This window comes from Mytilus trossulus, chromosome 4 (genome assembly GCF_036588685.1).
Source record: "Mytilus trossulus isolate FHL-02 chromosome 4, PNRI_Mtr1.1.1.hap1, whole genome shotgun sequence".
Taxonomy (NCBI): Eukaryota; Metazoa; Mollusca; class Bivalvia; order Mytilida; family Mytilidae; genus Mytilus; species Mytilus trossulus.
Window position 1 is genome coordinate 34,187,725 of NC_086376.1, and position 60,948 is coordinate 34,248,672.

Sequence of the window (60,948 nt, forward strand, 5' to 3'; positions counted from 1 at the left end):
ATTCTATAGGGAGAGAGAGTGGAAAGCATCACTATCAAAGAGAGGAACATATTCAATATACAATAGAACAAGAGTTAGATTGTCAGTCTAAAGAATATACCTATAATGTCGGTATAGAAAAATCACAAAAATGTTGAACTCCGAGGAAAATTTAAAACGGAAATGGCAAATTCAAAGGATAAAACACATCAAACAAAGGGACAACAACTGTCATGTTCCTGATTTGGTACACACATTTTCAAATGTAGAAAATGGTGGATTGAACCTGGTTTTATAGCGCTAAACTTCTAAGTTTTCTGCATAAGATTCCTCTGATGTTATTTTATGGCATGAAGATTATGTCCATTTTCGTCCTCAAGTTTTCGTGTTTAAAAGGTGAAGTTTTTTTCGATTCATGTTTTGGTCTGTTCCTTAGTAACTGTGTAAAAGGCGACTCTGACTGATTTCATATTTAACAACGATTGTTGTCTTTTTATGTCTTTTTTATGACAGTCTTTATCAAATTCCGTTATATTTACAACGATGCGTGAACAAAAAAGACATAAAAAGACAACAATCGTTGTTAAATATGAAATCAGTCAGAGTCGCCTTTTACACAGTTACTAAGGAACAGACCAAAACATGAATCGAAAAAAACTTCACCTTTTAAACACGAAAACTTGAGGACGAAAATGGACATAATCTTCATGCCATAAAATAACATCAGAGGAATCTTATGCAGAAAACTTTATTTGGCCTAAACAAATCAATGGCCATATGACGAATGATTAATTCCCTTCAAAAGTTTGTTGTTTTCTTGTTTTAGATACCTGTGTTTACTGGAAATAACATTTATGTGTGTTGTAAAATATATTATTTACCGTACTCCGTGTAATCCTTACAACAAAATCATTATATATACCAGTGCACATTATTTTTTTTTATCGCCAAGGTTATAGTTATCTTTCTGATATTGTTTTACATCTCCCTCTTTTTTTATTATTAATATTGTACTTATTTCGTGTTATAGATCAATTTATGCGTTCAGTGTATGTTTACTGTGTATTCCATCCATGTGTTCGTAGATAGATGTTTTTGTGTCCTGTTAAATTGTTCCTTTTAAAAAGTTTTGGATTCTCATAAATTCTATGTATAACTTTTGGACTAGTTTGAATCTCGGTCTATTTCTGTAATTTATTCTTACATACTTTTGATTATTTAACCCTGTATGCGTTCATTGCCTATGTAAATTTTAAAATTGTTTAATAATCCTGGTACTTTTGATAACTATTGTATGCACATTGAACGACAAATTTATGTGACGTATATAATTTTTCTGACATCAGAAACTCAAATCAATCCATGTGTTCGTAGATAGTAGATGTTTTTGTGTGCTGTTAAATTGTTCCTTTTAAAATTGTTATACGATGATGACTGATGTACCCATATTTTGACTATTTTATTAATTGTGACTGTTTATTTAACGCATCATGTAAATGTAGCGGAATTTGATGAGACTGTTATTCAAGTGAGAGGGTTAGCGCTATAGAACCAGGTTTAATCCACCATTTTCTACATTTGAAAATGCCTGTACCAAGTCAGGAATATGACAGTTCTTGTCCATTCGTTTTTGATGCGTTTTGTTTTTCGATTTTGCCATGATATTATGGACTTTCCAAATTGACTTTCCTCTGAGTTCAGTATTTTTGTGATTTTACTTTTCGCTTATTTTCGTTGGTACAAAATTTAATGGATTGAGGAAAACTTCCATATTCGTGGATATTTGAATTCTTGGTGTTGGCGAAGTGTGCATACGTTCCTTTAGAAAACTTGTATTTCGTTGAACATTTAAATTCGTAGTTCCACCGTTCCCACGAAATCTACGAAAATTAGTATCCAACGAATATTGATGAATCCCCAGTACTGGGTTTTGTAAATATGTGTTACACTCATTAGTGACGCTCAAATCCAAAAATGTTAAAAAGGTCAAATAAAGAGATGAGGGTAAGTGCCTGTCAAACGAATAAACCTACTGCATGTATTTGCATTTGGTCCATAGTCAGGAAATTCTTTTTCAGTGGTTGTCTTTTGTTGGTTCATAAGTGTTTCCTGTTCAAATGGCTTTACGATAGTCCCTTTTTACCTTTGAAGCGTGCTGTTCGGTATGTGCTAAAGGCCGTTAATTGACCTATGATGGATGAAGAGTTGTCTCATTTGCACTCATATCACGTCTTTTTATATATATCAACCTGATAACCACGTATGAGTACGGACATAATAAATGAAATCACTCATTTAATAGAAAAGTGATACCAGTCTGATCCATGAACTTGGATTAAAGAGAAGGGTTGAATATAGATTGACTAACAGTAAATCTTTTAAATACTATTACCACCACAATTTTTACTACACTATGTAATACATACATGTTGAGAAAATGTTTAAAGTTTTAACGGTGAATATCATTAAATTAAGAATGGCCCAATACGCACTGTAAGTAGTGTGTGACATTACTGGTTGTTTTAGTTTTGATCTGCAAAAAATGCAACATCAATCTTTTTTTTTAATAAAATTAAAAGTTTTTGTAAACCATGATTTGTTTTAAATAATTCCTGATGCATGCCCAATATTAGAACAATTTATAATTATTGTCAATAAAAGTTTACTAATTTTAAAAATATAAACTTGGATTTAATAAAAGTATAATCAATACAAAACAGTTATACTGTACCATATAGTCGACAATTTTAGAAAGGGTTTATTCTCATTAGCTTGATTTTAAATTACTAAACATGACATGTAAAATTAAAAAGAAATCATCATAGATACGAGGCTAAACGTTGTGTACGTAAGACGCGCGTTTCGCCTACAAAAGACTCATCAGTGAAGCTCGAATTACAACAGTTAACCAGATGCTCCGCAGGGCGTAGCTTTATACGACCGCAGAGGTTGAACCCTGAACGGTTGGGGCAAGTATGGACACAACATTCAAGCTGGATTCCGCTCTAAATTTGGATTGTGATTAAATAGTTGACACAGCATAGGTTTCTGACACAGAATGAATGTATTCAAATGAACTTAAAATTTTTGTTTTCTCTTAGAGCAATTCACTATGCTGTTGAATATTAATCCTCTCAAAAAAATGTTTGAAGAAATTTTCTTTTTATTTATGAAATTTCAAATGAGAAAAATTTAACCCAATTTTTTATTCACATCCCCCTTTCCCTTATTCCAAAACTAATTTCAATTAAAATATTCTAATGGAGTTTGCAACAATTACTACTCATTTAAATACATGATGTAAAAAAACTGCTTGTTATCACTGAATGGTAAAGATTATTTAAATTTATCAGTTGGTAGTAAAAAGTGAATATACATTGTATATTGTATATAACAAAGATTTAAGTTGATTCTGGACAAAGAAAGATAACTCCAATTAAAAAAAATTCTTGCAGATATTTCTTGCTTACTATACTGGACAAAGAAAGATAACTCTTAATTAAAAAAAATTTGCTATTTCACAATATTGTGAAATTAGATATTTCTTGCCATTGCACAATACTGTGCAATTGAAAAGACTTGCTATTGCACAATACTTAATATAATAATTTTAGATCCTGATTTGGACCAACTTGAAAACTGGGCCCATAATCAAAAATCTAAGTACATGTTTAGATTCAGCATATCAAAGAGGCCCAAGAATTTATTTTTTGTTAAAATCAAACTTAGTTTAATTTTGGACCCTTTGCACTTTAATTTAGACCAATTTTAAAACTGGACCAAAAATTAAGAATCTACATACACAGTTAGATTTGGCATATCAAAGAACCCCAATTATTCAATTTTTGATGAAATCAAACAATGTTTAATTTTGGACCCCGATTTGGGCCAACTTGAAAACTGGGCCAATAATCAAAAATCTAAGTACATTTTTAGATTCAGCATATCAAAGAACCCCAAGGTTTCAATTTTTGTTAAAATCAAACTAAGTTAATTTTGGACCCTTTGGACCTTAATGTAGACCAATTTGAAAATGGGACCAAAAATTAAGAATCTACATACACAGTTAGATTCGGCATATTAAAGAACCCCAATTATTCAATTTTGATGAAATCAAACAAAGTTTAATTTTGGACCCTTTGGGCCCCTTTTTCCTTAACTGTTGGGACCAAAACTTCCAAAATCAATACCAACCTTCCTTTTATAGTCATAAACCTTGTGTTTAAATTTCATAGATTTCTATTCACTTATACTAACGCTATGGTGCAAAAACCAAGAAAAATGCTTATTTGGGTCCCTTTTTGGCCCCTAATTCCTAAACTGTTGGGACCAAAACTCCCTAAATCAATACCAACCTTCCTTTTGTGGTCATAAACATTGTGTTTAAATTTCATTGATTTCTATTTACTTTAACTAAAGTTATTGTGCGAAAACCAAGAATAATGCTTATTTGGGCCCTTTTTTGGCCCCTAATTCCTAAACTGTTGAAAATAAAACTCCCAAAATCAATCCCAACCTTTATTTTGTGGTTATAAACCTTGTGTCAAAATTTCATAGATTTCTATTAACTTAAACTAAAGTTTTAGTGCGAAAACCAAGAAAATGCTTATTTGGGCCCTTTTTGGCCCCTAATTCCTAAAATGTTGGGACCAAAACTCCCAAAATCAATACCAGCCTTCCTTTTATGGTCATAAACCTTGTGTTAAAATTTCATAGATTTCTATTCACTTTTACTTAAGTTAGAGTGCGAAAACTAAAGTATTCGGACGACGACGACGACGCCAACATGATAGCAATATACGACGAAATTTTTTTCAAAATTTGCGGTCGTATAAAACGGCTAATTTAAATGTTACACAAGTAGTATGTAATGTAAGTTTTAATTGTTTCCATCATGACTTGATGGAGATGATAGAAAAACATAAAGACATTCCTTGAGTTATAGCTTTAAAAACCTATGTATAAAACTATCCATTTGCATACTTTATTTTAACTCCTTTTTCATCTTAAAAAAGACGATGAGACGAAAATCTAAGTTAATTATAAAATTTGTTTTATTATACCAAATTGTGCTTTGATACAGAAAAAATATTACCATGTGAAAATCAGAGTCTTCCGAAAAAATAGTTGATCGTGATCAAGTAGTAATTTTAATATAATATTTTTGATTCCTACTAAAATAATGTTTATAATAATCCAACACAACCTGAAATGAATTAGGGTTTAGACTAAATAATATTCCTTGGTTTGATGAACAGGTGCATTATTATAAATATGAAAATATTTTCTTCATAAGCCCTCCAAGAAAGAGTGGAAATACAATTTCTTCAGAAGTTCAAGTTCATCTGTTCCTATCAGTCTCTTTATTTCTGGGATTGCTGATTCCTGGAATACAGTCTTTGTTCCTTTCAGACGAGACAAGGCCAAATCATATCTGAAATAAAATAATAAAAGGTGACTTTTATTCAACAAGAAGATATTTTTTTCTTTGTGAAATAGAGGCGAAAGATATAAGAGGAACATTCGAAAATAAATTGGCAGTGCCATGTCAAAACACGAAAAAAAAAGAGAAAATGAAAAAAGTAAAACAAAACGCAACATAGAAAACTAAAGACTGATTATAACACGAATCCCTCTTAAAATGCAGGGGCGATAAGGATAAAGAGATCCTGCTCCACATATAGAACCCGTTGTGTTGCTCATATATGTACACACCTGGTGATAAGCTTAGTCAAACTTGAAAGATCACAGTCTAGAAAAAGAGGACAGTATGGTAGTTATGACCATTGAAAAATAACCGTTGTCATCTGTGAAACATATATTTTATAACGGTCAACTAACGATGTAAATGTTTTTGAAGGGATTATTTCAACTTTTTTAAACATTTTGTCTTGGACCTGTGTAACACTGATCAGCTGTGGATAATATACGACATTAAGGATTTGTCATTGAAATTGTGTTTTACCTAGATAACCGAGCTGACAACGTCAAATGATGGACCCCAAAAATGATTACTAGTACTCTAACTTATCAATAGAAATAAGAAGCTGTGACATGATATCTCCATCCAAGTCACAATGTGTAATAAGTAAATAATTATATAAGCCAAAGTACAGCCTTCTACACAGAGTATTGGCTCACAACTATCAACTAGCTATAAAGGGTCGCAAAATGATTCTGAATAGTCGTGTTAAACAATGCAAACAGGGAATCCAACGGTCTAATCTAGATTAAAAAAACGAGAAACGAGAAACACTTATGAACCACATCAACAGAAGACAACCAATGGACAGAATTCCGACTTAGGTCAGGTGCATACAAATGCAGCGGTTTTAAACGTTTTAAAAGGCACAACCCTTCACCTTAACCTGATACAGTAGTTACATCATAAAAAGACACACTATGAAATACCAATTGAAATGGCTTAACTCAATTCTTCTTTTGGTTTGTGTGTTAACAAAAAAGATAGAAACTCTTCTTTAAATTATAAAAGCCAAACAAACAAAGCCAGATATATGATCTAGTTTGCTGCAAGAATATGCCATTACAGTTTCATTATGTAGCACACGGCTGATATCTGGCAATATCAATATGCAGAACATCAATAAAGGTAAACGTACCAGGCAAATTTTTGGTTTGAAAGAAAAAATGAGATTTTTTCGTTGTTACGTGTGAAAATCTGTCTATGAAGTGCTTATTAATATGTTTTGCCAATGAGTCAGTATGATTATGCTTGTGGTAAATCCAGTATTGTTAAGACACGTACTAACATTTGGCAACTATTTTAATAATTCTTAGAGAATAAACACGACTAACTAATGCAAACACCAGGTTTTTTCCCTGATCGGTTCAATTCAAAATGGCCATTACAGATAAACATAGATTAATTAATGTAAGACAGTCATGATATTTAAAAAGAAATCAGATTAGATAGTAGAAATATTATTTGTGTACATGGTGTATGTCCATGTAACTTACCTTTGGCTTGTAAGATGTTCTTTGATTTCACTAAAACTTTTCATTAAATGGTTTGCATCATTTGGATCCAACCCTAAAAGCAAATAACAGCAAATTGTAAATTGAAAATAATTAGTACTACAATTAAAAAAAAAATCTTTAATGAAATGAGTGAATTTTATTAAAACTTGTAATTCATCTTAAGGACCTCAGTGTTGTCTCCATTTCTAATAATTACTATACCTGTAATACTTCAATATTGCATTCTGATAAACTTACCGCCAGATAACATATCTGTCTGACTGCCTTCTAATGCCTCTGGATTTTCTAACATTAATTTCATTTCATCCTCTGCCACTATCCAAGGTAAACTTAAATCTTCGTTAACTGACAATGTCTCCAAAGCTTGATCTAACTCACCTAAAAATTTAAATAAAGGCACCAGTAGTATACTGTTGTTCAATAGACAACTTTCGAGTTCGATGTATTTCCGTCAAGAACTCTGGTTTTAGTGAACATCATTTGTACGTTTAGGGGCGTCGTCACTTCCATTCCAATGTTGAGCCAGTGGTTGAAAAACTATAATCCTATATTGTACAATATTGAATTCTCAAAATTGACAATCAACATTGCTGTCAATAGGGAATTGTCATTAAGTACCTACAGAACAACCATTATTTATAGTTGATCCTGCACAATGACTATCACTAAGACGCTTGATGAACGTAAATAGTGCAGGTATACAGGCGACCCCCTCTATCTGGTATATGACGTTATAATATAAAGGCGCGTATAATTGACGAGTTTTTTTCCAGTGACGGATGAACTCGAAAGTGGTCTATTGTCATAAATCGATTAAGCGAAATAAAATCCTGGTTATGAACTAAAATTGAGGAAAACACATCAACTATAAGAGAAAAACAACGGAAACATGAACTGCAGCAAGAAAAAAACAACTGTCAACATACATAGAAACAAACTATTTAATAACAAATGCCATACTCCTTACATGTTATATGATATTTTAAATAAAAGGTGGATTGAACCCCGTTTTATGGTTAGCTAAACATATGGCACTGTATTTATTTGAAAATAAACATAGTTGCATTATTAAAGCTTGGATCTGCTACTTGATAGACTGGCATTGTTTCATGAGATATAACAATGGTGTTTTCTCAAAACAATACATTTTTGTGTCTATCTAGTGATTGTCAATAAGATATAAACTTACAGGTTATATTAAATAATTTTCTCTTCTGTCATTTCGTGGTTGTTCTTTACAATATAAATTTACAGGTGACAGTGAAAAGGTTCTCCCCGCTTTATCTGTTTTATGTTATGTATAACTTACAGACTATAATGAATGGTTCAATTCTTTGTCATTATTTTACTGATCCCTGAGATTTGAATGTTTTGCATTCATGAAATTGTTCTCTCATTTGTCAGTGTATGGCTGTTCTAGTCGATATAAAGTTACAGGCTAAAACTAAAGATTTTCAACCTTATCAGTTGTTTACTGTTCTTTGTGATTTTAATTCTCAGGCTATAATGAATGGGTTTCCCTACTGTCATTTATGACTAGACTCTTTGAAATTGGGTTTTATGTCAGTTTTTCAAGATATAACTGAGATATAAACTACTGGCTATATATTTTCTATTGTATACTCTCGCATGTTTTCCTTTATCGGTAATATATAAACTTACTGGCTATATTTTCTATTGTATACTCTCGCATGTTTTCCTTTATCGATAATATATAAACTTACTGGCTATACTTTTCTATTGTATACTCTCGCATGTTTTCCTTTATCGATAATATATAAACTTACTTGATATTATAGAAGCTTGATTCCCTGCTTCAGTCGTGTCTGATCGCTCTCCCCATTCAGGTTCATAGTCTGAAAGGAATATTTTCTGTATGATATTGTCTAATTTTAATAAAAAAATCACTATTAATTTCATCCGCTATATAAATGTGCGACAAGAAGATGTTTTTCATATCATGGAACATTTCTTTACATCTTTAATTTCAAGATTTTAACACTGGGATTGTCGTGTTATTAAACATCCATTATTTACTTTTATTTAGCAAAGTTGAAGCTTCACCTTGAAAAAGACACTTATTATTTTAAATACTTTAAATTTAAGCAAGAAGTTGCAAATGATGAGGCGTAATGATAGGGTCATTGATAGTTTTACGTTAATTAAATAAAAATGTTCTTGGTTTTACCTTTTCTGTGTCTTGAAGGTTTTTCTGAAAAAATAAATAAGTATTATAACAGACAAATGTAGCATCTGATTAGTTTGATAATGGTTTAGAAATGAGAACAGACATTGAAAAAAAATCTAACAAATGAGTATGATATCAATAGATCAAAAGATATAGGAAATCTATTCATGACACAAACTCAAGTCCATTTTTGAACAGGGATATAATGTGAAATATGAATCTACCCTGGAAAGAAACATTGCTAGTTTATACGACTCGAGTGTAAGTTTAACTCATACGACATTAGACGTCATTTTTACACATTGTTTTATAAAATTTTAAAGTAAGGAAACGATTTATTCGATTTAAGATGAATATATATTATAATAATAATTTCCGGAAACAGTGTGCTGATCAAATGAATAACAATATATTTTTCAAAGAAGAAGCATTTTATGTCATAACAAATATTATTTATTGTGTTACAGTCCAATAAATTTCTGTTAACTAAAATTATATGTGAAAAAAAAAGAAATTGAGGAAATAATTAAAAACGTTTCGTTTTGACAAGTCTTTCATATTCCTGGTTTCCTTTTCCTTGATTTCAAATGATATAGTCTCTCAATAAATCTGACTATAACCTGTTTGTTGTAGTTTATTTTTTTAGTTATACAACTCACTCTAACTGTATTTACAAAGAAATGGGTTACATCCATTGTTTTTCTTGCTTGAAATTCTATAGCAAGCTTAAGGTTTAATACTATAATTTACCAAAAGTTCTGTGATTGAGATGAAGAACAGCAATTAAGCACAGTAAATTTGGTTTGAGGGTTTACTACTATCATGTCCTTGATGAAAAGATTATTTGTTATAATATATACCCTCCAATTTGACAGTGCATGGTGAAATTAAGGATCAGTGTTAAATGTTTTAAAACAAGGATAAGCAGTTACGAAGGCCGTACGGTGACCTATAATTGTTAATGTTTGTGTCATTTAAGTCTTTTGTGGATAATTGTCTCATTGGCAATCATACCACATCTTCTTTTTTATATAAGCAGTTACGAAGTATTTAAAGTAAATACCTTGTCTTTTCTGAAGTTCCTGGCTAACATTTTCATCATGATTTACTGTAAATTGCAAATAATATGTATTATATCTCCATAAAAAAATATAACAGAGAAACTGAAATATAATGTTAATTCAGAAAGGGAAAGTCCATAAAAGTGACTGACGTAATCAAACAATAGACAATATCAACCAATGGACTAAACGGAAAAACACTTTTAAAACTTGACATTTTCAACGTAAAAAGGGTTGGTAAAACTTGGTTTTATATTTAGCAGAACCTCCTACATGTATGAATGTGGTTTTTACATTGCAATGACCTTGAGGTCATTCCGATGTAGTGTTATCGCCTAGATTTCCATTATGTAAATTAGTTTTGGGATTGTAACCGATCTATTAACATGATAAATACGTGCACACGAACGAGTGCAAAATAACATTCCTTATCGATTGATATGAATAAATCTCTTCAATGAATACTGATAAAAAAAATATTTGTTTACAACATAAATTAATAATATGAAAATGTTTTGTAGTTAGATAAAACATATCTATATATATAAGTAAAATTTTATTGAAAATATCAATGCACACGTAAAGATAAATTGAGTTGAAGCATGCGGAAGAATATCTCAAGAACGTTTTGCGACAATACCGGCAAGGACCGGTAACTCTGTAATTGTTTTTGCGGGAAAATATGAATGCCTGCTCGTATCCAATATTTAAGAAAAATCTAATTTTTACAGAAAAGTATCCACCATGCACTTGCAATGCACTATTATTAGAAAAGTAAAATGGAATGATAAAAAAATGGATGGAAATCATAGATACATGTAACTGATATTTTAATATAATTTATAACAACAAATCAGTGTATCAAATCAGTGTATAGATTTGTATCATTACAATATAGTAGTTGTTACGGTGAAGTTGAATTTCCTGCCATTTATTCATCAACCACACTCAACTCAACTCAGACAACCTTTGGAGTCTTCATTATTTTATCCTGAAAAGTAACACCCCTTTTTAAACTCAGTGTTCTAAGTGAGGTGTAAAATCTTGCAGTGTTAGAATTATGATTTTTTACATCCTAAAAATATATTAATAAAAATAGCGGTAATTAAAATTAACAATTACTTTCGAACTATCATGGGTGATTATACAAATACAGTGCAAAATACTCTTGACATATTGTTACAGAGCAGGAGCAGAGCTCTAATAAGTGAATCATTATAAAACCAAACAGATTTGGCAAAATTGCCAATGATACAACTCTTTGTGAGCGACCAATGACACAGAAATTATCAACAGAGGGTAACTTTACGGCTTTCAAAAATGAGTATAACCGATACTGCATATTCACCTATATAACAATTCAAACCAAAACACAATTACAAACGGACTGATTTGTAATTATACAAAATAATGATCGAAAAATAAATATGATATACAGCAACAAACGACAAAAACTGAAATACAGGCTCCTGACTTGGGACAGACACATGCAGAATGTGGCATGTTAAAAGAGTCTTATGGCGAAAACCCTCCCCTAACCAGCTAGTATAATGGTGTTGCATTACAGCTAACTTTAAAAATATTAAATAGAATTATTTGCGTTTTGATTTGTACAAAATTTCAAAATGGTTTTGCGATTCAACCTTAAATACAGGTAAAACTTAACCCTTCCTGAGCACCTGAGATCACCCTAGTTTTTGCTGGGGTTTGTGTTGCCTTGTCTTTAATTTTCTATGATGTCTTGTGTACTAATATTTGTCAGTTTATTTTCGATCTATGAGTTTGACTGTCCCTCTGCTATCTTTTGCCCTCTCCCTTTTTAAAAAAAAAACAAAAATCAGGTTATACAATATTTTTGTTCCATTCGGACGTATAAGAGACAATTTTCTTAATAAAAAATATGTCCATTTTCAATACAATAGGGCAAATATGGTATCTAGTAAATCATCCAATAATGAAAGATCGATTCGGACTTTCTGAAACTGACGTATTATACATGACCAGAATGGTTTCTTACTTACAAAAGTTTACCGCTCAATATTATTCTCTATTCATAAATCTACATATGCATCAGAGTATAAACAAAACAATGTTGATGTCTATAGAATATTTAAAATAGAATTCAAACAACATTATGAAAATATGAAACTTCTTGATAAAACAACAAGTAGATTTTTGAATGATGTTTATAAAAAAATATAATAACCATAATGTATTATTGCGCATGATCATTCTTCTGTATTACTATATAATTATATTATGTAGAAAAACTCAAATGTAAACAAATGTATTATTTTAAGATGTTCAAATGTGACGCAAGGTCAATGATTACCTGTAGGCACAGGCACTAGACGTTCTTGACAGAACGTCTAGTGCCTGTGCTGTAGGACATGATTTTTGACCCCGTACTGTCTACTGTCTAATTACTGGAAAATATCTAATATTTTAAGAAAAAAAAAATCGTTCTTGATCAATTTATCATAAGTCAATGGAAATATAACAAAACTCACCTTCAGAAATACTCAATTTAGATCCTTTGTTCATGAAATCATTCCACGTGTTATCCTTCAATCATTCGATCATCTCAATTTTCACGAGATTATGCCGATCAAGTTTAAGGGTCAATGATTAAATTATAACCAACATCGGATAATGAATAGTACAACTTCCGTATTTATGTTACATTATGATGACCTCCACAGAACTAAGAACTTAGACAAATTGTTAAAATCAATGTATTGTATTTATAATAACTAATCATAATTAATATATATATATATATACATATGAATATAAATTTACTGTATAATCTCCCTGGTTAAACAGTAACTAATTCACAGGGATACCCGGCTGAATGCTGTGAGTCGAGTAATTTGTTAAACAGCAAAGAAATGTGCAATAAAAGATTTATCGTTTAAAAAAAAAAAAATGTTTACCGCTCTTATAATTTACATACTTTCCTGACCCTATTATATATTGCTACGATTACATAACCTGAGTAACTTACTTACTTTGTTCTAAATCTGTTAAATATTTGGCAATCTTTGAATGATCTGAAGTAAAAATAGAGTATTCAGAAAACTATTTCTAAAAACTGTACTTTTGCCATTCATTTCCTCCACATATTTTTCATTTCTGCTTATAACTTCATTTATCTATAATAATCAGTTGTGATAAATGATTTGTGGTGGACATTTTTTGTCTAAAAAGACGCTTTTACTAATCTTTGCTTTAGCATTTTTCTTGGAGGTACTATTAAAACATGGTTTCACACAAGTCATTTTTGGGACCCTTTATATCTTACTGTTAGGTGTGGGTTAAGGTTCCGTGTTGAAGACCGTAATGTGACCTATAATGGTTTACTTACTAGTAAACAAATTGTGACAAGGATGGAGAGTTGTCGCAATGGCACCCATACGTCATCTTCTTGGGAAGCATTGTAATGTCAAGCATTGCTACTCTGCAAGAACTACTTCTGATTAGATAAAAAGTTATAAATAACAGAGATTGAATTCAGTAATATATGTGTGCACTTACCTTCAAAGATATGCTTTGGTTTTGGTTTGATCATTTTGATAGCTTCAGTAAAACTGCTGTAGCCAACCTAAACGGGAAAATATCTTTTTATAGAGATAAACATCATGGGTTGTTATTTTTAAAAATACAATTTGAAAATATAATCCTTGAACAGAGGATTATTTGGAAAATTATTTTCATGAAAAAAAAGAAAGAAAGATAAAGTTGAATATGATTTTATTGCTTTTGGTTATTATTGTTCTCCTTGAAACTCGTTTATTAATCGTATGCTAACAAATTATGTTTTTCTTTCTTTTTAGGTGCTTATTTCCTATTTCTATACACAAATAAAATAAAGGGTGACGTTTAATCGCAGCAAAGTTTCACGATTTACTCCATCAGAAATTTCAAAGCAGATTGTTCATTGAAGAGGAACGCATCTCTTCGAAAATTTAACGGACGCCCCCATAAGTTGGTTAATCGTAATGAATATCTATTTCCAAGATGACTATGGATATGTTCCATATGTCGTGACCAGAATCCCACCTCCTTTTCCTACAATGTGACTAACAGAGTTAGATTTATCTCAAGATTTGTACTCACAAGAGCAACAAGACAAATACCTCATGTGGATCAGGATTGGAGCACCTGAGATCAGTGTTGCGACGTCGTTAGTTTTCTATGTATTGTGTTAGTCATTGATGTCTTTGGGAAATACGAGTTTAAACATCTCTTTGCCATCTGGTGTCTCACTTAGAGCAAGACAATATTGGATATTCAAAATAGTTGTAAGCCTCCTACTTTTTTATTACAAAAAATAAATAACAACTGTCAATTTATAAAACTGAAGTTATAATCATTACCAAAGCTTAAACTTAGACTACATTCATAACTGGACCATTGACTATATATATATATATTTATATAGCTACTTACTCTTAAAATATTGACAACTGGTCGTTTTACTTTTCAGTCCTGAATCCCTCACAACTGTACCATTAAATTAAAAAAAATATTATGATTTTTTTTCAACAGAATACTCACAGCATTTTGTATTACAAATTTCATCTTGACACTTTCCAATACGATATTATTGGAATAGTGTTGAACAAGGGCTCTTTCTATACTATGGTCTGTTCCTTCTTTGTAAAACATTAAAAAAAAGTCTGGCAGCCTTTTATTGAAGTCTCGGAACAAAAACAGTGCTTCCTCATCTAAAACGATAGAATAACTCTTCTGAGGGATTTCATCTTCGGTACCTCCTACAGTGGACACCTGGACTTCAAGATCACCTGTCCATTTTGGACAAAGATAGTCAATAAATCCGCCTTTCGAATGTAAGTTCCGACGGCATATGTTCAAAACCTTCATTGTATCATCTAGGGACTCAAATAAAATCAGGAACCAGACAAAATCAGCTCCAACCATGGTAGATATCTGTACACCATACTTTGTATCACCATTTTCACCTCCAACTTTTCTAAAAAAGCAACTTCTCAATCGGGTAATCTCTGTCTGATGAATAATACAATTATCTTCATTGCCATCCATGGTAAACTGGCATGGTTCATTATTGGTAAACTTGCCTTTCACATCCACTTTTAAGAGGGAGTGATTATCTGAATTTTCTGCTGCAACTTTGACCTTTATAAAAAAACATAACTATCAACCAATATGACTTCATTAATATAGAAAAGAGCAAACACTTTTTGCATGTTGTACATGTATATATGTTTAAACTTTATACATTTTGATATTTAGAGAAAATAAGAGAAGATACACACGCTTTTTTTAATAAGTTAACAGGAAGTTGCTATCAGCTATGGATTGAGCAACACTTCACACGATAAAGACATTTGACACGAAGTTGCTATCAGTGATGGATTGAGCAACACTTCACACGATAAAGACATTTGACACGAAGTTGCTATCAGTGATGGATTGGGCAACACTTCACACGATAAAGACATTTGACACGAAGTTGCTATCAGTGATGGATTGGGCAACACTTCCCACGATAAAGACATTTGACACGAAGTTGCTATCAGTGATGGATTGGGCAACACTTCACACGATAAAGACATTTGACACGAAGTTGCTATCAGTGATGGATTGGGCAACACTTCACACGATAAAGACATTTGACACGAAGTTGCTATCAATGATGGATTGGGCAACACTTCACACGATAAAGACATTTGACACGAAGTTGCTATCAGTGATGGATTGAGCAACACTTCACACGATAAAGACATTTGACACGAAGTTGCTATCAGTGATGGATTGGGCAACACTTCACACGATAAAGACATTTGACACGAAGTTGCTATCAGTGATGGATTGGGCAACACTTCACACGATAAAGACATTTGACACGAAGCTCGATGGCAATTTAAAAGAAACTGTAAAGATCTGTAAATTAGTGTAAACAATATTTTATCATGATAAACACAAGTATAAATTATAAACACATATTCACAATAAGGATCCAGAAACAAGCAGCAATTGCTTATATTAATCTGTAAATTGTAGTTGTAACAAAAATTTCACACATACCAAATATGTGTTAGAATATGTTTGGACTTGTTTATTTGCATTTTGGCCTTGAATGTTTGGCCCTAATATTTTATTGACTGTGCATTTACATTCAGATATCGCCGATCAGATTTATTCGTTCATAGTGTATTAACTTACGTTTTTTGATTGAGTTAAGCCTGACAATTGATATTTTATCGTGCGGTTTTCTATGTTATGTTATTGTTTCAGAAAAAGGGAGAAGGTTTGGAACCATTAAAACGTTTAATCCCGCGGCAAATGATTGCTCCTGTCCTAAGTCAGGAATCTGATGTACAGTAGTTGTCGTTTGTTTATGTAATTTATACGTGTTTCTCGTTTCTCGTTTTTTATATAGATTTGACCGTTGGTTTTCCTATTTGAATGATTTTACACTAGTAATTTTGGGGCCCTATATAGCTTGTTGTTCGGTGTGAGCCAAGGCCCCGTGTTGAAGACCGTACATTGACCTATAATGGTTTACTTTTTTTTTAAATTTTATTTTGATGGAGAGTTGTCTCATTGGCACTCACACCACATCTTCCTATATCCTATATCCATAGAATATATAAGTATTCGGTTCAGTTGAACCTGATGATCGATTAGTCTGACCTGCATCAGACAGTTAACATTTTCACATTAAGACTCACTGATGCAAAATTTCAGGAAATTCTTATTTGCACTGTTATGTTTGAGATAAAATGCAGCGGATATTTAGGGACGTACGGATATACGGACACATACACAAAATTCACAAAATAATTGTTTATATCACATAATCCATAAATTCTTTCAAGAAGTCCAAGACAATAAGTTATATGATTTCATATTAATTGATTCAGACGATCTACGGATCCATAGAGGATTAGTAAAATCTATCAGTGAGAAGTTAGGAGGTCAGGTTCACACCACGGTTTTGTAAATGATACCTTAACTGTCAATATTTTACAACTAAATAGGCATACATTACCAAAACTGTTAGTAACATGCACCAGAATTGCAAATACTACCAAAACAGTCAATACGTCAATAATACGACCGACACCAAACTCATAAGTCGAAACGGCCAAAAAAAGATAAAAAAAAAAAAGAGACAAACAACAGTGTTCAAAACACAACATCGAAAACTAAGAGTAACACGAATCACAGTAAAAACAGGGAGGATCTTAGGTGCTCCTAAATGGTAAGCAGATCCTGCTTCACAAAACTGTCAATTCTTCCCGAAATATAAATAAACTTCAATTCTACCATACGTTTGATTTATATTCAGACAAAAACAACAGGCATAGTAGTCAATATTTCAACAAGATATGTTTAAAACAAAATATGGCTGAAAGTTCTATATGTTGTTTTATTTCAACCCGTATTTAATCTGTTCTAAACTGATGCATGAAATAATTGAAATAATAAAAAGTCCAATTTAAAACTTTTTATAAAATCACTGCACCTTCGCTATTTTTATTTCTGTATAGCAATTATAGTAGACCATATTGTTAGAAAATATTTCAAAATGAAAAATTTACACATTGTTAGTCGTGTATGGATTAAAAACTTGTGTAAAAAATACCTCCTGACTATCTGTATTTGTTGCTTTGTATGCCCATTCCGGAAGTTGTACTAAACTCTCCGCCATTGTTGTAATGTTACTGAAAAAAACAGAAATATTCATCATAAATATTACTTCAATCTAGAGTATATCTACTTTTTTCACTAACAGATTAACAAAAATCGTTTGCCCCCTCTCCCCGTTTAATGCAATAGATTTATGATTTTGCCTGCAGTTAGGAATGAATCGAAAGTTATCAATTGGTCCCAAAGGCACTTGTCTCAGATTTGTTTTCCTATAAACCTTTGATACCTTTATATAAAGGTGTATAGGATTATTTTTTTAGAAAAGTGCCTGTGGTTGGTCCACATTCGAATTAATTCTAGGCAAATACACCAACTTTTTGAACAAAGGAATACATCTTATAACAATTATTTTCAATGATCATTCTATTGTTGCATGAATAGTAATGTTATCTAAAATGTTTAAGAACTATCATTTACATAGTGTGACAGTTTCTCTAGTGTATACTATATCTAACGTTAGTCTATATTTATAATAGAGTTATCTTTCTTTATACAAATAACGTTACTCTGAGCATTGCATCTATATATATATATAGATTCAATCTTGTGACAAAATTGTATCAGTTCATAAAAATGTGTCACGTTATTAATTTATCAATTATCACGCTTAGGAGACATTTGTTCAATTTTAATGAATTTAAGTAAACAGTGGTATAATTTTAACTTCTCTTTTGTAATTAGTATCAGCAGTTATTGACAAAGCCCTAGCTGTGGCTATGACGCACATTACAACTGCTATAATATATGATATATTAACAGTAGAGGAAACTGAAAAACCCGGAGCAAACCATTTGAAAAACACATAGATCTAGATTGAAGCACATACCAGAAAGGGAAGAGAGAAAAGGCTAAGGAATTTCATTCTTGTCAGAAAACAAAAGCATATAGAAATCTCTCAAATTAAACATGTGCTTTTAAAATATTAACTTACAATAACCTAAATGAACTGGGTTTTTTTATGAATTTTATTTAAGCGCTTTACTGTGATATACAAACCGTCTTTTTGATTATTAGTTTCCTCTTTTAACATGGAAATTCCCTGTTGTTAAAAATACTAATTTACTTTCGTTTTCGTTTTTATAGATTTGACCAAATACCTTATATAAACAAACCAATAACGTACTCACGTTTTTTTCAGCATTGAGTTCGTTACATATATATTATGATATAGTATTCAATGAAAAGTAAGTAAATGAATAACATTCTTTATTATATACTTTCGAGTATAGAACTTGGTCTTAATCTGTTCGAATTGTAGAAAAAGGGTAACCGGATCATCTGCCGAAGATGTACTGACAACGCGTACAAGGCAAAATAGAAAAATCGATAAAAAAATGTTGACCTCGGAAGCCTAGTGCTCTAAAGTAGTAAAACTACTGTATGACTAGCCAGTCAACAATGAAATTGTGAGTTTCAATCAGGCAAGTGGCAAAGAAATAGCACATTAGTGCTGAAAGAGGCGTTAAACCCCAATCAATATATCAAAACGGCAATTAATAAGCAGAAGGGGGATGAAAACATTATAACGGCAGATTCAAGGAAAAAAACGTGTTTGTAAATATGATATCATATCCTAATCGTACGCTCATATTGTTTATGTAACCCGTACATTTAGGTCTATGTAAAATACTTTATTATGGAAAACATGTTTCACCCAGCCCCAATATTTTTTGTGAATGTCCTTAGTCATTTAGTCAAGAGCATGTACCTTTGAAAAATATTTGCACATCTGGGTTGATGGCACAACTGGTGGACGTTTCGTCCCCGAGGGTATCACCAGCTCAATAGTCAGCACTTCGGTGTTGAAATGAATATCAATTATACACAGCTACTTTTGCATAGATACTATTTATGTACCAAAAAACTGTAGCACTGGAAATCTACTTTTAGTATTCAGTACTATTTTGTTACTTATAAATTATTGTAATATTTAGGTACCTGTATTTTACAGTACTTGATTTGTACTTGAAATTTAAGTACTACAGATTTTTGGTTGCAGGGTTACATTTTCAGACTTTTGAAATTTTGTCTATTTCAATTCTCATAAAGTTATGATGTTCAAACATGGAATACTGTGGAATATCATTTTTGGTATATTTTGTACCAAAATTTTTAGTACAAATCAAGTACTGGAAAATTTAAGTACCTAAATATTACAATAATTCTAAAGTTAAGAAATAGTACTAAATATTACAAGTAAATTTCCAGTACTACAGATGTTATGTACAGAAATAGTACCTATGCAAAAGTAGTTGTGTATGGTAATTTTTATAAACCTGTTACAAAACTTTGAATTTTACGAAAAACTAAGGATGTTCTTATCCTAAAAAAAAATTACCTTAGCCGTATATGGCACAACTTTTTGGAATTTTCGGTCCTGAATGCCCTTCAACTTTGTATTTTTTAGCTTTATAACTATTTTGATCTGAGCGTCACTGATGAGTATTATGTAGACGAAACGTGCGTCTGGCGTATTACATTATAACTCTGGAACCTTTGGAACTAATTAATAACTTGATGTAATTTTGTTCTGTGTGTCATATTTGTGTTTCGTTAATCATTGTTTTTTCATAAGCCAGTCGATTGGTTTTGTTTGAACTGTTTCAAATATTGTCATATAGAGGCATTTCATAGCAGACTTAATTTTATGTGTTTTACTCGTTGACAGAGACAATAAAAATCAAAACCAAGGAGTAAACAAAGACTCACAAAACCAAAGGACATTTACATCAACAGTTATAAATACTCAATAAGAAACAACACGTGTTTAAGGCCGTACATTGACCTATAATCAGGGTTTACTTTTTTAAATTGTTATTTGGATGGAGACATCTTCCTATATCTAACACGAACTCCACTAAAAACCTTGACTGAAATTAGGTGTCCCGGAAGGGTAATGATTTCCTGTATCGTATACGGCACCCGTCGTGTTATTTCTTTGTTCAGTTCGGTAATGATGGAAGAATTGCTTAAATCCACGATATTTGGATTTTATTAGATAGCTCTGCTATTGGAAACCATACCACATTTTCTTATCTTATTTTCTTACAGTAAGTGCAAATGTGGTGCTTATTTCAATAACTTGCATGTTTATTCATTTAAGTTTCTTATGTCATCAGTCAAACTTCAATTACTAAATCGTTCACATCACGCTTCGTCTTAACAAACTAGAATTTTCATGACCGTCTGTACGAACTTTCTTTGATTTCTTCGGCATTGATAATGCAAGTCTTTTCCAGAAAGTCCCTACATCCCTTTGATTGGTTCCTCCAGGCCACGTGATATAAGTTACGGATTGTACAATACATTTGAGTGTATCATCCATTAAACCTTGGCAGTTGTCAAATTTATCCAGAAATATTGGAATAATTTTATGTTTTGATTTACTGTTGATCATTTCAGCATGAGCCACTTCGTATTCAAATGTAGTATAGCCTCCTTGTAAATATTCTCTGCTGATGATCATTATTGTTCTACGACTGTTGGCAATGGTGTCAAGTATGTTAGAAGTGATGGCTGAAAAAATAAATCTTGACTTTATATTCAGTATTAGATGAAAAGATTTAAAATGTGATGTGGTAGTAATATGAAATGATATGTAAAAATGGGTCGCTAACTTTCATATGAAGAAATTTTTCATGGGAGTTTCGTGTCACGTGTTCAGTGTTTCATTATCTGTGGGATGTTTTTTACTGATTATTATTAATTACATAATCATTTGTCGATTGCATTATTTATTCATCTTTAATGGTAAAATTTTGACTGGTCGTCTTTATTTTCGTAGTTTTTTTAACCAAAGTTTTAAGAAGGTGTTGATGGTGTGGCTTTCTTGTAGTCTCTGTTAAATTTATTCATTACATGTAAAGACCCAAGTCTATTTAGAGCTTTAAATATGTGGTAGACAAATGCCTTCTAGATTTCAATAAGTTTCTGTGATTATAGTCTCTAACTCAATTATGTATCCCATTTAAGACCCTTATAAACTCATAAAGTCATATTGACCTTTTCCTGGTAAGAAGTCCTTATGATGAATACACAATTTAAATCCCAATTGTTTTTCCAGTTTAGGGTACAGGTTTTGATAAACAAACTGGTTATCTTCCTCCTTAAACGATACAAATGCATCCCACAATTTAGAATCTGAAAAAAACAAACACAAAAAGTCAATAAACTATAATTATGTAATTGTAAAAATAAAAGAGATACAATTTATCCCGGATTTATTTCACAGCAGTTCTGTAAGTTGATTGGTCAAACTACTTAAAAAATTGACAGCATACAGCTAAGGGTTTATGAACTTTTTTGGCGTATTTTCAGATAATTTTAATAAAAAAAAAAGCTTTTCCTATGTCGATATGTATGCTTTGGTGAAAAATTTACATAACTACGCGAACTTTTTCAAATTTTGCTTTAAAATACGATCAGCAGCAATGTGTAGTATTTGGATGGAATGATGAAATGATTGTTAAAGGTTTTACGAATATTCAGAAGGTAGATATATAGCTGGCTATATAACGACTAATGCATGTACCACTTAAAGTATAACGTAAAAGTTCCCAAATTGCATCTATTGTGCGAGATAACAGAGAAAATGTTAAATTGGATTTCAAAGAGACTAAACAATTTGTATTTATACAATTTGTCATAATGCACGTCTTTAAACATTGCTACATATACTCAATTCCAAATTAAACGTTCGTTCGTTCGTTCGTTCGTTCCTTCCTTCCTTCCTTCCTTCCTTCCTTCATTCATTCATTCATTCATTCATTCATTCATTCATTCATTCATTCATTCATTCATTCATTCATTCATTCATTCATTCATTCATTCATTCCTTCATTCATTCATTCATTCATTCATACTTTCATTTATTCATTCATTCATTCATTCATTCATTCATTCATTCATTTTCTTTAGAAGGAGATTCAATGAACAACTATTATAGTTTATAAATGATGATACATGTAACACGATATAATATTACAATATGTACCTTAACTTAAGTTATGTAATCATATATGACTAAAGAAAATGTCGTCAAAAAAAGTTCGCATTTTATGCATCTTGCATGTGACAATGCCAGGCTACTGTCAATTAAAAAAAAATATTGAGAAATAAAACAAAACATCAGTTATTCATTGTTTACAGATGTGTTCATGGATGCAACCCAGAAATGCTTTTGCTAAACGAAACTGTTATTATCGTTTAGAGGGTAGTTTGTTTTTATTTATTTTTTAAATACTTGCCGTCATCTTCCACCTTCTGAAATCTATGTGCTATCTGTAGAAGAAATATTGGTTTCTTTTTCTTAAGGGTAAGAATCGTAATGATTACCAATACAAGAAGACAACAAATCGAAACGAATATGTATGCAATCTTTTTACCAGTGGAACCTGCAAAGATAAGTATGTATCTACACAATTGTAATTTACCTGGTTTGTCATTGTTGATAACTGTTAAATGTGTTGATGTAGTGCTGTTTCCAGTAACTCCAGCTTTGTTTGTTACCGAACATATGTATAGTCCATTATCGCTTAATTCCAACTTTTGTATTGTCAGTGATGGATTCTTTGGAGTGGTCTTGCTGTATTTTGTTTCATTAGGTTTAATTAGTGTATAGCTTCCGTTGGATTGATACTGAAAATACCAATCTACATGAATGACAGGACTAGTTTTAGAGGTAACAGCACAACCTAGATTCACAGAACCTCCTGTCTCTCCGACATAGCTTCTACAGTTAAATCTCCTACAAAGGAATAAAATAAACACGAAGATTTTTATAACTTATATATTCCCTAGAGTATCACCAGCCCAGTAGTCACCACATCGGTGTTGACATAAATATCAATTATATGGTCATTTTTTATAAACCTGTTACAAAATTTTGAAATTTTTGAATTAATAATTAATGCATTTTGACCAAGAAGTAGTAAAGTGTGCCAATAAAACCCCTCTTGCATTTTGAATGGTGTCCGACGAAAAAAATATTGATCACATAATAAAGAGGTTCTAAATGATGAGTATACTAAATAAGAAAAATTTAAAGAACAGAATCACTAAAAATAGAAATGTTTAACAAAAACAAAAAAAACAAAAACTCAACAGCAGTTTCCACCAGCATTTTGTTTTGTTTGTTTTTCACCCACTGGAGAACACTGATTCCCTCGGTTAACCATAGCAATTTTTAACAACTTCTGTTGATCTTGTTTGTGAAAATGGACATTTCAATGGAATTTCTCATCAAAAAACATAAAAGTTTACATCAGAAATATTAACATTGAACAATATCGTTGCAAGTTTAAGAAGAAGTCATGAACGTTGCCTTGTAATTTTGCAATCTATTTCACTCAACTTCACATTTGCTGACTATTATCGTATAATAATCATATTTAGTTTTAAACAGAATTTCGTAACATGGTCGAACATTATTTTAAATTAAAATGCCTTCAAAGTATTTTTTATTAAAGGCTGATCATTTCACTCATAATACAACTTGTGTATCGGTAACATTTGCAACATTTGTGTATATTTATTGTATATGTAGTGCAGTTGTTGACATACCTGTCCTTTTAGTATGTGTTTGATAGTTGTCTCAATGGTAATCTGTAAACATCTTATTTTTAGATTGTGGTGTATATTTTATTGAAAATCCTTTTTTTTTGTTGAAAAATTTAATCTAATTTCAACTTGTACTTGTATATTTGATAAGCATGATTAACCAAAAATTTAAAAAAAAAGGAATACAGTATGAAATTATAAAAAAATATACATAAGACCGTTGGTTTTTTCCGTTTGAATGGTTTTACACTAGTAATTTTGGGGCCCTTTATAGCTAGTTGTTCGGTGTGAGCCAAGACTCCATGTTGAAGGCCGTACTTTAACCTATAATGGTTTACTTTTTAAATTGTTTTTCGGATGGAGAGTTGTCTCATTGGCACTCACACCACATCTTCCTATACATATTACTTTCAGTCTGAGTTTGTCATCAAACCGTTGGTTATTGACAAGAAGATGACGGGAAATTGATATTTTGATATTATCAACCATATAAGGATAATACAACACCATTGTATTTCAGAGTAACACATTTTACTGTCTTTTTGCATACTAGTTTTTTTTTCAATTATCATTTTTTTCTAACTGACGATGTCATAAAGTAAACCAAATCCAGCCTACTACTGACAATCTTGGTCTCATGTTATCCGGAATAGCGGGGGTATTTAATTGGTTCTTCCAGGAATAAACCGCTTCAGATGGAGTTTTTTTTTTTGGCAGGACCGTACCATGTAATGGTTCCATCTAATGTGCAGTTTAATATGATGGTGGAACCAACATATCATGTAACAGTTTTTTCATCTTCTGTAAAAAAAAGAATGAAAGTAGTAACAGATCTGTATTCTAATCGTATACTACAATAACACATTAGTATTCTAACAAATATGTATAAAAGCAGATATTCCCGTTTGAATGGTTTTACACTAGTAATTTTGGGGCCCTTTATAGCTTGTTGTTCGGTGTGAGCCAAGGCTCCGTGTTGAAGACCGTACTTTAACCTATAATGGTTTACTTTTTAAATTGTTATTTGGATTGAGAGTTGTCTCATTGGCACTCACATCACATCTTCCTATATCTATGTCTAACACCGAATGATACACCGGATCCAGTTAAACCAAAACAGTTATACATCTTTCAAATTCACTAATAAGTATCATTATGCTGCCTTGTAAGTAAGGATCATCGTACGATTACTCTCTGTGGCTGTGATTTAATATATGTATATATATATATATCAAAGCTTTAAAGGAGCACTAACTGTCAAATTCATGGTCACCGATTTGACTCAAATTCTCATATTTGATTTATAATAATGTAAAACATTTATACAAACTACCAAAAGTCAAACATAAACAGTTTACAGAACATGGGGTAGATAATATGAAGGTTCGTTTCGTGTGTATTTAAGTCCAGACGCCATCTAATTAACTCTCGATTTGACCTCAGATGACCATATAAGCGATGTAAACATAAATAAAGATATGAATAGATTTAACCAACACGTGCAATTGGAAATTGTAGCTAGAAAGAAATGACGTGGAAGCAAGTTCTGCCGAGCAGTGCGAGGCAAAAAATTTTTGGGACCCTATTTTGCAGAAAAATATTTTTTATCGGTTTTTGGTCATAGGACGGCTAAAAGAGGAGCTACATGTATATGTAGATAAAAATTTATTGTCCAAAATCTGCTCTTTGGGTCTTGGAAGAAAGAAACTGCTCTATTACTTTGTCAATATTCACACTGAAATCCTGATGAATATGCAGTAATGCTATGTAACTGTCGTTGTTCATTGTTGATCATACATTTGTTTTCAATTACATATGTAGTACCTTGACTGAAAGATCTCCATCATGGTATGGTAGCACTCGCGAGATGTTATAAAACAGCGTACGTGTCTGGCATCGAGCGACCTTCCCAATTGAATTAGTCAAAATTACATGACAGGTCAGTTTCGTACGTCTCAGACAATATTGAGATTTGTGATATTTCCTACATTATGATGAAGCAGATAAAGCGCAAAGAAGATAATACTTGAAGCAACTCCACTTTCCAGTTCCCTTATCATATGGTCTAAAAACGCAAAAAATAATAAGAATTTCCAATACTGTTTTGGCGTGGTTGCAGGGTGATTGGCTCAGGTAGTCTGTCGACCACTTCGCCTCGGCATATTTTTAACAATATCGAAGGGATCTAATAATTCTAATGCCGATTGGTACATCTCATTCCAAACTGATGAACTGTACACTGTGAAATATTCCGGCTCCAAAACTACATGTCTTAGACTGAATATAAATTCAAATCAAATCAGATACAAGTTACCTCCTGATCTTGTCATTTTTTTTTATTTTGAAACCAAATGTCGTTATTTAATGATATTTCATTAATTAAAAAGGTGACAACATAGTTGTTTCCTTTAACATTCAATTTATAAATTTTGATTTAGCCATTTATTTTTTGCTTGCCGAATCAATGTACACGCAACTGCGTGTAAGTGGATATGGAGCCACAATCTTTTTCTGCATGACTCGAACAGCTTCATCAACACTTGTAACTATAGGTTGTCAAACTAATATCCTGGACACCAACAGTCTCCGACGTTAAACAAATATTATAATCATAATAGTCTAAGATAATGCATGCATCACGCGTCGCTGTCCGATTCCAATTGACAACTCATTTCTCTCTCTCTCTCTTCATTTTTTTTTTTTTTGGTGAAAACAAAGTGGATGCACGTGCTGTCGTGCCTCCGGGTAGCTACGACCCTGGGAATTTTATACGTCTGTATGAGTTTATATTAAAGATTTAAAATATATGTTTCTCATTGTTTACAACCGTATAAGAACGATTTGAAATGGATCGAATCAGCCATCAAATCATTTACCGTAGTTTCAATTTCATTGTTGACATTCTTTTTCTTTGAATAACCAGTACAGGTACAATGCATGCGTTGTCAATCTCTAGCTATCACTGGTATTAAAGAGATAATGGTAACTGCAATTACGATTATCCCAATATGGCGACGGTAGATATAGGTAAAATCTCTACACTCATTTTTCTTACATGTAGCATGCTTTTGTCAATAGTTACTCAGCTGCAAGGTTTATCTATACCATTACATCATATTTGAATCGTAACGGTGCACTGGAATTGTCTAAGCGCTGTGAAAATAGCCGTTGAAAAATTCGGGATGATAATCGTAACTCTGTGGTATTTTTCTTCTGTGATAATCGTAATTTTCTTAATCGGATAATAGTAACTGAAACATAATAAATGTGTCTTTCAGCATTTCAATGGTATTTTGTGTGTTAAAAATGTAAATGCCCAGTTTAACGATGACATTGACGCATATAAAAATAAATGAAGAAACTTACAGGTTAATATCTAGGATAAGTTTACCTATATATCTCTATTTGATGAGAAAAAGGATGGATAAGTTATATTTCATATTCCAAAAGTGCAATCCTTTCAATTCATTGCTTAAAATGAAAGTCACGTATACCACATTTTCATATGTCATATGTTGTTTGCCTCGTATATCACGTTTATACTAAAATTCTGTGCGAAATAAACAAAAGTTTCCGTCAATAACTTTATTTATCGCTATTTTGTGCATTTTTCCTTTGATCTTTTATGTGATAATTTTCATATCATGCTTCTCGCTTGAGATGGAAATATTATCGCTAGAAACTAAGCAGGCCACGTGGCGTTGCTAACGAAATTAACATTGAAATTGACAACGTCGTCATAGGTTAAATAGCGATAAACAGATTCTCATTGGTCATCTCAACTCGATTGCTTTTCTCACTTTCGCTGTACCAGCTCACGCGAGAAAATCATTCTCGTTGAGATAATCAACAATAATCTATAAAACTGCATTATCGGATTTAGTGTTCATATCTGTTTCCCCATATCTCCCTTTTCCTTATAATTCAATAAATTCAGCCGTCCATATTTTTCCCTTGGATTCACTTTTTTCTATTTTATACTGATATAATATATGATTTTAAAAATTAAGTTTAAATATTTTGATCAAATTATACTCATGTATTTTAGGACGTTTCTTTAAACAGTGCAATGGTAAAGGATCTAGAATAGTTACCAGTTTATTGTTACTATTGTTTATTGTCACTTTTTTTTTTTTTTTTTTTTAACTTTTGTTTATTCTTACTTTTGTTTATTGTTACTTTGGTTTATTGTTACTTTTGTTTATTGTTACTTTTGTTTTTTGTTTTTATTAGCCTTACCTAAAGTCTTACGAAGCATTTGACAGACGAAAAAAAAACCACAAATATGTATATTGATAAATTACACCAAAGGGCATAACATGTAGATCACCACAGTCGGAACTGGTTTAATTACAAAGATTTTTATAGATTGTGAAACAAATATTTTGTGCTTCAGAAAAATGCATGAAAATTAGGTAAGGCTAATTTTTGTTTTCATTTAATAGAAAAGTACTAATAATATGGCAAGCATGCACATACAACAATGTTCCTTGTTTAGTACTTTCAATATTTTTCTCTACAATATCTTCCATGCATATGTATGCAGCATACTTTTCATATACCGAGTATTTATGAATTTTTTTAAAAGTTTGTTTCTTATTTTGCGGAATATGCGTTATTTAATTCTCAACTTTGCAGTCATTCTTTGAATAAGTATTTCTTGTAAGAAAATTTAAAGCCACATCAATTTTATTTCTTGATTTTCAGGCTTTTGGCCAAACTAAAAAAGAACACAAATCCATGTTTGTCAATGAACTCCACGTTACTTAATTTCATAAAACACAAATAATTCCATGTATGGCCAATCTTTCTCTAGTCTTATATAGCATTAAATGTTTTAAGGATGTCATATTATCATAATTCAAAATTAAATTTGTGTTTTTATAGTTTATATCTGAGATACTGAAATTTCAGTGACAGTCATGAAGTAGCCAATATAAATAAGAAGATGTGGTATGTTTGCCAATGAGACAACTTTCCACAAGAGACCGACAGGACTCATCATTAACAAATATAGGTCACCGTACGGTCTTCAACAATGAACAATGAACAAAGCCCATACTGCATAGTCAGCTATAAAAGACTCCAAAATGACACTGTAAAACATTTCCAAAGTTATCCCTGACAATTATTGTCATGTATCATAGTTTCCATCGCTCATTCACATATTTTGTGGCATACCTAGTGTTTGGAAATTTCTGTAAATTAACAAAGTTCGTGTTTTTCCCATTTCCAAATTTCTTGTTCACCCTTCCAATTTTATGATATACTAGTAGCTGTTTTCATAAGAACTATTAATTATATATGCATAAAAAGAAATGTCATAAGATGTTGGTACGTTTCGTAAATAATTCATCGCCATAATTTCATAATATGCTATCAGATTTACGTTTTTAGTGTCAATATCAATAAAACAGTTCCCAGTTACGATTATCTTTTTTATTTTTAGATACCATAATTACGATTATCTATTTTCCGAGTTACGATTATCATCCCGAATTTGTCAACGGCTATTTTCACAGCGCTTAGACAATTCCAGTGCACCGTTACGATTCAAATATGATGCAATGGTATAGATTAACCCTGCAGCTGAGTAACTATTGACAAATACATGCTACATTTAAGAAAAACGAATGAAATAATTTTACCTATATCTACCGTCGCCATATTGGGATAATCGTAATTGAAGTTACTATTATCTCTTTAATACCAGTGAGCTATGGGTTAAATTGAAGTTCGCATGAATACGTATTTAATGAGGTCGACTTATTCACTTGTAAGTGAATAAGAAATTATCCATGCTTTTTTCGCTTAATTTGACAAAATTGAACCTTTTGGCTGCTAAGAGCGAATTTTTATTTCACTATTTCACTTTCATTATTGATTGACCAAAAAAATCTTTATATATCTTGTAGCTAGTGCCCCTTTAAAGGGCATCATGCATATTGGTTAATGACAAAATGATGAAACGTTTTTATATTAAAAACCATAGAAGGATAATAAGAATTTTGCTTGTTGTATAGTAACACATTTAATACTACCTTTTTTGCATTTTATTTTTCAGTGTCATTTTTTTTCAAATAAACCGACGATATCATAAAGTTGTATGAGATGCAGGTTAGCTTAATCCATACCTATTACTTTCAACCTTAATTTGTCGACTGGACCTCTTAGTTCGCACATGTACAGTCCTTGGTCTGTCACCTGTAGTTTCTCGATTTTTTTGGTTGTCTCCTATGATTAAAGTCGCCTTCTACTGACAATCTTGATCTCAAGTTATCCGGAATAGCGGAAGCATTTAATTGGTTCTTCCAGGAATAAACCGCTTCAGATGGAGGGGGATTTTTGGCAGGACCGTACCATGTAAAGGTTCCGTCTAATGTGCAGTTTAATATGATTGTCGAGTCAACATGTCCTATAACAATGTGTTCCGCTACGCAAAAGCCTAGAATAAAAATGAATCAACAAAATACAGAACTCCGTGGAAATTCAAAAAAAAAATGTCCCTAATCAAATGTCAAAATCATAAGCTCAAACAAAATAGCTCAAAGAAATAAATACAGATCTTTATTTTAAATTTAGACTTATATTTATATACTACGAATACGTACAAAAAGAGATGTAGCTAACACTATTGAGACTGCAAATCAACAACCTAATTCAACCAAAGTAACGACCAGTTTGATGCAAGTATTAGTAGTATATAGCTGCTCCAGTTTTATACTTTCTGCGGTTGTTTTTAAACTCTGAAGTAATTGATTTGCATTCTCATCTAAAACTTTAAATACAATTCACAAAGCTTACCATAGATGCAAAACAAAAGTATCATCTATATATAGACTGGTATTGCATTGCCATCATTGTTTATGAAAATGTTTGTTATTTCTTATAATAGTCTGTTTTTATAACCTTTTACGCCTCCATCCATGGATGATATGCGAATATCACATCCTGATAACAACCTCGTGAAAATCTAAAAATCGTTATTTATATGCATTTGTGTAAATAAAAAATTATATCAAATGACACAGCATATGATTCAGTAAAAGAGATTTTCGTCTCTACAGCCTTTGCTTGAATGATGCCTTGGTTTATTATCTAGCCTGGATAATATTTATTGTAAGTGATACAAGTTTTCAGAACTTGTTGATCATTATGAATTTTATCATATAATAGTCACACGTGCCTGTGTAGCTGACATTTTGTCGTTGGTTTTTTTTGTCATATTTGATTTTGGTAATTTTTTTTGTTATCAATTTTTGGCTAGTTTTATTAATTGAATTAGCTGTCAGTAACTGTAAGTACTTTCAGGTGTGTAGTTTGTTTCTTTTTTTTTTTTTTAGGTTTTCAGGGTTTCATAAATATCCTGCCTTTTCGGTTTATCTTTTTGTTAGAAATTTTTTCTTTTGTATCTATCTGATCGGACTTTTCAACTGATTTTTACATTTTTTCTAATTTTGTTCAACGTTTTATGAGTTCGGATATCTCTTTGTTATGTTTCGCCTCTTTTAACCAATTTGTTCTATAGTTTTGCTTATTAATTTAAAGGTTGTCCATATGCATACCGTCACAGCTTTATCAAAACATTATAGAGTTGTCTGATTGGCACTCACACCACATCATCCTATATATATTATGTAGATGATACATATAGTAGAGAACAATGTAAGAGCGAGACAAATTTAAGTGGTGAGATGGCTGTAAAGAAACAGAGTGATATAAAACGAGCACACTTAATTCTCTCTTTTCCCCCGATTGTGACATCACCGACTTAAATTTGACACTAAAAGCTCAGAGGGCTTCACTTTTGTTCTCTGCTAGTGCATTTCCGTTTATCTGTAGTATTTAAATTTTGATTTTGATTTTTAATATTCCCTCTCTATCCTTGACTCTATAAAAATATGTTTATCAGATTGACATGTAGCAATGGCTTAAACGTTTGGTAAGGTCGAATGGTTGAACACTCACCGACGCTTTCAATAGTAAATCTGCATCCCAAAAATCTTACGTTAGCGAATAAGTAGGAGTAAGAAGACGGGTGTCACTAGTTAAACATGAACAATTGGCTCTTCTAGAGCAGCTGAGTTCACCCATGTTTGGTACGTTACGTCCTTTCCATTTTAGTTTTCTATTAAGTAGGATAAAGACTGCTGTTTTCCTTTCCTTTTCTCTTCCTTAAGCTACTAAAATTCATGTTAAAGGATATACAGCTAAGGTAATCTAGCTATCCCTGAGGGTAGAAAATCCTTAGTATTTAGAAAATCCAGTTTTGTAAACAGTGAATTTATAATTATATAAAAATGTAATATTCATCATAAAGTAAACTTACAATGTGGTTTGGTTGACCATTGTAACAATAATACGGTAACCTATTATTGTTAACTTCTACGTCAGTTAGTCTCTGTTGGAGAGTTCTCTCATTGACAATTTCGTCACATCTTCTTATTTTTATATGAGCTATTCTTCCGATAAGTTATCTGTTTTGAAGTGTGTAAATCGTTACCTAACTAAAAAGGGGTTGTTGCTTTTGTTAATTTTGCTACTACAGTTTAGCATTTTACGTTTGAAAAAAACATTATCAAATAAGTAACGACAATTTTTAATTTGTCCTTTCTGCTTTGTGATAATTTGTCAATACAGTGACTCTTTAATATTTTTTTTAAATAGACAGAAAAATGTCTTAAAAAATAAAATCATCTTTGTACTTATAATTTCTTATATTGTTTCAGCGAAAACACTTTACATTCACATGACTACAATTTTTTATTTCCTGAGAATAATAGTGTGATTGTGCATTTGTCATCACTTCTAAACATAGTACAGCAACAATGACCTAATTACCTTTTTTCATTGATTGATAGTGAATGTTTATATCGATGGACGTTCGCAAAATTTAAATGAGAGACGAAGGATAGCAAAGGGGTAAAAAAACCTCGTATGTCGAAAACGAAATGACAATGACATGGCACACAATGAAAAAAGACTAAACAAACCGTACTTTAACCTATAATGGTTTAATTTTTAAATTGTTATTTGGATGGAGAGTTGTCTCATTGGCACTCACACCACATCTTCCTATATCTATAAACAATAGTTTTTAATACACAACATTACAAATTTAACACTGAGCAGCACAAACATCACAAAACAAAAGGGTAATACTCTTTCAATAATCTCCTTGATTTCTAATTCTTAATAAATTTTGAGTAGTAAACATCAAAAAATGAAAAGAGTGCTTTATAAATTGCATGAGTCAAAAATGTATACATCTTACGGGTGACATTTTGGGCCTTTTCATCTGACACGTACACTTATACGCAAAAAACTTCTGAGGGTCTTGCAGCAGTAAATAATTAAAAACAGTTTCGTATCATGCATAAGCCGGTATTATATTTAAAATTCTAATGCAATTTGGATGTAACAATTTTTTTCATTGGCTAACAGTTGCCGTCAAATCCACAGTTGACCAGGCGTAACTAAGGAGAGACCCGCCATTTTGAATTGGTGAATCAACAAATGTTCGATTACAACTATATAATCAAAAATAAAACAACACCTACCTCGAATTTGCCGTTTTAATGTAATTTTATCCAAATTTGAAGCGTACAGGTAACGAAATAATCTCCAGTTTGTAAGTTTTCATTTGTATGACGTCACGTTTAGCCATGACGTCTTTGTGCCAAAATCGTTCATGAAGTTTCGCGGATTTTTTTTTATTTGTCAAATTCAGACATTTTTCCAAGTTTTATCGTATTTTTTCTTTTTGTCATGCATTAGAATCGGAATAACAGTACTGTAGTTGAAGAGTTGCCACCGTCAATTTTGATTTGACGGTCGCAAATCTCCGTTTTACTGCATTTGCGACCGTCAAATCTACAATTGACGGTGGCAACTCTTCAACTACAGTACTGTTATTTCTTAATTCTGATGGGAACAGTCCTTGCATTAAAAAATTCTGATGGTCGTTTTCACCATGAAAGCCCATCCACTCAATATGTCCAGAAACTCGACATCTGATACTAGTAGGCCTTTATTGTAAGATCTGATAGGTAGTTTTTCATGATGTTTTTTTCTGATACGTATAAAAAAAAAACATCTCCCCATCCATCCCCACCTGTCAGAAATTAACTGGAATAGCCCATTTTACAGGACTTAACTTCATCACGACTGTTTAAAGCTATATGACCATAAAGGACATAAAATGAAAGCCAAATCCTTTAAACCTTAGTTTTTTTTCTATTTCTAAATATAGACGGACAATTTAGAACAGTTTTGTAATAAATCATATCAGTACTGACTACGGAGATGATTCTCTCCTGCGGAACTGATAGTCTATCAGGAGCAGCATCTACCTAATACTGTAAAAAATCAAAACGATGCATGCTTTGTAAAAAGTAAAAGTCCGAAGCGCTTTTCTAGATTTACCTATAGCTGAATATGTGAAAGCAAATGATATATTAGAACAAAACAATCAAAAAGCTAGTATACTAGTATGCCCTAAAAAGGGCATAAAGCAGCTAAATCCATCCCTGTAAAAATTTGCCTGAGAGAGTTGAAACGGTCTTTTCTTTGTAATTTCTAAGTATGAAAGAACAGTTTTAAAACAGGTTTGTTATAAATCATGTCAGTACAGACTACTGACCTGATAAAACCATTGGAGACTTTAAGTCCACCATCAACTCTTACTTCCGATAAATTTGTCTTAGTTAAGGGCATTCATTAATATCGACCTGGTATACAAAGCTTATTTAAAACCGATCTCTCATCGCTCCCGTTTTCTGATACGTGTCACTCGAAATATCAGAACAGGAGCGATGAGAGACCGTTTTTTAAATAGATTGCTGGTATATGTGCTTATACTCCAATACGTAAGCAAATTCAATTGCTGGTCCATATTAGCCCTGAAATGCAAAATTATCATTATCATTCCTTTTTGGGTCAAAAGTTTTTTTGTTTGTTTTTTTTTAAATATTTACGATATCAACTTTACAGCATTAATTATGCATTTCGTTAATGAATGCACAAATATATGAAAACATATGCCCAAATATATATAAAAACTCAAAATTTATGTAAACGATCAAGTACTCATAAGGAAGTACACCACTAATTCATGGTACCATTGCTTTCTATGTTTAATTCCTCCGTTTCAAGAAGGAACACCTCTTTTGTTTTAAGTTCAAATAAAGTGGCAATCATTGCATTTCAAAGCAACACTTTATGGTGTCTTCTACTGAAAAAATCAACATACCTTACATTGCATATAAGAAAGAACTGGTTCCCGGAACTTCGGATGTACCAGAACAGGTACTTCAAAATCTGACAAACAGACAAAATGAACCCTCTTTTTAAAATTTGATGCAGTTTTTTTAATATAAGCAAAACGGACAAAAAGCAACGGACAAAAAGCAAAAGTTTCGGACAAAAAGCAAAAGTTTCGGACAAAAGGCAAAACGGACAAAAAGCAACGGACAAAAAGCAAAAGTTTCGGACAAAAAGCAAAAGTTTCGGACAAAAGGCAAAACGGACAAAAAGCAACGGACAAAAAGCAAAAGTTTCGGACAAAAAGCAAAAGTTTCGGACAAAAAGCAAAAGCGGACAAAAAGCAAATTGCGGACAAAAAGCACCGTATCAAGTGTTATACAATGATCACCAGTCCTTCAGCTTTCATTTCATACCAAAAATACCTAAATATTCTACATATTTTGGAAGTTACACTCATGCGTAGGAACTATTTTGTGTTAAATATGTACTACTTTCTGGTATGTGCTTTCTGGCCGGGACTTAATTAGTGGTGTTACACCATAACACCAAAAAGGACCAAAATGTAATTTCTTAATATTTTTACGAAAAAAAAATAATAACCACTGAACTGACATTGAAAAATGAAACCACACAAAATGTGAATCCGAATATAGACCAATAGTAAAACAAACAACTTACCTTGATTAACGTGTATTTATATTGAAAGTCTTAACCAATAGAAATGGACTCTTAAAGGTCACTCATAGGCAATTCAATACTATGCCTAAGCTAAGTATACATCCGAATATAAATGGCTCATTTAAACTCAAGGTTACAAAAAACTTAACAACATTTTATAAGTCATAAGTATAAAAGTAATCGTTATTTGAGAGCACTAGTCAACATTATCTTAACACAAGCAATAAGTTATGGGTTCTGTTAGAATTAGCCTTATTTGATAGTGATCTGAGGATTTTGATTAGAAAATAAACATAAATTACCTACTCTTGACATGTCATTACAGAATCTGCATTTTGTTCTAGTATGTATGAGTGATTAATTTGAAATTACTTTTTTAGTGTATTATGTTATTAGGGAATTATCACGATTTGTTTTCTATTCATTATTTTTCTTTCGATAGTCCTCATTGACTTGTAACCATAATTAGTCAAAGTACAGTGTTCAAATAAAGATAACAATTGTATACCGCTTTTCAAAATTCATAAATCGATTAAGAAAAAGAACAAATCTCGGTTACAAACTAAAAACTGAGGGAAACGAATCAAATATAAGAGGAAAACTACGACACAACAGAAACACAACATTTAAATGTAATACACACAGAAACGAACTATAATATAACGATGGCCATTTTCCAGACTTAGTACAGGACATTTTATGAAAAATATGGAGGGTTGAACCTGGTTTTGTGGCATGTCAAACACGGAGCCTTGCCTCACACCAAACAGCAAACTATAAAGGAACCCACAAATGACTAGGGTAAAACCATTCAAACTGGAAAACCAACGGTCTAATTTATATACAAAAACGGAATAACACCTATAAACCACATCAACAAACGACAACCACTGAACAACAGTTACGTTAAATTTTCTACTTAATATTAGTTCAAAGCTATATAAATCAGTTTGTTTTGCTAATCGCTCAGACTAAGCAAATAGGCACATATAAATCATATTAAAACTTCCAAAAAAAGCAAAAAAATAATGTTCCACGTTTGTGAACTGTTAAACAAAATACCTGGCTTTATTAGCCTTGTAAGTTCTTGTATCCAGCCCAACGTCCAGAAATTTTGTACAACTGATGATTGCCTATTTTTCATTTGTTGAAATAAAGCATCACAATGATTGATCTATTAAGACTTTAGAAATTAATTTAGGATTTTGTATATTTGTAAAAGTATAGTTTTATAAAACTTGGCCGTTTTGTTCTTCACAAGATTATATGATAGTAACTTCTCTCCTCTCTACTAAGAGAAATAATAAGAATACAAGTTCCACCAAATACCCGTCCAGTTTCTGAATTTCCATAATATATTTGTAAAATTTACTTAATACATCTTTACCAATCTTCGTTGTACATGATAAATTGCATCTCTTGTAAAAGTCATCTACTACTTAACAAGTTAGATCTTTCTGTCAAACCTAGACAAAATTTCGTTGACTTTTTCGGCATTGATAATTCTAATCGATCCCAAAAAGATACTACAGACTTCCGATTGGTTTCACCTGGCCACGTGATATAAGTTACGGACTTTAAAATGCATTTCATAGTGTCGTCCATTAAACCTTGTAGATTTTCGAATTTATCCACTAAAACTGGAATGATTTGATGTTTAGAGTTGCTGGTTATCATTTCAGCATATGCCATTTCATATTCAAAAGTGGTATATCCTCCTTGAAGGTATTCTTTACTTATTATCAGTATAGAACGACGGCTGTTAACTATAGAGTCCACTATGTTGGTGGAAATGGCTGCAGGAAGAAGAAAAAATATATTAATGTTAGTACTGCAAGAACAAGTATTAAAATATTTCCGTTTCTGCATTCATTTGTTTTTTCTACAAAAACACAACTATCTGTGGCATTCTGTTCATCGATAAATCATTGTATCAATCTTATATTACCTTCGACAATGGAAATATATTAAAAGCCCTTCAACTAAGAAATCAGGTATGGTGTTTATTTTCTTATAAACTAAACAAAAAGACCTGTTTGAGTTTTTACGTCTTTCAAATCAAATCGATAAATATAGTTCTCTACCTTATATCACTTGTATTAAAGAGATAATCGTAACTGCAATTACAATTATCCCAATATGGCGACGGCAGATATAGGTAAAATCTTTACAGTCATTTTTCTCAAATGCATCATGTTTTTGTCAATAGTTACTCAGCTGCAATGTTTTTCTATACCATTACATCATATTTGAATCGTAACGGTGCATTGGAATTGACTTAGCGTTTTGAAAATTGCCGTTGAAAAATTCGGGATGATAATCGTAATTGCAGTTACGATTAGCTCTTTAAAACCAGTGTTATATGTAGTATGCAACGTGTAAATTGCTATTCTCCATGTAGTTATAATACATCAAACCAATATGACTGAATTGTTTTGGTAATTGATGGATGGGAAAATTATATTTCTAAGATTAAATCTATCAAAGGTCTTTGATACTCTATCGATGGTTTTGTGTATCGTGAACAAAAACTGTGAATTCATGTAAACTATTGTTAAGTAAATATAAGGAATTAATCTGCATTTTTTTCAAATGCATATTGTCGGAGTTTTATTCCCCAAGTGTATCACCAGCCCAGTAGTCAACACTTATATGTTGACATGAACTATCAATGATATGGCCATAAATAAACAAATAACTGTTTATATGGTCATTTTATAAAATTCCTGTTACAAAACTCTAAATTTTTGGAAAAACTATGGAATGGATTACCTTTGCCGTATTTGGAACAACTTTTTGGAAGTTTGGGTCCTCAATGCTCTTCAACTTTGTACTTGTTTGGCTTTTAAAACTATTATGATCTGAGCGTCACTGATGAGTCTTAACGCGCGACTGGCGTATAAAATTATAATACTGGTACCTTTGATAACTATTTAAAAACCTTTGAATTTTTTAAATACAAATAAGGCTTTTCCAATTCAGAAATAGATTATCTAAGCTGTTTTTGGCAAAACTATCAGTAATTTTTTGTGCTTAATGTTCTTCAACTTCTTTTTTGTTGCCATTTTAAATGTTTTGATTCGAGCGTTACAGATAATAGATATAGGAAGATGTGGTGTGAGTGCCAATGAGACAACTCTCCATCCAAATAACAATTTTAGAAAAGTAAATCATTATAGGTCAATGTACGACCTCCATCAATCTTGGTATATATGATGTGTTTTTTTAAAGTATTTTCGCGGTAACTTGTAGTTTTTATTGAAGCGTCTATATAAATAAATTTTATGAACAAAACATCAAATTACTATCGCCCTAGTGAGCATAATTTTTCCTTATGATACGATAAAGAAAATTAAAAAGATAGAAAAAAAAGTCATAAGAGTATAAGTATATTGACTGTCCCTTGGATATCTTTCGTCCCTCTTGATTAATATTTACCTTTTCCGGGTAAGAAGTCCTTATGATGAATACAAAGTTTATAACCCAGTTGCTTTTCAAGTTTGACGTACAACTTTTCTGTCACAAATTGGTTATCTGCGTCTTCTGATTTAAATGATACAAATGCATCCCATGATTTTGAGTCTAAAAGAATATGGAGCGGAAGAAATATCAATTTTTAAATAACTGTTGAGTATGATAAGTTAACAATGAAACCTTTCGAAACAGAGGCATGAAGATTATTGTATAACCAAGAATGTCATTAGGAAAATAAGGAGTATATCAAAAGTGTTACCACCAAAGAGAACAGATCTATCAAAAGCTTCGGAAAATGTTATACATAATGAAACAGATTAATATCATTTTATTCTATGATTATGTGTAAAAAGGTTAAAATTATTCAGAAACTTTTAAAATTCGAATTCCAAATACATTTTCCATTTTTAAATTCATAGGCCGTACACATCTGCTAAAATTATTTCAATGCTTCATTACAATATTTTTTATAATAGATAATCTATATAAATTTGTAAGACATGTCAACATTATAATTCCGTTTTCTTTATCTTTTAAGTGATATTTTTCTAAATTTTTGTCAAAAGAGAATAAATATATATTATCTCAATGCTCTTCAACTTCGTATTTTATTTGACCTATTCAACATTTTTTTATTCGAGCATCACTGATGAGTCTTTTGTAGAAAAAACGCGCGTCTGGCGTATATAGTAAATTTAAATCCTGGTATCTATGATTAGTTTATTATCTTGAAATTTCTCTTGTTTTGAAAATTGATCGGGATATTTTCTTCACTATGTCTATGGCAATTGACGTATAATTCAAATCTATAAATGAAGAAAACCGGTCTGGGCAACTATGATGGTCCTCGGTGTAAGCATGGTGAGATGTTATTAACAGTTTTCTTATTGGCACTTTTCTTAGCTGACAGCGTTTATATTATCAGCTTATCATCTACTTTAATTACATATGTGTTTCTTTGCAACCAATGAAAAGTACTAACCATCATCTTCAACTTTCTGGAATTTGTATGCAATTTTCAAAAGAAAAATTGGTTTCCTTTTTCTCAGTACCAAAGCAGTAATGACCAGCAACACAATAAGACAAGATACTAAAACTGATATGTACGCAATCCTCTTATCTTTGGAGTCTACAAATAGATGTATGTGGCATGAATGAAATGGCGATTTTCAATACATACAGCTTAAAAAAAATAATCCCTGCTATTAAATTTTGTTATGTTTTTTTAATACAATAGTCCCAACGCGCATGCAGTAATCGATGAAAATATATGTTGACAGATAAATTCATTGTATTTGCGCCAAACAACACCAATATGTTCATGTCCTTAACTACAGCAGTAAAGGGCAAAACGTGTGTTCTTTTCTGGGCTTTTATTTTTTCAATGATGTCGTATGGTTAGATTAGAGTCAATTTTCCAATCCACTATGCAATGATGTCTAATCAGTTGAAATACCTTATCAGCAAATTTAATAGGAGCAACACTTCGGTAGAACAGGATCGCCTTGCCCTTCCGGAGCACCTGAGATAATCCCTAGTTTATGGTAGGGTTCGTGTTGTTCAGTCTTTAGTTGTGTATGTTGTATTTTGTGTACTGTTGTTTATCTGTTGATCTTCTTTGTCTTATGTAGACGAAACGCGAGTCTGGCGTACTAAATTATAATCCTGGTCCCTTTGATAACTATTTACACCAATGGGTCGATGCCATTGCTGGTGGAAGTTTCGTCCCCGAGGGTATTACCAGCAGTCAGTCAACACTTCGGTGTTGATATGAATATCAAGAATGTGGTCATTTTTATAGATTTCCTGTTTACAAAATTTTGAATTATTCGAAAAACTAAGGAATTTCTCATCTCCGAGATTACCTTAGCCGTATTTGGCACAACTTTTCGAAATTTTGGAACCTCAATGCTCTTCAACTTTGTACTTGTTTGTCTTTATAAATATGTTGATATGAACGTCACTGATGAGTCTTATGTAGACGAATCGTGCGTCTGGCGTACTAAATTATAATCCTGTTACCTTTGATAACTAATTAAGCATGGCGTTTTCAGTTTATTTTCAACTTAGGAGTGTGAATGTTCCTTTGTTTTTTTCGCCTCTCTTTCACTTATGAACTTATTAGTTTTGGTTATTCCTGTTTTTGACTGTTTAGGTTTACTGCATTTTATACCTATCATTCATTTCAGTGGATACAGATCTTGAGAGTTCAAAAGAATACTTATTTTTAGTGATATACATATTATGTATCAAAGAAATGAATACTTACCATCAGTATCTAACATTGTTAGATTAGTTGGTGTAGTGCTATTAGCCGTTATTCCAGCAGTATTTGTGGCAGAACATATATAAGGCCCCATATCACTTAATTCTAAATTTTGTATTGTTAACGACGGGTTCTTTGTGGTAGCTTTACTGTATTTTCCTTCTTTATATTTCACTACTTGGTAACTGTCTTTGGAATAGAAGTACCATCTAACTTGATGTACAATGCTTGTTGCAGAGGAGATAATACAACCTAATGTTATAGAACCTCCTATAGCTCCAATATATGTTGACTGTTCGACTCTTACAGTTATGCTACCTGTTAATATATGTTATTTATGAACAAAGGTGACATTGTTTCAATTAGTCTTTTGATTTTAGGGATTTTTATTTGTATAATTGTAAATTTAATTACCCTAAGTTTTATGTTATTATGGTCAAAACATGTTGTTTAGATCGAAATAAATTTCTACGAAATCAATACCTTGGTGTTCTATTCCTTTCAACAAAAATGCAAGATTAAATCATATTTTGAAATTCAATCACATATTTTTGAAAGTCTAGAGAGAAATGTGGTCATGTATATTCTTTATGTCACTTTATGGAAAGTTGTGCATCACTTACCTACTACGTTTAATCGGAAAAGATCATATGAATCTTTATATATGTAGCATTTGTACATTCCTTCGTCAGAAGCCTGTAAATTTTTAATCTGAAGATTGTACCATCCGAATGCAAAATTCCCTGTTATATTCAATCTTGGAAATAATTTTTTAGGAATTCCAGGACGATTTAACTGATTTTGCCAGGAATAAACCGATTCGTTAGGTGGACCTTTCCATGTAATGCCTCCCCGTAGAGAACAGTTTAATGTGATTGTTGAGTGCACCAATCCATTTACATGTTCTGTTGTTATCACACCTGTGAGTAGAATTACAAAAAAATGTATATATAACGACATAATATTTGCAACAGTTGAATGCAGAAAACATAAAAAAAAAAAGAAATATGATAAAATCCATTCTTTTTCACTAAAAAAACAGTCAGGATTCTACTTCGTCGAAATTATCTCCCCATTACACCAGTTCATTTTCAAAATCGTAGAAATGGAAGCCATTGTAGGAATGACGCGCTGCCAATTTTGCTCTAGGGAACCGATAAATTTATCCACATTGCACCATTACGATCCTTATATGTCAGTTGTATTTTAAAAGACAAATGTATCAACTAGCTGATGAGCATCAGTTAATGATCTTGTCTGCATTTATTCAACTTAAAACTATTGTCTGATCGGTTGTCAGGTGGAATTTTTGAAAATTTATAAACATTTAAAAAAATTCTAATTAAAAATTTCGTGGAAGGGCAGACTATATTTCCTTAGTGGTTGAAGACTATAAACCCTAGTTATCACACACAAAAAAAAATATTATTTTTTGAAGATATGCATTTTCATCATCCAACTTGATAGACTGTCGTCAAGTACTTTCAGTAAAACAATAGCTATTCGAACACACCTACTCTGTTTTTGTGATTTATCAGATAGGTATTTCACTTGACACGTATATTTAATCTTTTAGTACTGTGATTTTTTTTATGTTATAAAGTCAACCTGTAGCTTTGATATATAAATACTATAGAATCATAATGGAAGGGCAGACACAAAAACTACTGAACTAATAGATTGATATGTTTTCCGTCCATGGTAAAAAAAAAATTAAATCGGAGGTTATGCATTTTCTACTTCCAACTTGAAAGATACCCATGTCGTCGAGTCGATATCTAATAGTTCTGCTTAACTATGTACTAGATAAATTGAAAACTTATGCAAATGGTGTTTTAATAATAAAACACTTCGTAATTGAGAAGAAAATTGAAATTTTGTTTGTTTCTATTAACGTTTAAAAAATTTGTCACTCCGGTAAACATTACAGTAAGCATTTATCGCCTTCTCTAACAAAGAGTTTCGATTCTTTTGTTCTATTTCAACTGGATTTCCGACTGAAAAAGACACAATTCGAATGTGTAATATAAAGTGTCGCTATGACTTCATAAAGATGTTGAAAGAGACGTCAATATGGCATAAAATGACTTTTTTAAACGTAAATTCTTGGGTAAAACCATATATGAGCCAAAGTTTTGCACATTCATCTTTAAATAAGATATTTATCAGGGATAGTTGTACCTTTTAGGGTATTTGTTAACAACCAATAGTGCAATAAACTGAATAATTATTTAAAAAAAAAATAAAAAAAATTTGGGGTAAGGTTCTTGCTCATATCTGAATATCTGAGCACTCCGGCTTCTTCCAGCAATAAAAACTGGCCGCCAAATAACCTAAATGCGGTGCTTTAAAGTGGCATTAAAACCCGAAACATCAAAATCAAATCAAAACGGCGGCTTTTCTACCCAGTTTATCAAATACGAAGGTTGACAATAACTTGCTGAGAATTTGTTTGTCATATTTACATGATTGTAAAATAATTAAGTAAGTATACATTGTCCATGGTTTAAAGCAAAAGACATACAGTTCTATAGATAGTCTTTATCAAGCTGATATTGATACAATTTACAAAGCAATCATGTACATCAAAACATGGATGTCTGTGATCAGAACAGTAAAGATTTTTTTCGTCTATAACAAATATTTAAAAGACGTTGTCTTTTTAAAAAACCTAGGCCTGGAACAGTTGATAGACGACAGTTTGGGTGGATTGATAATGCAACACATAGTCATACATTGTTGACATATCAATTAATCAAGATGGTATTGCTATGGTTTTACGGTCTTAAATACCAAGCGTCAGATCTGTTAACTGACAAATTCTGTTCTCGAGAGGTTGATGAATATAAAAACATAATACTCTCATAAGATCCTACTGTCGACAAACGCGTTCCCTTGAATTATTTTTTTTGATATCATAATATGTGTAATATAAATGGATTGATGAGATTTTTATCGTCATTAAGGTAGCACAATACAAATATTTTTCTTCCCCAATCAGACATCTTTAAACTGATATAATTCCGCTCATCTTTCTTACCAAAAGAAAGAAGAAGGATTAATCTTATAAATTGTAATGATTTCATTATGACATAGTTATTACATAATTAATTGTTATGTAATTAGTTGCCATATTGTGATATCAATACTTCATTTCTCAATTTTATTGAATTAATTTAGCTTCTTGGTTATTCATAGCATCCCAAAATGATTTATAGATTCTTACACTACACAGATTGACCTCCAAAACCGTGTCTCAGATTTTTCCTATTGTATTTCATTCTCTCATAAATCTTCAATGAAGTTTGCAACATCAATTCATAAGAGACAACTAAATTCAATTGGGTATTAAATTTGTTCTATTGATGTTTTGGAAAATCTGGGACACCGTTTTTGGAGGTCAAGCTGTGTTGAACAAGAATCTATAAAATATTTGGGATGCTATGAAGAACAAAGACGCTAAATTCATTCAAGTGTGGACATTACAATATAGACACTAATTACTAGTTATGTCGTAATGAAATTATCACAATTTGAAAGATTAATCTTTCTTCTTTCTTTTGGTACCTCATTTATAAAATGTAAAAAAGGATTAAATGAATTACATCAGTTTAAAGTTGTCAGATTGGAAGTGAAAAAATCTTTGTATTGTGCTACCTTAATATACTGTTGCCTCTTTCCATGCCCAATAACAACAGCGTTTGTTTCCTATCTGATGTAATTTTACACACACAAAATTAGGAGATGTGGTATTGTTGACTATAAAACATCCATTAACCAGTGAACGAAGAACGAACTGTCGAGGATGTAAACAACTCCCATGTCGGAAATGACAAATATATGTACATATGTATATATAAGTGTCTAAGAATGTAACTTAAACAAACTAAAAAAGTGTTATAAAATTAATTGTTATATTTTATATATTTTTCACGCAATATTTCGCTAAACAAATTAGCTTCATCAGAGCCCGTGCAGCCATCCAGGTAAAAGTTTGAGGCTGTAAAGAAATTCTTGCAGCTCAATGTTTTAGGTTTAGAACAAAATTTTTGCCGCTTTTTGTATCTTAAATCAAAACAAATAGTTGTATTAGTTAAAAAAAAATGACGTTATGAATTTATTCCTTTGGTTTTGGGAAGAACTGTTTTTCATCTCTTTCGTCCAGTCCATCTGGTTCGACAGTACGTAGCTGATGCATCTAGAATCTTGTCAAAATTTACATATTGATTTTAATGACATTTTTCATAACAGACCCCTTGAAGATAATCATTTTTCAAAATATTGAAAAATGCATTTATTGTATTATTTGATTTTGCAAATTTTTAATAATATACATTTTCCTGTTTCCTAATGTTTGTTTTTTTCATCATAGTAAGTAATGTGTTTCACTAAAATGTAGAGGTGTATTTTGTGCTGAATTTGCAGAATAACGTCGAAATGCCATGCGATCAGTAATGTTACAGAAAGGTATGCGATATAAACCATAAGCAGTTGATATTAGTCGGAAGCAGTTGATATAAACCGGAAGCAGTTGTTATATTTTATATATATTTCACGCAATATTTCGCTCAACAAATTATCTTCAGCAGAGCGCATTCAGCCATTCAGGTAAAAGTTTGAGGCTATTAAGAAATTCTATCAATTCTTGCAGCTCAATTTCAATAATTTTGAAAAATGATTATCTGCAAGTATATGATAAAAAAAAGAACATAACATGTCTTTTTCATATCAGACCTCGTATCATCCAATGGTCAAAATCTTCCCTCTAAGGTGTCTGCTATGAATTATTATTGATATTGTTATATTTATAAATTAACTGTTTACAAAATTTTGAATTTTTTGAAATACTAAGGCTTTTTTACCTCAAGAATAGATTACCTTAGCTGTTTTTGGCAACACTTTTAAGAATTTAGTATCTCAATGCTCTTACTTCATTTGGTTTGTTTTATAACTTTTTTTGATTCGAGCGTCACTGATGAGTCTTTTGTAGACGAAACGCTCGTCTAGCGTATATATAAAAAATTTAGTCCTGGTATCTATAATGAGTTTATCGATAACGAAAGTCATATTGTACGGGTAAGACAATTCTTTTATTTTTTATTCATGAATAAATATATATACAAATTAGTTTTATCAAGGATACACTTATACCATTATTTTCTATAAGTATATGATAAATATATTTATACATTGTTTGTAAATGTTAATTTTTTTCAGACCAAAACAATAAAGAATACTGACCAGAAATGCATGATACATATATTATCCAAACATTAATATATTCGGTGGCCATAACTATCAACATCACATGACTATTACTTTTTGCAGTGTATGCAATATTTCAGCGCCCACATATATACATATGTTTAACTATCAAACCACACTCTATGTTTAGAAAAATGATACATACTTGTCTTAATCTTTTAAATTTGAATATAAAGCAAATGTTCAAACACTTTCAATGACATTTGATATTCGAAATATATTCAAAGGGGATAAACTAAAATATGTGTATTGCCTTTTTAACTTTTTTGGATTCGAGCGTCACTGATGAATCTTTTGAATACGAAACGTGCGTCTGGTGTATATACTAAGTTTAGTCTTGATATCTATGATGAGTTTTTGTATGACAGTATGTTTCAACATATGAATTATTTTTTATACTGGTATTTCATTGTTTTCACCGTATATAACTAAGATACATACCTTCACTTTGAACCCTCCAATAATTGGAACACTATACTAGTGTTAGTTGATGTATTATCAAAGGGGATATACTCAAATATATGGCTCCAATGATAGGATCAGGTAAAGTATTAGATGCAAATTTCGTTATTGCACATAATTAATGCACATGAGGGAAATCAGAAATAAACGCAGATTTCAATTCAACAGAATAAATTTAATCTGATTTCAATTATCTATACTTATGGATTACGGTTATCTGTTATTTGGTTGGGTTGTTGTCTCTTTGACATATTCCCCATTTCAAATTTTAAGAACTTTAAAATGACAAACTACATAATGACTCACTGTAAGACAAAAACAGGCAAAAGAAAACCTATTTATTGTTTTACTTTGTCATCAGCTAGTTAACTTTAATATTAAGTATCGATGAGTTTGAGTGAACACGTTTGTGTTTTGAAATCATTTATAGGGCACATGCTATAAATGCTAAATTTAGATTTAAGTTTTCACGTTTGGTAAACATTTCGGAACTTTTTGAGTGATAAATATACTGTAAGCATATTCTCCCAAACAGCACAGTTTTAAAACATAATGTTATTTACATAAATAACACAATAAAACAATGAGTTTTAGTAAAACTATTTAAGATTTGAACTTTCACTCTACCAGACTGTTTGAAGTACTTTTAAGTGTTATAATAGATATGAATGACAGGAAAAGTGCACTTTAAACAAAGACTAATGAAGCAAGAGTCCATGCGCTAGAATAAAACAAATAAAAGTAAATGATTATGGTTTTATTAAGAATAAACGATTTATTGTAGTGATTTTAATTGCTTTTCAAAAAAATATAAGTTTTGGTTTTTTTCCTTTACCATAGGCGTTGTTCCACATTGATAGAGGTCTCGGTTCGTTGACCGACCTTTCTTTTCACATTTTCACCGAATATATTGTGAGAATACATGTATAAATTATAAATGGTAATCTACATCTAATTGTTTTTAAAGGGGCAAAAATCCTTATAGTGGTTTAACCTTTGCAGTACATACTTTAAAAAAGCGCTTCGGACGTATTTAAATTACCAGATTTACAGCACTGGGTCGATACCTCTACTGGTGGACTATCAGTCCCCGAGAGTATTTTCTGTTCTGGCATGATTTATAACAAACCTTTCTAAAATAGAACGTTTAAAGTTTCAACTTCCTCAGGCAAAGTTGACTCTAGATTGGTAAGCTCTTCATGATCAACTGTTCTGATTTTTATCCATCCTTTGCTTTGAACTATTCGGCTGTGAGCGATTCTAGTAAAGATAAATCAAGAAAGGCTCTTCAAACGCAAGTAATTTATATAGTGTTGTTTCCACATTTTACAGCACTGGGTTGATACCACTGCTGATGGACTAGGTACTGACATAATTTTTAACCGACGTTTCTAAAATTGGCAATTCATAAATTTTGAAATTAGGAATAAACTAAGGTTATAACTCCCTCATGTATATTTGACCTATATGGATTTGGCTATTTTTTATGTCTTATTTAGTCATACATTTGTCAGTTTTGGGATTTTTTATAACTGATTGTGCGGTAGACTTGCTAGGTAAAATTGACAAAAATAAGGGTACAGTACTCAATATTTTGTTATAATCACAATCACTATTATAACAAACAAAAATTTCATCAAAGAAAAACAAAAAAGACCAAAAGACAAAGCATAAAAGCAAAAACGAAAGACAAGAATACAAAATTTACCAAAACGCAATAATACTATGGCGGGATGTACATTATTTGTTAACCTAGGTCTACCTCCCTGAGGTAGACCTAGGTTAAGGGAAGTAACTCTTAAAATCATCAGAACGTTTGTATTACCCATTTTCATAAATATATGCTAAGCTTCTAGGTTACAAAGAGTATTTCCAATCTGTTTCAGGTAAATGCTTAAAATACATTGATGATACTTGACTTGAAATTTTAAGCAGATACTTCAGTTTGTCAGAATGGGTCAAAACAATCAGGTATCTAATAAAACGTCGAATTCATAAGTTGAAAAAACTGTGTGAATGTTCGACCTGAGTCCGTTTTTCTGAGATTATTATAGATAGATAATATATTCACAAACGTACATTCTCTGATAACCGTGTACAGTGTGTGAACGATATTAGATAAGCTTCATTGACTAAACGTTTGAATAATCTGAATACGTGAATAAGGAGAACGAAGAAATCACGCGCCACTGCAGTTATTCCTGCTTGTTAGCTTTTTTTATTATTATTCTATTGGTAAAACATACTTATATCTTATCCGGTAATAGTTTTGATATATGAGATGATCAGTATTAAAATATTTGCATTCTACGTTGAATACTATTTCCAAAGTTTTGTCTTTTCTATCAACTATAGTAGGTTTAACATTTATAAATAAAGGAGATTTCATATCACTTATGTGAAAAGAGAGAAAGAAAAGGAAATAGATCGCACAACGCATAAACGAGACGCATATATTCAATAGACGCGATCGATTCCAAAAATTTAAATGTCTGTTATCTTTTCGTGATAAATATGTTATTGTTTCAGTAGACAAAGCTGCAAATAATATTGTCTTTGTAAGTAACCGTACACTACGTATGCTTTGTAAAAGAATAGGGAATAAATGAGCAGTTGTATTATTTTGGCAATCAATTTCATTTTTTTTTAATATACCAGTAGCTTAATATAACTTTTGCTTTTCATGTCCTAGATACGTATTACTAAACTATTCAGTAGTGATTAAAACAGAAAAATTTATATGGCGTACATAGCTATGGCATTTTAACACCCGGCTTTAAGAAATAGCCTCATTTTTTTTCAATATAAATGTGTTAACTATACGCAATAAATTTATAACTTTGAGATACAATACGGAATATTTTGTTAATAGTGAACATAAAGGTAAAAAATTGCTTTACTGAGACAACAAGTGACCGGTATAGGCTAGTTTCTTCTGGATAATGTATTTGTTGCAATTTGATAAGATTTTATCAACAAATTGTCGGCATTCCTATTGGAACGAACTGTGCACCCCTCCTTGTCGACTTCTTCTTTTTATTATATGTGTCGGAGTTTGTGTCGGAGTTTCGTCAGACACTTGTCAAAAACAAGATGACCAATGGAGCCAGATCATTCAATTTCACATTCAGATATATGGATGATATTCTTTTCATTAACAATCCAAACTTGTCTGATTGAGTTCTGTCAATATATTCTCCAGAACAGAAAATAAAGAAAAATAGACACAGCTTCGTCTGTCTCATTTTAAGATTTGTATCTGAAATTTGACATGAACGGTCATCGCAGTACCATTATCAATTACATACGAGACGAGTTTAGTTTTGAATTATAACATCCCGTCATTGTGTTATTGTGCTATGGTAATAATATTTTTCAATTTTGCTTATGTACTTTCTAAATACCATTCTGTTTTTCTTCGTTCACGGTTTTTTTTAATTTTTGATAGAGATTAGATTATAACACAATGTTGACTGCGGTATCCCTGTTTTTACATTTTTTTACCTAATGTGTCTATTTCTTTAGCTTACACATTGTTGTCAATATAATAAAATTTATGCGACGGTCATACAAGTTAAAGTTTTAGCTAGCTATAAAATCCGTTTAATCCACCACTTTCTCGGTAAGCAAATGCCTATACCACGTCAGGAACAAGACAGTGTTTTCCCAAATGTTATATATGTTAGATCTTTGATTTTGCCATTTCATAAGTATGACCTACCGTTTAAAAAATTCTTGGAGGTTAGGTATTTATTTTTAGTTTACTTTTATTTCAGGTCCATAAAGCTTCCCGTTTCGTTTGTGACAGAGAGCTTGCGATCCCCTTGGTTTCTGTTATTTGTCATGATTCATTTCTATCTAACTTGGTTTAAGCGATTTGAACATAGGTAAACTTTTGTCGCCTTAGCTCGAGTCCCTTTTAAAATTCAATTTGTCGAAAACAGTGTTGAATTTAAAACTGGAACATTCAAATAGATGGGGGATTATTATTAATAGATATATATTCACACACGTACATTCTCTGATAACCGTGTACATTGTGTAAAAGATATTAGATCAGCTTCATTGACTTAAAGTTTGAATAATCTGAATACGTGAAAAAAGGAGAACAAAGAAATCACGCGCCACTCTAGTTATGCCTGCATTTTTAGCTCTTTTTTTTTTATTCTATCTGTAAATAATACTTACATCTTGTACGGTAGTAGTTCTGATATTTGAGATAATCAGTATTAAAATATTAGCATTCTACGTTGAATACTATTTCCAAAGCCTGTTTTTATTAACCATAGTAGGTTAAACATTTATAAATAAAGGAGCTTTTGTATCACTTATGTGAAAAGAGAGAATGAAAAGGAAATATATCGCACAATGCATAAACGAGACGCATATATTCAAAAGACGTGTTCAATTCCTAAAATTTAGATTTAGGGGCAAATTATATTTTGGGAGGCTTTCGACAGTGATTTGTTCTACATGTAGCGCCAGTCGTATTGTTACAATTATCAGAGTTGAGTATAATTCGTTAAGGAAAAAAAATGGAAAAGCATTAGGTAAAACAGAAACTACCGTATTCATTTGGAATATATTCATCCGAAACACAAGTAATGGCGACCGCAAAATTGTGTAGTGATGACATCCTATATAAAAAGGCACTGCGGACGTTTGTGTAAGAATAAAAATATTACTGGTTAATCTCTTTACATTACATTGTGAAGGTGTGCCATCTCAGTTTAAATAAACCATGTGTTTTTGATTAATGTTTTGTTTGTCGGGTGGCAGTGGTTGGAATTGTCAATTCAAAATTTAGTAACTGTTGTTATTTTTCTTAATATATCATTGGTTGGTTTAAACTCATCAATAGACACGAGTTTACTATATATTATTCACATCCTCTATCAAACAACTCTGTTCGGTAAAGGAATATCATAAGATGCTAATCACATTACCAAAGCGCAGCTATCAGCTTTCTACCTGAAAATTATCAATTGCTAAAAATAATAGTAGTAATTGTTCACAAATACCCCATTTAGTCTTCTGGAGCATCAATAAATGTGTGCTTGCATTGTTCAAACTTTTATACGTTTAATACTATTTTCATCTGTAGAGAAATGTTATGCAGATGTTTCAAGCCAGTTACTCAACAATTGAGTATTTTCATCGCTTTTGTTGCAAAGTTTGCGTGATTTCTTTGGCATTGAAAGTTCAAGTCTTTTCCAAAACGTTTTAACATCCCTTTGACTGGTTTCTCCTGGCCAAGTAATGTAGGTGACAGATTGAATTATATGTTTTAACGTATCATCCATTAAACCTTGTAAATTTTCATATTTGTCTAGTAATACTGGAATGATCTTGTGCTTTGATTTAGTTGAAATCATTTCAGCATGAGCCATTTCCAATTCAAAAGTAGTATATCCTCCTTGAAGATACTCTCTACTTATGATCAATATAGTACGACGGCTGTTAGCAATAGAATCCACTATATTATTAGCAATTGCTGAAATAGCAAGACAATTATTTCATAATTTATTACTCAAAATTGTGTATAACTTTGTGAAATTCATTCGTAAATTAAATATATATTAACTTTATATTATTCACATCCTCTATCAAACAACTCTGTTCGGTAAAGGAATATTCCTTAATTTTTGCTCTTGCTTTTAAAGTGTTTACCGTTTTTCTTTTTTATATTTTATATTTATGTGATGTCTTTACTGCTAATACTCTTGTCTAACTTTTGTGACTGTTAAATACATGTGATATCGATTTTCTCATCGCTTTCTTTGAGCAGTTATTGTACCAGTCGTTAATTAAGTCCCTGTAGTACAAACATGCTGGATCACAACGTATAACTTGAGCGCCATACGATTTGACAGAGAGATATGTTACTGCTGAGAAATGGGAGGTTGACAGTTTGATACTTATAGTTGCAATCATCACGTTTGTCCTTGATTTGTTTGAAGTTGTTCATTGAAGTTGTTCTATGTCGAGAAAAAGATCAAGATATAACCAGACCCCCTCTAGTTTCCTTATTTTAAATTCCACTTGGATTTTATTTTTGATGCAAGTTTTTGTGTATTGTTGTTAGAATTAGTATGGTTCTTTGCAGTGTATGCTTTTTCATGGTCTAAAATAGGACACTGCGTCTGAAATTTCAAGTTTTGTACAAAAGGCTCTGATTAAGATGACTGCATTTGTCGATTTTCCGTTGATAAAAATGGCAAAGAGTTTTGATAAACATGTACCAGCAAAATTGTGGGGTTTGAGATTGAAGATTTTGGAAAAGTTTTTAACGTTTAAAAGACACATTTCATATGGATCGAATTTGTGTTTTGTTGGATGTATTTCTATTTGTATTAATTTGATGAGTAAAGCCACGTTCAAATACTTTGTATAGTTTGTTCTTACGTTGTATTGATACATCACTGTCCAAGGTTAGTGGAGATTAAAGCGCTAACAAACTGTTTTTTTTTTTTTATATATTAAGCCTTTAGTTTTCTCAATTGAATTGTTTCATACTGTCAATTTGGGGTCTTTAAAGGCCGATCTTACGGTATAGGTGTTTTTCTCATTGTTGAAGGTCTTGCTTATAGCTACATATATATACTTTGTTTTTATATCGTGCATCGTAACTCGCATGTCATTTTATGCATTATAGTACTTTTATATTTCAAATAATTACCTTTTCCTGGTAAGAAGTCTTTATGGTGTATGCACAATTTGTAACCCAACTGAGTTTCCAACTTCATATAAAGTTTACTGGATACGAACTGGTGGTCAGCGTCTTGTGACTTAAATGATATAAATGCGTCCCATAACTTTGAATCTGTGAAAAGAAATGAATAGTAACGACTGTAACGTTAAAATCAAAATCTTTAACTTTTAAACTATTTTTTTTTTTTTTTTTTGTTTGTTTAACGTATAGAAAAAGAGAGGGTACAAGGTTCATTCTAAGAAAGAAGTAAAGTCGAAGAACTAGATGCTCCAAAGAGCCTGTGTCGCTCACCTTGGTCTATGTAAATATTAAACAAAGGAGACAGATGGATTTATGACAAAATTGTGTTTTGGTGATGGGGATGTGTTTGTAGATCTTACTTTTCTAAACATTCTTGCTGCTTAAAATTATCTCTATCTTTAATGAACTTGGTCCAATAGCTTCAGTGGAAATGTAAGTGAAAATTTAAAAAATTTACAAAAATTGTTAAAAATTTACTAAAAAGGGCTAATAACTCCTTAGGGGGTCAATTGACCATTTTGGTAATGTTGACTTATTTGTAGATCTTACTTTGTTGAACATTTTTGGTGTTTACAGTTTATCTCTATCTATAATAATATTCAAGATAATAACCCAAAACAGCAAAATTTCCTTAAAATTATCAATTCAAGGGCAGCAACCTAGCAACAGGTTGTCAGATTCATCTGATTATTTCAGGGCTGATAAATCTTGACCTGATAAACAATCTAACCCAGTCAGATTTGCTCTAAATGCTTTGGTTATTGAGTTATAAGCCAAAACTGCATTTTACCCCTATGTTCTATTTTTAGCCGTGGCGGCCATCTTGGTTGGTATGCGAGGTCACCGAACACATTTTTTAAATTATATACCCCAATGATGAGTGTAACTAAGTTTGGTTAAATTTGACCCAGTAGTTTCAGGGGAGAAGATTTTCTAAAAGTTTACAGACGACGGACGCCGGACGCTGACGGACGACGGACGCCAAGTAATGAGAAAAGCTCACTTGGCCATTTGGGCCAGGTGAGCTAAAAACGAACAAAAAAAGGATGAACGATAGGCTCCAGTCAACCAAACAGTAAACAAAATCAAAAGATTTGGTAACTTGAAACCTCCAAAATAGTTTGTATATCAAAATATGTAAAAGATAAATATTATTTCAGTTTTCATTAATTGATTTCTTAGGTTCTCTCATATGATACTTATATTTTCGTACTCTCATTATTTCAGTATTGAATTGAAAAAAAAGTTTATGAACAAAATACTTGCCATCATCTTCAGCCCTTTGAAATGTATATGCTATTTGCAGGAAAAACATTGGTTTATTCTTCCTTAGAACTAGTCCAGTAACAACCAGCAATACAAGAAGACAACAAATTAAACCTAATATGAAGACCACCTTCCTGATTTCTGAAAACAAAAAATGAAAAAGTAGAATTTTGCTCATACAATAATAAAGTTATACATGCAGGTACAAGATAAATATCGGTGTAATTAAGTTGCAACAGAACTGTAGAATTGTTCTAGCTTATTGTACATTTTTAAAGTTGGTTTAATTATAAATAGTTTATCTAATTCGAAGAAGAACATTTTAAGAAATTGTAATTGGTCAGTACTGTATATAAAATTCAATCTCTTTGACATTTTACAGAAGGACCGTCAATATTCTTTATTGTACATATTATACATTTAGAATGCATACCTTTGGAATCAAGCAATGATAAAGTTGTTGTAGTGCTGTTAACAGTAAATCTGTCTCCATTAGTTGCAGAGCACATGTAAGGTCCAACATCGTTTAAATTCAGTTTTTCAATTGTTAATGATGGGTTTTCTGGTGTAGGTTTACTGTACTTTCCTGTTCTACATGAAGATTTACTATGCTCTTCTGTGTAACATGAAGGTTCCAGTCGATGATATTTTCCACTGGAATGAAAATACCAGCGGACTTCACTGGTGTTACTGGATTCAGATGTAATAGTACAACCCAAGGTTATGGAACTTCCAATCTCACCTACATATGATGGTTCAGAGACAGTAACATTTAACCCTGTGGCAGAAATTCAAACTGTAAACCAGTTGGTTTTAGTTTATCAATGATATTTTTTATTATGTTTAATGTAGCTCTTTATCTGATCGTGATTTTTTTTATACCGTAAATTGGCAAACAATTTCAAATGCAAACCAATGCGTTGAGTTCAATGTGGTATAACAAAATATAGTTGCATACGATTTCAAAATTTTGATTGGTCGAGGCATTCCAAAAGTTATATGCACAGGCTACAGTAACAAACAAGAATATGCAAAGCTCTTTTTTTTGTCTATGTTAAGAAATTAAGTGAAAGCCAGGAGGATGAGAGTTGTGTTGACACACAGTCAGTCCCTCTTTTCACTTATAGTAAGCATCAAATGCGCCTAAAATGTATTGCTATTATTTTAATCGTATTTGTCAGTTATTGTTTGCATGAAATGTAGAAAAATGTTCATCGTTATCGGTTAACGGGCACTAGCTGTCAAATTCATGTTTACAGATTTGACTCAAATTCTCATATTTGATTCATAACAAACTAAGACGTATATCCAAATTACAAAATGTCTAAAATAAAAGAATAAAAATACTCGCTAATTACTATCAGCATTTTGTTTGTATTTGTTTTCTAGACGTCATCTAATTAACCATCGATATAAACTCGGAAGACTACCGACTATCGTTTAACCCAACATTAACATAAGTATAAATAGATAGCGACCACGTGCAATCGATTTTTTCTACGTCCGTTTGATTTCTAAAAACAATAAAACAATGTGTTAATCATCCTTGTACAATCAACGCATTTTCTCCCACTATATCCAACATCCTCAACGCGTTTCATCTCCGTATGAATCTACCAACTTAAACATATTAGGTTAAATATTCAAAACTTAAACGCTGAGAAAAGGTGAAATCATATGTAGTAAAAGGATCTTACGAATTGTGAGTTATGGATCAGATGCATTCTAAAGTAAATTAAATGATTGTAATGAGTTTTGAGAAATGGATGTCGAATGGTGAGTAATTGATGATGAATGATAAGTTATGGATGTAATGAGTTTTGAGTAATGGATGTCGAATGGTGAGCAATTGATGATGAATGATAAGTTATGGATGTAATGAGTTTTGAGTAATGGATGTCGAATGGTGAGCAATTGATGATGAATGATAAGTTATGGATGCGAATGGTAAGTATTGGATGTGATAAATGGTGATTTATAGATATTATGAATAATGTTTATCAGTTGAAAAACGTCATGTTCAAAATGGTGGCTTATATGACATTTATACCATATAACCAAGTAGGCTTTTTAGTGTGAAGCAGTAACTATCATATATCATGGTACAACATTAAAATTCCAGTTGAAGATTTTGTAGAGCTATCACATGCAGAAAATTGGTACCGTTATTTCTATTAGTCAAACGGCTTAAATTTTGCCGGATTTTATGCTACACAATAACCATTAATATATCATATTATTAGAATGAATACCTCTAGAATTGAGCAGTGATAAAGTTGTGGTAGTGCTGTTGACATTTAATCCGTCTCCATTAGTTGCAGAGCACATGTAAGGTCCAACATCGTTTAAAGCCAGTTTTTCAATTGTAAGTGATGGGTTCTCTGGTGTAGGTTTACTATACTTTCCTGTGTTACATATAGGTTCCAGACGATGGTATCTTCCGCTGGAATGAAAATACCAGCGGACCTCACTGACGGCACTGGATACTGATGTTATGTTACACCCCAAGGTTATAGAACTTCCAATATCACCGACGTATGATGGTTTGGAGACCGTAACATTTAACCCTGTATCAAAAGGGAATCAAGAATAAATGATTGACAATCCACATAATTTTAAATTTATCATTGAAATATTTTCATAGTCAATGTAGCTTTTACTTGTCTGTTCTTGATATAGTAAATTGGCATAAAAAGACAAATACACACATATGGGTTGATTGCATTGCGACATTAAATTTGTTCTTTTAACTCAATATGATAACATTACATTTAATATAAGGTTCATGCGATTTCTTGATTTTGATTGCCTGAAGCATTCCAAATGTCATAATTCATTGTTGAATGATATGCAACATATATAATATGACTGCGTTTCTTACAAAATGTTTTTCGGTCAACTCATGAATACTACCCATGACAAAAATTCTGATTTCAAATCATGTACTGATGATAATTTTTTGAATAATTGTAACAAAAAAATATAAATGTTAGGATGACTGCGGAGGGAGTGCCTCTTGTTATGAAGGCCATGAAAAATAAGAAATCATGTGGTTCTGATGGATTAACAAATGAAATGTTGAAAATATCTTGTACTATGAACGTCAACATGTATGTAAAATTATTTAACTCAATTCTTTACTGGTATATATCCATCTAAATGGAGAGAACATTACATTAAACCAGTATTCAAAGGAGGGTGTTTCAATAACCCCTCAAACTACAGAGGTATAGCACTTTCTAGCTGCTTAGGAACATTTTCTCAAGAATTTTATATAACCGTTTAGAAAAGTATTCAGAAAATAAGAATATTATTTGTCGTGAACAGATTGGATTCAAAAAAGGATGCAGAACTAGTGATCACATTCTTACTTTAAAAACTATTATTGATAAAGTTTTTAAATCAAACAAAAGAATATATGCAGGTTTTGTTGATTTAAGAAAAAAGCTTTTGACACTATAAATAAAGAGGCTCTGTTGCACAAACAAACTTGCTGAATATAACATAAATGGACCATTCTTTAATATTCTTTAAGATATGTACAAAGAAGTTTTATTTGCAGTAAAAGTCACTGAAGGCATTACTAATATGTTCCCTTCCACAGTTGGAGTAAAACAAGGCTGCATTATAAGCCCTACCTTATTTTCTTTGTATATAAATGATTTAACCTCAATGTTTGGATAACACATGTGATCCTGTAAATTTACATGACATTAAATTGTCTAGTCTGTTATATGCTGATGTCTTAGTATTAATATCAGAATCTTCAAGAGGTTTACAAAATTGTCTAAGCAAGTTAAATACTTATTGTGAAAAATGGAACTTGACTGTCAATCTTGACAAAACAAAAACAAAGATATTTAATAAAAGTGGTAAAAATCTTATTGAAGACAAGTTTGTATTCATGAATAATGAAGTAATTGAATGTTGCACAGAATATAAATATTTATGTATAATATTCAAGCCATCAGGAATTTTCACTAATGCTGTAAATCTCCTCTGTAAAAAAAGCTTCTAAGGCATTGTTTTGTATTAAAAAAAAATATACTCTACTCAGATAAGATGGATGTTTTTTTCCCATATGAAACTGTTTAATTCTTGTGTTAGCCCAATATTACTGTATTGTAGTGAGATATGGTCGCTAAATATTGTGTAGAACAACAAAACTCTTGAATTTCAATACTTATCTATAGAATCAGTAAAACTCCAGATAAAATTTGCGAAAGGTCTTCTAAATGTTAATTCAAAGGCAGTAAATACAGCTGTATTAGCTAAATTAGGAATGTACCCTATTGGTATACAGGCCCTTAAGTCTTCTGTAGGAATTTGGTTACATATTTTAAAGTCAAATGAAAATGAGTCTTTATTATGTAATGTTTATATAAAGCTAACAAGCAGTTAAATGATGGATTTGCTTCAAAGTTAAAATGCTACTTTCAAAATTGAATTTCGCTCATGTTTGGGAAAATCAATGTACCTTTTCTTAAAAACGATTACTTTTAGCCCTCATGAAGAAGCTCAATGAAAATTACATTATATTTTTGAAAAAATGTCTCTTTAATAATGGTAATTCAATAAATGAAAATAAACTAAAAACCTACAGAAAATTTAAATTAAAGTATGAACAAGAAAAGTACCTTTTATTGAATTTAGATAAAAATGTAACAAAAAATTATGCTAAAATAAGAATAAGTAATATTATGTTGGCTGTTGAACGCGGTAGATACAACAAAACAGCTTTAGAAAATAGAATATGTCCTTTATGCCATAAAGAGGTGGCAGATGAATTTCATTTTATCAAAACTGGTTCAGAAATTAATTAAACTAGGATCAAAATGTTTAATGAAATTTCTTGTATTGTCCCAAGTTTTAATTCAATGAGTGAAGAAAACAAATTTGATTTTTATATTTTCCTGTGAAGAATTTGATATTTTACTTATTATTGTTAACTATATAAGTGAAATGTATAATGATAATGAGAGAAACAATTATAATGTCATTATATGAACTGTGTAATTGATGTCTCAACTTATAATGTAATATATAAGCATAA

The 60,948-nt window shown here is 31.4% G+C and overlaps 4 protein-coding genes and 1 long non-coding RNA gene across 5 annotated transcripts; all 5 read right to left on the reverse strand.

Moving 5' to 3' along the window:
• Positions 1-5,009: 5,009 nt before the first annotated feature.
• Positions 5,010-18,998, reverse strand: LOC134715169 (uncharacterized). Its single transcript, XM_063577149.1, has 11 exons — positions 18,925-18,998; positions 17,864-17,942; positions 14,788-15,387; positions 13,765-13,831; positions 13,239-13,280; positions 10,230-10,274; positions 9,167-9,190; positions 8,766-8,834; positions 7,216-7,356; positions 6,958-7,030; positions 5,010-5,413 (listed from the first exon to the last, which is right to left on the reverse strand). The coding sequence occupies exons 2-11, from the start codon at positions 17,927-17,929 to the stop codon at positions 5,269-5,271; spliced, it is 1,272 nt and encodes a 423-aa protein (XP_063433219.1). The 5' UTR covers positions 17,930-17,942; positions 18,925-18,998; the 3' UTR covers positions 5,010-5,268.
• Positions 18,999-21,025: 2,027 nt separating this feature from the next.
• On the reverse strand, positions 21,026-22,574 carry LOC134716565 (toll-like receptor 13). The gene is made up of 3 exons (XM_063579577.1): positions 22,565-22,574; positions 21,931-22,068; positions 21,026-21,444 (listed from the first exon to the last, which is right to left on the reverse strand). The coding sequence occupies exons 1-3, from the start codon at positions 22,572-22,574 to the stop codon at positions 21,071-21,073; spliced, it is 522 nt and encodes a 173-aa protein (XP_063435647.1). The 3' UTR covers positions 21,026-21,070.
• Positions 22,575-23,173: 599 nt separating this feature from the next.
• LOC134713874 (uncharacterized) lies at positions 23,174-31,698 on the reverse strand. The gene is made up of 3 exons (XR_010106405.1): positions 31,291-31,698; positions 30,621-30,931; positions 23,174-23,208 (listed from the first exon to the last, which is right to left on the reverse strand). It is a non-coding gene; the product is annotated as an uncharacterized LOC134713874 (long non-coding RNA).
• A 4,432-nt stretch (positions 31,699-36,130) lies between these two features.
• On the reverse strand, positions 36,131-47,540 carry LOC134715170 (interleukin-18 receptor 1-like). The gene is made up of 6 exons (XM_063577151.1): positions 47,411-47,540; positions 42,793-43,089; positions 42,173-42,487; positions 40,886-41,032; positions 39,868-40,011; positions 36,131-38,225 (listed from the first exon to the last, which is right to left on the reverse strand). The coding sequence occupies exons 1-6, from the start codon at positions 47,472-47,474 to the stop codon at positions 37,858-37,860; spliced, it is 1,335 nt and encodes a 444-aa protein (XP_063433221.1). The 5' UTR covers positions 47,475-47,540; the 3' UTR covers positions 36,131-37,857.
• A 5,467-nt stretch (positions 47,541-53,007) lies between these two features.
• Positions 53,008-58,812, reverse strand: LOC134716566 (interleukin-1 receptor accessory protein-like). The gene is made up of 6 exons (XM_063579578.1): positions 58,809-58,812; positions 58,148-58,462; positions 56,329-56,673; positions 55,896-56,036; positions 54,576-54,719; positions 53,008-53,390 (listed from the first exon to the last, which is right to left on the reverse strand). Exons 1-6 carry the CDS (start codon positions 58,810-58,812, stop codon positions 53,008-53,010), a joined length of 1,332 nt encoding a protein of 443 aa, XP_063435648.1.
• Positions 58,813-60,948: the final 2,136 nt, after the last annotated feature.

Bases quoted from the DNA above. Each gene is read 5' to 3' on its own strand.
- LOC134715169 (XM_063577149.1), bottom strand. From the start codon at position 17,929: ATGGCGGAGAGTTTAGTACAACTTCCGGAATGGGCATACAAAGCAACA. The intron at 13,832-14,787 runs GTGAGTATTCTG...TTTCCCGTTTAG, and splicing joins AATTTGTAATACAAAATGCT to GTTGGCTACAGCAGTTTTAC. The intron at 13,281-13,764 runs GTAAGTGCACAC...TTTTTACTTCAG, and splicing joins ACCAAAGCATATCTTTGAAG to ATCATTCAAAGATTGCCAAA.
- LOC134716565 (XM_063579577.1), bottom strand. The intron at 21,445-21,930 runs GTCAATATGACT...TTATTTTTTCAG, and splicing joins GGACTTCTTACCAGGAAAAG to CCATCACTTCTAACATACTT.
- LOC134715170 (XM_063577151.1), bottom strand. From the start codon at position 47,474: ATGTTGATAGTTATGGCCACCGAATATATTAATGTTTGGATAATATAT. The intron at 42,488-42,792 runs GTAAGTGATGCA...ATATATTAACAG, and splicing joins TTTCCGATTAAACGTAGTAG to GTAGCATAACTGTAAGAGTC. The intron at 40,012-40,885 runs GTTAGTACTTTT...ATATTCTTTTAG, and splicing joins CCAGAAAGTTGAAGATGATG to ACTCAAAATCATGGGATGCA.
- LOC134716566 (XM_063579578.1), bottom strand. The intron at 56,037-56,328 runs GTATGCATTCTA...TTTTGTTTTCAG, and splicing joins ATCATTGCTTGATTCCAAAG to AAATCAGGAAGGTGGTCTTC. The intron at 53,391-54,575 runs GTAATTATTTGA...TTGCTATTTCAG, and splicing joins AGACTTCTTACCAGGAAAAG to CAATTGCTAATAATATAGTG.